The 72,089-nt window shown below is 42.3% G+C and overlaps 2 protein-coding genes and 1 pseudogene across 2 annotated transcripts; 1 reads left to right on the top strand and 2 right to left on the bottom strand.

The window, feature by feature from the left end:
• Window positions 1-782: 782 nt before the first annotated feature.
• LOC147880674 (3-hydroxy-3-methylglutaryl coenzyme A reductase 1-like) lies at window positions 783-4,490 on the bottom strand. The gene is made up of 6 exons (XM_087370691.1): window positions 3,642-4,490; window positions 2,397-3,408; window positions 2,115-2,296; window positions 1,666-2,012; window positions 1,290-1,576; window positions 783-1,186 (listed from the first exon to the last, which is right to left on the bottom strand). Exons 2-5 carry the CDS (start codon window positions 3,320-3,322, stop codon window positions 1,313-1,315), a joined length of 1,719 nt encoding a protein of 572 aa, XP_087226817.1. The 5' UTR covers window positions 3,323-3,408; window positions 3,642-4,490; the 3' UTR covers window positions 783-1,186; window positions 1,290-1,312.
• A 19,974-nt stretch (window positions 4,491-24,464) lies between these two features.
• On the top strand, window positions 24,465-51,924 carry KDTA (KDO transferase A). The gene is made up of 12 exons (XM_087370503.1): window positions 24,465-24,857; window positions 25,097-25,190; window positions 25,507-25,549; window positions 29,781-29,903; window positions 30,203-30,322; window positions 30,419-30,497; window positions 37,051-37,167; window positions 37,326-37,423; window positions 37,598-37,688; window positions 50,411-50,530; window positions 50,670-50,740; window positions 51,375-51,924. Exons 1-12 carry the CDS (start codon window positions 24,653-24,655, stop codon window positions 51,615-51,617), a joined length of 1,404 nt encoding a protein of 467 aa, XP_087226629.1. The 5' UTR covers window positions 24,465-24,652; the 3' UTR covers window positions 51,618-51,924.
• A 5,476-nt stretch (window positions 51,925-57,400) lies between these two features.
• On the bottom strand, window positions 57,401-59,860 carry LOC147880672 (AAA-ATPase At4g25835 pseudogene; annotated as a pseudogene).
• Window positions 59,861-72,089: the final 12,229 nt, after the last annotated feature.

Here is a 72,089-nt window from a genome sequence, read left to right as displayed (position 1 = left end):
ATTATAGGCTTTCTGTCAAGTCTTGACTCTTTTTCTATGTTTTTAGCTAGTTTTGCACAGTTTTGGCATACCAAATGTATGCATGCATAAAATTTATATTTTTTGGACCCAAAAAATACAATTTGGTTTTTTGAAACTTCACCTATTATTTTGAAACGTTTTGAAACGTTTCAAAACGTTTCACGTTTCGACATTCTGAAACGTTTCATTGAACTATGATAAAGACTAAACACTACATCTTACCAAAGTCATCCTCAATGCTAGCGTTCATCCCCATCATTAAAGGTTCTACTACCTGAGCTATGAGTCCCTCCACCTCTTTGGTTCTATGATGGTGCCCAATTCAATCTCGGGCAGCCCAGTTATATTAGTGATTAGTTACCAAAGCCATAAACAAGCTGTTCCCTACAACAGTAGTTTTTTGTTACAGATAGCAGTTACAACTGTCCCAAGTCCTTAGGAGCATTGTAGTAGCTGCACATTTCCTTCATTCAAATATAATTCACGTTAAAGCAGCTTGTGCTAGGATTAGAGACCGATGTTGCTGCTTTGACTTTGTCGGAAGAATCCACAAAAAGTCTGTTTTCCAAGAAATCACTTTGAAGAGGAGAAAGGGAGGGGGCAAGGGATTAGGACCTGATTTGTAATTTGTGTTTCGAACAAAAGAAGATAGCAATACAATTACCAATTATTGATCAAATAGAGATCTAATAGCATATATTTGACATAGGAAAACATTGCAAGACTGTCAGCAAAGAACGGAATTCCATAACAATGAGGGGTATCCAAAATCATGCTTAATCCTTGAAAGGTGGCCACAAAAGCCTCACTTCCAAGACAATTTATAGGACAACATTCTTGAACTGCAAACACACTGATACATGTCGTATGCCACAGACTATATGGCATTCATCGACATTTTTAATATTGAAAAGCCTTTCACAAAGCAAGGTGTCATACAAACATTGAGAATACAGTAGTGAGGACGCTGCTGACAGCAGCCAGTACAATGACACCCCTAGCAACTGATAGAATCAAATGTCACCGAACCAAATCAAGCAGCTATGTAGAAGTGTTGAGCCATAGTGCTTCGTCCACCTCATCACTACACCTCTTTTCTGATGAGGCAGACGGATTATTTCACTGCAGAAAGCTATCCAGACCCAGACTGCAAAATCCTGCTTCCCTGTACCAACAAAATTACCAAAGCGCTCAGGCCATAACTCAAAAGCGTAAATAAGTTACAGAAGAGAAACCTCCAAACGAGACCAGTTTGACAGTTGACTAACCTTCCGAAGTGCTTCTTTGTCGATTACGCATTTTTGCTTACATTAGGGACTAGATCAGCAGAAATGTTCTTGCTGGAACGATTGTACTTCATATGACTCCTTACAAGATGCCCTGCAGCTAAAGCTGACATCAGCGACAGTTCACCTGCCAAAACTGCTCCAGCAATCACCCTTGCAAGCTTTTGAGAATTTGCACCGGGTGAGCTTAAATTTGCTCCTTTCACTCCCAGGAGATTTAAGCAGGCAGACTGTGATGCCAGATGTGTTCCACCTCCAACTGTTCCTACCTGAAATTCAGTAAAGAACATACCATCAGAACATTCATACAGGAACTCAGCTGTATTACAATGACATCTACTTCGCTTTTAGTACTCACCTCCACAGATGGCATTGTCACAGAAACATGTAGGTCACGCCCACCATTCGTGGCGTCCATCAATGTCATACAATGAGAGCTCTCAACATTTTGAGCAGGATCTTGACCCGTTGCAAGGAATATTGCAGACACAATGTTAGAAGCATGGGCATTGAAACCTCCAAGGGCACCGGCAATAGCAGAGCCTGCCAGATTCTTCACCACATTTAGCTCTACTAAAGTAGACACTGACGTCTTCAACACTCTTGCAACCACATCTTCCTTGATAACAGCCTCACAAACAACAGACTTGCCACGTCCATTTATCCAATTCACAGCTGTGGCCTTCTTATCTGCACAGAAATTCCCTGTAACAACGACCAGTTCCAATGGCCTAATGAGTATCAAAAGCGAATGTGAGGCATATTTTCAAGCATAAATGTCAGGGTTTGATCAAAAGTCTCACGTACCTGAAACACTTAAAACATCCATATCAGGAAAAACATGCTGAAGATAGTCAAGGACATTTTGTACGCCTTTTGACACCATATTCATTCCCATGGCATCCCCCGTTGAGCAACTAAATCGTAAGTATAGATTGCGACCAGCCAAGGTACACTGGATACACTGTAACCGTGCAAACCTGCTAGTCCTGATCGAGAATCCAAAAGGAAGAATGAGAAAAGGAACAAGGCAAAGAAGTGCTGATTTGGTCATTGACCTATGGTCCAGCATACAGTTTTGCTTGTTACCTGTTAAAAATTGTACTGAGGGTATCAAAATTGCCGGCGTCTTCAATGTAGAATTTCAGTTCTGCAGAACGCTGTGCTGTGTCAAAGCGGACAACTGGAGCCCTTGTCATGCCATCTCTGAGAAGGATGCTTGTTGCCCCTCCAGACAAATGTATGGCCTTGCATCCCCGGTTAGTGCTTGCCACAAGGCAGCCCTCAGTCGTGGCCATGGGGACCATGAATTCACAGCCATCAAGGAGAAGGGGTCCTGCCACACCAACAGGAATTTGCACATGACCGATTACCATTTCACAGCATTGGCCTAGGACAGCGGAGTAGTCGAAACCTCCAATAGGAAGATTTTCAAGCGACCTCCCAGTCATGATCTCGATTGCTCTTTTTCTGATAGATGCTGCCCTCTCAGTGTCTCCCAGGTCGGTTTCCAAAGAGTGGGAGGCTACCGAACCACTACTAACTGCACATGCAATGTCTTCATCGCTATTTTCATGTAGAACTTGACCCTTCAGGTGCACTTGGGGCCTATTGACAGGAACTGGAACTGGCATCGGCTTCGACGCTTCGCAATTTCTGACAAAACCTGCAGTCTCATCGTCGAAATCCCACTGTCCGTCGCTAGTTTTGCCTATAAAATTTTGGACGTAATCTATCCCAAAGAATCCCAGAAGATAGATGAAAGATGCGATGAGCACAACGAACGCTATGATGTCTCCCAAACTCAAAATATGAAGGGGCGTGGGAGTTCTGATCTTCTTCTCCCCCCATCTTCTCAAGAGATAGTAAGATGCGACGAAGAAAAGAACGATAAAGACCCTGTTGGTTAGCCACACCGGAAGGGGCAGCGCATCCGAAGCAAGCAACTTCGCGTTCTTGTTGCGCTTTGTGCTTTTCTCGTCGAACGGCACTCGATCAAGAAATTCTGTTCCCATTCTGCCCCTCGCCTCGATGTGTGGCAAGCTGCAACAGCAGAATATCAAAGAACCGGCAGGTTCTTTGATCCCAACGAACAAGAACGCTGCGAGAGCCAGATTCAAACGATTAGGTTCAACCGGATTCAGGATCCAATACATGCAGAAACTAAATTCCTGCCGGCGAAGGATAACTGGATTTCCCAAACATTGCGCCAAAATCCACGACAATCAAAACAAGAAATGCAGGCCGAAAACATGGTCGAAGCCAACGGGAACGACATTCGGAACAAGTACAGATGAAAGTGAAGATGGAAGGGGGCAATGCAGCTATGCATACCTGCTATAAGCTATTCTCCTCTACAGGAAAGAGATGCATCGGAGTTGGAGGATTGACAGAAAATGGGGAAGAGAAAGATCGAGATCGACCTCTCCCTTCCAAACGCGCGCTTGAAATGTATGATTTGATCTCTTCCGGGTCGCCCCTGTAAGAGGGAAACCGGCAAAACTTCTCGAATTGCCTGTTCGATCTCTACGGGCATGCGAATTCGTCGTGCTCTTCGATGAGTCTCAACGAGAATGAAAATCTGTTGGATCTCTAAGGGCATGCGATTTCTTTGTGTTTCAACGCTATTGCCACTGCTCTCGCCCTCTCGCCCCCCCACTCGCTCTCTCTCTCTCTCTCTCTCTCTGACTCTCTACGGAGCTATGCTCATCAGACGTTGTCGGCCAACACGCGCCTCTCTCCTCCCCCTCTGGAAATGAAACTGCTCTCTCTCTGTCTCTGCTGAGCGTCTCTACGAAGATACGTTCATATAGGTCCTGCTGTTCTCCACATGTACATGGCTCTCCTGTTTTGCCTGCCCTCTCGTCCTCTCCCTCCCTCTCTTTTCTGTCTCTCTCTCTCTCTCCCTCTCCCTCTCTGGCAGCCTGTCACACACGCTACGACACCGCCTCCCGCACTTTGCAAATTGGCCCTACTGGTGTGGTTCAAAATACAGAGAGATTCTCCGAGTACACGTGCTTTCGTGCAGGGCCTGACAGTTGAGGAGCGGCTGGCGTCGGAGCAACTGTGTCGCGATACGACAATCGGGAAAGGAAAAGAAAGGCAGAGATGGAGATGGGCAATGGCGATCTAAAGGGCGATGGCGAAAGCCATGGCAAAAAGAGCGAAAGCTGTGCAACAAAGGAACTGACTACAAAATGTTTTCCTTCTATTAAGAACTGTATACATTAAGAACTGTATACATTATACAGTTTCTTCTTCTCTGTGGAGGGGAAAAAAAAAAAAAGAAGAAGAGAGAGACACTAGAGAAATTTAAATTAATATTAAAATAAAAAACTCTACAAAAAAGTTGTCTTCTCTCCTTGCAGCCTGCAGGCCTCTCTTCCTAGCTCACCTCGGGCCCGGACAGCGTTTCCTCGCTTATGCTTTCCTAGCCCCACCACTAGCACCTTGTCGTCGCCGCATCTTCATTGCATTCCCTTGCACTGTTGGACGACTGGAAGACCATTTCTCTACGCTTTGTTTCGGTTTCACATAGCACTTTGACGCATTTTGCAACCTGTGATACACACAGATGGAAGCCAGTACAATCGGTCTTGCCCCCGACTGCTAGCTCCAAGCATGACACATAGGGACATGCTAGTCCTTGGGTCAAGTTGCCAGCTTCAATAACCCGACAACTAGCCTTCCAAACACAACAACACTCACACATGGAAACCCTCTCATAACCCCTCACTTTCAACTCCCTTCCCTCGATTCCCTCCCCCCCAAGGACATCGCTCCTTTTATCACAAATTACATCCTGCATTCATATTGCCACCTTTAACCATCCCATCCCATGCAAGTGTTCGAGCATCTCGGCAGATTAGTTCCCCTAGTACACATGGTGCACAAAAGGCCCTAAATGCATCCTCATTACAAAGTCCCACACCTGTCAAACCATATGGAAAACAAGGAGGCTTGGATATGTAGTTAGCTCTCGGTAGGCATCACAAAAATGACACCAATCTAAGGTTTGAGATGCCTTTGGAAGAGGCACCAAGGCTCGCTCGCCAACTAGCTCCTAGGCTAGGTTATACCCTTCACTCCATTGCTAGATAGCTAATGCCAACCTACCATCTAAGGTCTATCAAGGCTACTTCCAACTTCCATTGATTTCACAACAGCTAAAAGGCCAAGCCTCTAAGAGATGGCCGCGACATTCGCTTCTAACATCAATAGACAACCTTCCATAAGGCACTACTTTGCATCATAGCTATGTGAAAGCAAAGGGAGTCAACCTTATTATACACAACCCAATGACTTTCACATTATTAGCACTTTGCATTGTTACAATCACCTTACCCCAACCCAAACTCACCCCAAGGCTACATGAGTACTAGTTTTCCTCATAAGGATAAGGGTGGTGGGTAATTGCTCAAGATCTAAATTTGGGTTAGATGGCCACCCTTTTGGTGGGAGTATTGTATGCATACTTAATCTTACCATTGATAGTAGTCACAAAGGCCAAGGCCAACCACTACACCTATTCTAAAACCTCAAGAGTACATAAGTGGTGGGTTATCTCATAAGGCTAAGGGAAGGTCATTACTAGTGGTCTACGATAAGATTAGATGGTCAACTTCTCTATGGGCTTGTTGTGGATTACCTACCTTATTCCTCAAGCAATGCACCTTGCCATGGTCTCCCAACAAAACTCCATCAACTTCACTATCCAAAGGCCCACCATCACACATGTAATGGCCTCATTATGAGCAACACATGTTCACATGAATTTCATTGTGGGATTTCATGTGCAATGAATTTGTCACCTCATAGCCCAATCACGTGGTGTCGGTTCCTAGTTTTTGCATGAAGGAAGCATGATAACCATTCTTCTCATGCTATTAGATGCCTTCCATGCAACGAGTTTCATGCATTAAGGTTGTTGACCCATGCCTTTCTTATACATCCCTTTGGGCCTTTTATGACTTGGCACTTGTTTCATGTTGGTGCTACAAATTTCTAACTATCAAATGAACACAATGACCATGACATGTGTAATGAGGTCTTCATCCACTAGCCTAACCACATCCTTTTACATATATATAGTAAAAGGTCTCTTAACTATTGTAACCCTTTTTGCTTTTTACGACGTAGAACATGGGTGGGCAAGCCCCACTTCCATGGGAGTGGGACTTGCAAATGATGTAAATGCAAAGAGAAGGAGGACCCTTTTGGTTTAACAGCTCACAAAGAAGAGTGAGAAGACTCAACACGAGCCATAATTCCAAAGTTTCTTTTGCATTTTGCCCTTGTGTAATGCTTAATGCCTCAAAAATCGGTGACTCGTTCGCTTTAAGCCCAACACTATATCTTGCACGCTTGCTAATGACATCAAGTGGGAGTGTTGCTAAAGAATAACTTTAATACACAAGAGACACCTATGCAGACTCAAACATTGAAGAAACCTTTTAGAGAAATGCTTAGCAAGAGTGCACCTTGGGCCCTACAAAAAATGGTAAATGTCCTCTTTGCTATCTTATAAAACTCATATTGTATATTAGTGTCGATAGTAACCACCTAAAAATTTAGGCCCTAATCTCTTCCTTTGATAGGTATTGGAATGAGGTTGGAATTAGCCTTATGGCATTCTCAAGTTAATTCAAGAGCAATAGCAATATTTTATTTCTTATTAAGCAAATGGTTAGAGTGATGTGTTATTCATATAGCATTGCATATCTATGTCAATTATCAATTCTGTTTGAGCTATGTTTGTGCACAAAGTGTTTGTCTAACATTGAATTTGAATGGTTTTTACATTGTGTGGACTTTCTTGTGGAGTGTTTGTGAACAAAGTGTTTGTCTAACATTGAATTTGAATAGTTTTTACATTGTGTGGTCTTTCTTATAGAGTAGAAACATTAATGAAAAATGTTTAGAATGTGGTTATTTGATTTGAAGAGAAAATGATAACTTGGTACTTTGACATGTACACCTCGGAAAGCACAAATTTGACATGGGTAGCATTATTCTTGAAAATGAAACGCTCATGTCATGAAAAATATGGATGTGTAAGTCTCTATCAATTTTCCTTCTCCATTTGTAAGCACCTACTTACTATGGTCACAATACTCAAAGAACATTAAGTAACTAAAAACTAAGATGCCTCTACCATACTATGCACTATATAATCAAGAATAACCCTGTACACATGCCCTTAAAAAAAAAGGAAACAACTCTACCAAAAATTGTTCCCTTGATAAGGGAAGCTCATGCATGGTGTGTTGCAAGCTTATGGAGATACATAATAGTAACTATTTCATCAATTTCTTCGAGATAGCTTGTGCAATAGCTCAAGATGAGATTTTAAGCCCTTAGGAACAACCTTTTGTTTGGAAGAAATAGGCTTTGAAGACCTACAAAACTAATGCTCAACAAAAGAAATTAGTAGAGAGGTGAAGCTTAATCAAATGCAACCATATGCCATTGCCTTTTTCAAACCACAAGTGGGAGTAATCCATTAGTAGTCAACCCCTTCACTTTGATATTCACATTCATATTAGTATAATGTCCAAAATACAAAAAGGGTCAAGTGTATTCTCCAACAATTAATTCATTCCTATTTTACAAGAGTTGGAGACAATCTGCCCAAAAGTTCTCCTCGAAGTTGCCAACACCATATCTTGAGTCCATCAAATCATGCCAAAGATTCCATAATGCAAATCTGATAGAGAGTACGCCGACTCACATGGTTGATGTCAAATCTTGGAAGCTTGAATCCCCTATGAGCTTTCACTTTGATGGTTCCAGGCCCAACTGCCCTCTAAGATCCTTGATCCAAGTCCAAATCGCCTCTACAATTCCTTGTAAATGCCTTTTCTCTTATGCCTATGTAACCGATGACTCTAAGCAAGAGTATGAGCTTGGAGGCTTTTTGAGACCATCGCCCTTTCACCTCGGCAACATCCAGGCTACCAAGCTTGTGACTAGAATACTCTACTAGTTGACCAAGTACTTCCTTGGGGACAATAAGGTAAGGGAGCGTTGGATACCTTTTTAATCTCCCAGCCTTTTGCAAGTTCTTTATTCAAGGAAGGGAAATTGCGAGGCAAAAAAACCTTCGAAAAGGAAGGATGTACTAAAAATAAAGAGAAACGAGCTGTTGTTGCAGGGCATCATTAGTGCCACCTACATACGAAGATCATGAGGGCAATGGCCCTTCATAAACTATATGGAGCATTCCATCCCATGAGAGCTTGTTGGGCTCTAAACAAGAGAGTGATTTCTGCTATCAAAAGTCATTTCTCGTGCTAGTTCATATGTTCAAGAAGTTCGAGCTGCCAAACCTAGTAGAAAAGCATCTAACGAGCAACAACTCTCTTGACTCTCCCCATTGGGCTATAGTGTCTTCTTCTCTCGTCAAGCCTCCCCTTGAAAGAGAGTAGGGTCTCTTCAAAAGTTGTAAAGTAAGGGCTCTCCTTGGCTGGGGAGCTATTATCCAAATAAGTGGCAGATCACTCACCAAAGGAACTCATGAACTCATACTCATTATTGGAGACAAGTTTTATATATGATCAAGGCTAATGTAAAGGAGAACTCATACCCCTTATTCAAACAAAAATAGTATGATTGATGCCTATAATTGCTACTAAAAATATGTCAAGGGTTCTCTTACTTGAAAACAAATTGAACGTTGCCAAGAGGAGTTGATTAAAAACTTGGTCTAGAATACTGGTTGAGGCTAAAGGATCTAATAGAAGCTAGACCCCCAATATTTGGAGTAATGATTTGCTATGCGATTGAAAGAGAAGACCCGAAAAGGAGGATCAAATGTGATGAATAAGCTTTTGCAACTTGAGGCCATGGTTCCTAGGGATGGAAAAGGCTAAGCATTCACTATTGTAGCATAGGTGTTCACAAATGTAGCATAGGTGTTCACAAATGTAGCATAGATCCTCGGGTCGTATTCTGGTGAGAGGTGTAAGATAAAGCATGGAAAGTAGATCTCATGCGATGTGTAGAGATCAAAGGTCCCCCCACTTTGTATAGAGACCCAAAAGGTCCGCCCAAAAGTGGAGGGACTCTTGTCCAAAAGGTCTCCTACAAAATAGGTCCCACCACGTAGGTAACTACAGATTGTGTAGAGACCAACATGTATAAATATCTCTCAATGGAATGAAGCTACCACTCTTTGGGGTTCAATGTTCAAGCTCACTATTGTGTTCATGTGTTTGATCTGCTTTGAGTCCATGCTCTCTTACACTATCAAGTTTTAGCATGCCCTTACCCTTGCACTCTCGATCCTTGTACTCCCTCCTCCTCCTCCTCCTCCTCCTCCCTCCCTCCTCCACCTTCCTCCTCCCTCCTTCCTCCTCCTCCTTCTCCTCCTCCCTTCTCCTCCTCCTCCTCCTTCTCCGCCCTCCTCCCTTGTCCCTCCTCCTCAACCCTTGCCCCTCGAAACCACGAAGGAGACTAGCTCTCCACTCCAAACCCTGCAACCCCGTCTGTACCTTGGAGCTCCTAGTTAGCTCTCTCAACCCTGTCCCCCTTTCAAACCCTGAAAGTTCCTTCAGGGGAGAATAGGGCCTGAAGCCCTCCTCCTCCTCTCCTCCCTCCCTCCTTCTTTCTCCTCCTCCTCCTCCCTCCTCCTCAACCCTTACCCCTCGAAACTGTGAAGGAGACTAGCTCTCCACTCCTCAAACTTGGACTCCTCCTAAACCTTGTAACCCCCTCTGAACCCTGAAACTCCTAGTTAGGTCTCTCAACCCTGTCCCCCTTTCGAACCCTGAAATCCCCTTCTAAACCCTTGAACTCCCATGGAGGCGAGACTGCTAAGGCTTCATTGTATTTGCACTTTCCTTGAGTGTTCTCTCTCCTCCTCCTCCTCCTCCTCCCCCTCCCTTCCTCCTTCCTCCCTCCTCCTCCCTCCTCCTCCTCCTCCCTCCCTCCTCCTTCCTCCTCCTTCTCCTCCCTCCTCCCTTGTCCCTCCTCCTCAACCCTTACCCCTCAAAACCGTGAAGGAGACTAGCTCTCCACTCCTCAACCTAAACCCTACAACCCTCTCTGAACCTTGGAACTCCTAGTTAGGTCTCTCAACCCTGACCCCATTTCACTGCTGTTGGGGAAAGTCTGGTGGATTTGGTTTCTCAGAGTGAGAATCCTGGATGTGTTCTTGGACTCTTAGAGAGCTGCAAACATATCCCATGCTTCTTTTGATGTCTTGACTGTGTTGAGTTGTCCTAGCATGACATCTTGCACATTCTACTTGATCAGGTGATAGGCATACTTGTCTTTCTTATCCCATTCTGCCTGAGCTCGGGCAATGGCAGGATCTGCTACTGGTGCGAAAACTGTTTGTGTAGATGTAGATCCTGTTGTAGATTCCATTGCTAGTGCTATGACAACAGATTGTCCAATGGTTTAGGTATAGACCCATCAACATACTCCCATTTGTCCTAAAGCACAAGAATGGTCTCCATTCGGTATTTCCATGTACCGTAATTGGAGTTGTCCAACTTAGCAGATGCCTCCAGATTGAGGTTGCTAGTCGACATGATGCAAGAAATGTACTCAAAAGTGTCATGAAGATCTCTGTATGAATGAACTGCAAATACAGTGAATATGCCAAGTGAAATCTCTGTACTGTCGGTGAAGATAGAACTGCAATATACAAAATCTGATCTGTATTACAAGGCTTGTGGCAATGATGCCGGGAATAGCCAAGAGGCTTTACAAGGCTGAAATGATGTTTACGATGCCGTGAGATAGCCGAATAGGCTTTACAATGGTGGCATGTGTGTGTGAAATCAAATGTTATCTACCCACTGAATCAATCTGCAATGCCTCTATACTCTCTGAAGTCTGCTCACTGAACTAATGAATGTAAGGTTTCAGGTAATGTAATGATGTGAAACCGTATGTGAAGGTAAGGACTGACTTCGAGTAGGTACTAGTCGGAATTTTGGGCATGGCTTAGATTGGCAACTTGGGGAAATTCAAAGCGTCCCCTCTATGGCGATCTGGTCTACTCTGATCTAGATCTAAACCAACCGTCTATCAAAGAAAGAACAACAAATAATTCCTTTTCTTTTGTTCTTTTTAAGTGCTGGGTCAGATGCGTTGATGTAGAGGCAAATGTGTGTGAAGGAAGTGGTTTTGTCGGCGAGGCTCAAATGTGAGTGTAACTTGCACCAAAATGTGCGCATGATGTGACGAGCGCGTAGAGCACGAAAAAACGAGCGACTTTCCTTTTCGGAGCGCCCTCAAATTCTTCTTGGATCAAGAGATACGACTTGATCTAGGTGCAGGGACAAATGCAAATGTGCTCAATGATGATGTGTCACTGTGAGTCACATGTAGTGATGATGTGGCACTATGCTTAGCAAGAGGTGTGCCAGTGAAGCTCTGTGCTGAGGTGGCAGGAGTGGTCACATGAAGTGACTGTGAAACACTATGTGTGCCTGCAGAGGTCAGTGCTGATTGGACTGCTGAGGTGGCACTACTGAGGTAGCATTGATGATGTGGCAGAGGTGATGTGGCAATGATAACATGGCTGATGATGTGTTACTGATGACATGTCATTGATGACATGGATTGATGATGTGGCAGTCGTGATGTGGACTGCTGATGTGGCACTGATGACATGGCAGTTGAGCTAGGTTACTGATGTGGCAGTTGGAGATAAGGTGATGAGGTGTCAATCGATGGTGATGTGGCAGTCGGTGATGATGTGTCTTGCTTATGTGGCTACCACCGTGGTAGATAAGGGTGACGTGTGACTTGACCAGCCGAATGATCATGTGGCAGATTGCTCGATGATGTGGCACCCGAGGGTGATGTGGTAGATAAGGTCTACCACGTGGTTGGTCTTAACCAAGCCCTGGGGTGTGGTGACCCTGAGTATAAGGTGAGTAGATCCACCACGTGTTGTGTGCTAGTGTGTCAGAATCTTTAGAGATTCGTCGAAATCTTTAAAGATTCCATCGATGGAGTTGCTAGTCGGTCGACGTTCGTAGAGCAGGAGTCACTCGTGGAGAGGCTGGCTTGTGCGATGGACTAAAGCAGCCAACAAGCTTGGAGTGCTACTTGCTACGTAGGGCCTTGGAGCTGGGTTGTGGAGTCGCGCTTCTGTTTGTTGGAGGCTCGATTGCTACACTTGGCTGGAGGCTCGTTGATCAATAGAGAGGAGCTGCGTATGCGTCGGTGGAAGCCATGAACCATTGCAGTTGAGGACATTGGAAGGCTCGGTGATGGAGGCTATGGCTTTGCTGAAGAAGGACGTCGCTGCAGCCACACGGGGCATAGAGCATCCACTGCTTGGGAGCTCAAGCCTATAGGTCTGAGGCTAAGAGTGATGATCGGCTTGGCAGGAGCCTTCTGAAGAGCCGCGAGCTGTTTGGTCGGCTGGAGACGCTGCGTGTCGATGAAGTAGCTGTAGATGCTATAGGGGTCGCCCGCTATCAATAAGGATCCACAGCGTCCGATGGCTGTGTGTAGAAGGCCACGGAGCAGTCAGTGGGAAGGCACGCTGAAGGTCACTTGTAGGAGGCTTGTGGAGCGACTGTGTAGAAGATATTGGGCCTTATGGAGGCTGGGAGCTCGCTTGTGCTGCTGTTATGGAGCACTGCCAGTTGAGGAAAGCTCATATGAGCTTGTTGATGGCGGCTGGCAATAGAGCTAAGAGCTCTTTGGAGCTCGATTTTCTACCTTCATACTGTGCTGTCAGCAGACTTGGAGTTGTAAGGCCCCCCATTTGATGGTTAGGAGATGGTAGAAGGAACAACGTACTCCTCGGGGGTTCGGGGGCAGCACCCTCTGGGGGTCTAGGGGCAATGCCCCCAATGGGGGTTTGGGGGCAGCGGCGTTTGGGGACAGCGCCTACGATGGGGGTGTGGGGGTTCAGGGACAGTGCCCCCAATTGGGGGGTGTTGCATGCATGCGAGCATTTGCGTGTGAATTTGCTTATGCACGCATGATAGATGGTCGGTGGTCAATGGTCTTTGGCCGATGGCAAAATTCAAGCAAATATGTGCCACCATCCTCACACTGTCACACAATGTGTTAAGTCAATATGCATGTCCCACCGCCAGCCCACCAATGTGATGGAATCAGTCTACTATGAAGGACTATATAAGGACGCCACTTCTCAAGCCTCAACATCGAATGCCAATACCCCTACCTCAAGTCCTTCTACATCCAGAGTCTGTCTAGATCGCCATTGAAGCTCTATTGGAGAGCGTACGAGTGGACAGTACCATCATTTGTATCTGATACATAATTTTAATTCTGCTCTATTGTGTCTATTCTTTGGTTATTGTACTATCGTTGTTGTATCTCTCTGCTACATGTTATTTCTATACACCTCCCCTTCCCCCCCTCCACCTCCACCAACCCCTCCACCCTCGCCACCTCTCCAACCCACCTCCCACCAGCCCCCCACCTCTCCAACCCACCTCCCACCCCCACCCCCCCTCAACCACCACCTCCCACCCCTCCCCCCTCCATCACCATCTACCCCCCCCCCCTTCCCCCGTCCACCTTCTCCCCCCCTCTGTCAAGAGGGCAAAGTTCTCCCTAAAATTTTCACTTTTTTTTTTGCTCCCCGGGGTGGTCCCCTACAGGGATCCAAAGCTGTGCTTGACTTCCCTCCACCCCCCCACCCCGCCCCATCCCCCCCCACCCCTCGCTTCGCCGCGCCACCCTCGCTTCGTGCGCCTCGGGCCACAGGCACTGTGCCGTCGACTATCACCGATGCTTTGAGCATCGTGCACCCTTCGGGCAATGCGCCATGATTGTGCGCCCACATGGGCGCAATGCATCGACCAAGGGCGCCTTGGGTGCTGCAAGCCATTAGGGCACCTCAGGCACCGCGAGTCACTAGGGCACTACGCGCTCGGGCACCGTGCACCATTGGGGCACCGGCCTTCAGCGTCGTGCCACCACCACCACACGAGCCAAGCCTTGAGTGCCGCATCGCTGCCATCGCCGCCATCGCCTTCGCTTCGCACTGCCACCCCCTAGTTCCACCCAAAAAAAAAACACTAACCTGACCCTTACCCTAACCTTACCCTAGTTAGGTTAGGTTACATAGTTCAACTAACTACAATTAGCTAGGCCCACGCTTAGGTTAGAGTAACCGAATTTCAATTGAGTTAACTAAACTAACTATTTAGGTTCGTGTTTAACTTACAGTTACACTAAGTGGACGAGTTTAGTGTAGTCAACTGGGTTAGCTCAGTTAGTCCCCCTTCGACTTTAAGTCCATTCACACCCAATTAGGATTCAAGACCCCCAAAAAGGCCTAAAATTGACTCAAATTTAAAGGTTCATAACTTGCTCATTTCGGACCCAAATTGGACTCGAATTGAACCACGACTTCACACACGGAAACACTACACTATAGGAAAATTTCTAGCCCATTCCACACCATTTGGGAATCCAAAACACTCGTCAATTTATGACCCTGTGTGAGCCCCTTTTCGCACTATTTTGCTCATAAGTTTCCACCGTGACCTCTGATTGACGATCTGTCTTCACTAGCACATTCCCCCACTCATGTGAGACAATCCTAGGCACATTATTAATACGATGGTCCCTAATGCAATGACACATCTCTAACCCCCCTAACATTTTTACCTCTTCTTCGGGGGCTTGTATCTTGGCCGTTTGAAGACCAAATCGCACCTAGTCTAATGCCATGATTCACGCATGCAAAGTCCAATATCAAATTATAATTTTCAAGTCTTTTTACCATCGTTTTCAGTCTCGGTAGTCACTACTACGTAGGCAGTGATTTTGATCCGTCAATTGCATATTTTTTGCTATTATCGAGCTACGAAGGTCAAAATCAATTGCAAATTTCAAAGTCAAATGCACTCACTTGAAAGATACAATTAAGCATTGTGTACACACCTCAGACTAGCACTTGCATACTTTTGCGAGATTTCTTCGGTCCTCGATGCTCTCCAAGAATTCAACCTCTCACCATCGATAAGCAGCATCGAGGACCTAAGGGTTGAAGAAATAGATAACGATGATTTGCATCTTGTAGATTACTTTGGTCAACAATGCAACCGCAACATCAACAACAACAATGGCAGAAGACACTTTGGAAACTTAGAAATGCCAAAGTACAATGGACGAGGGGATCCCGCCAAGCCCGTCAACTCTTTGACACAGCATGTTGTGCTGGAGGCGATCAGTCAAATGAAACCAAAGCTCCCTGGTTTTCGATGGCTCCCTGGTTTTCGATGGCCCTAACTGATGAGGCTTTAGAATGGTACCTCGGCCTTCTCATAGGTGGAAAGAGCCATATGGGCACTGCTATCTGAGCAGTTCAGAAGAAGGTTCCAAACAGAAAGGCTGCAAGATGACCCCACATTACAACTAGGCAAAATATAGCAATGCTAAGAAAGAAAAGGTCAAAGCATACTTAGGAAGGATGAAAAGATTAATAGCAACATGTGTTCCCATCCAGACGGCAAGTACCTCATAGCATGGTTTATCTCTAGATTGAAACATCCTTTTGCAAGGACATGAAAAAAGTCAGCAGAGCTATTCACATTTCAATGACGCTTATGAAGCTACAATTGACATTGAGGATGGCATGACCGATTCTGAGAGTGATAGTGACTGTGATGGCTATAAATCAAGTCATGACCGATTCTGACAGTGATAGTGATGGCTATAAATCAAATCATCGTGAGAAGAAATCTTCAAAGAAGGGAAGCACTTCCAACAAGGGTTGCGCCACCGAGTACAGAGTGGAAGCCATGGTCCTAAGAGTAAAAGATGAAATGATGTAGGCCATCGAGCAAAAGTTGTGCATCTCTCAGCCACCATAGTACCTGCGGTGAGAAAATGTTTGGTACCCACACTTTATGGCCAACCATACAGCCAATGAATGCCCAATCTTGAGGAGACTGAACCCACCAGAAGTGGCTCAGCCCCATGGTTATGGTGTCCCATTTGCAATGTTGCAGGGCATGATGTAAATACCTATTTTTATAATATGAGGGTAGCACAAACCTGGCCCCAACAATACCAATAGCCACCAATCCTAGTATATAGGCAACTGGCACTGGCATTGGCACCTAATGCACAAGTGCCACGTCTTGACCCACCTTCAGTGAGAACACAAGTGCCTCAATTAATGAGGAATCCCAATCCTCCGCAATATCCTTGGGCTCCCAATCTTGATCCAGTAGTTCTTGTGCAACAACTCCAACTTGAAGAGCTGGAACCTCACTATGAGTATGAAACAGAATACCCTATGTACTACATGGATGGTGCTAAAGGACTCATCTTGGTGTATGCTAATCAAGTAAGGCCCACCACATATCGAACACCCATCAAGTGTTTCGGTTGTGGAGAAAACCACCGCATAGCAGAATGCCCACACAAGGGTAACCCCATTACATTCCAACCTGTGTTCAGGGAATGCGGAGTTGGGCATGCCTGCATGGACTGCCCTGCTAAGAACAAAGCCTCAATCCCATCTCCTTATTGGTTTCACCATGCCCTACAGTAATGATAGGAGAACTGAGCTTGATGGATCTCCATGGCCTAGAGGTTTAGCTAAGCACTCTCATACTGATTTGGTAGTGACTATGAAGTTGGGTCCTACCCCCTAAGATGCTCTATGAAAGCCAAATTCTATCCTCATTCTATCTCAATGCCTCCCCCCCGCCCCGCCTCTCTCTCTCTCTCTCTCTCTCTCACACACACACACACACACACACACACACACACACACACACACGCACACACACACACACACAGAGAGTAGTGTCAACGTAGAGCTTGGGATTAAAGCTCCTCACTCCTCCTCTGAATTGGATCAACTACCCAAGTAGACCCACCAACCTAGGGGGGCTTCCTAGATACTACAAAATCTCTTCCATAGCCTATTACACCTCCTCATTTAGTAACAAAGCATTGAGAATGTGGACTCCATTTTATGGGAGTTTTTGCAACATGGCTTCTCTAAGTGCAACACGATCTAGGAGTGATCTTACATCCTTGTCCCATCCAATCTACCCATGGCTCCCCCCCCAATGCATTGCCCAATCCCCATATAAAATCTATCAAGTCTCTAGCAAACCGTCATGTCGCCACTGTTTAAAGGTGCAAAGACTATTAGGGTACCTAGAGAACTCCAACCCCGTCCAGAGGTCTCAACCATTGATTGTGAATATGAAATACTCCCAAGTACTCTACTTGGCAGAGTGCATCATTGAGAAGCTCTTGAGAAGTAGGTTACACCCTACTTATCCTCCTCAAACCCTAGATTGTTAAAGCCTCCTCCAAATATCCAAGAGTCTACATTTAAAGAGGCTTTCTATAAGTTGCCTCCAAAAAGAGGGGCATGGCTATCAATAAGCAAGGGCGTAAATGTCTAGGATCCCCACCTTGGAGAGGTTGATGACCTCCAATAGTCTTTCCCCAATCAACCACATGCATGGCCAATGAATGAGTTATTAAAACGTAAATCGCTACACTCCTGCCCACTGCAAGGGACCACACCTCAAGGCCTCTCTTTGGGAGGAGTTGGTGCTCTCATTTGATGTCCTCTATTGAAAACATGTGCTCTTAAAGCAAGAGGATATCGATTGATGCCACAACTCTTTGAAACTCGTGGAGAAGTATCAACTATGTGGCTATTTCTGTGCATGATCATATAGCCTTTGCACATTCCAACTTACCATGGTCTAGCTCATGGGGAGATGGTGGGAAAAGAGGGCCCTCCTATGCTTGAAAGAAAAAGTAACAACTATGGAGTTTTGAGTTTTTGGAGGAGTGTTGGAAGGTGAGTAGCGTGTTTCTGTGTGGTGGCATGCCAAAGGCATAACTTGCTCAATGCCTATCTTTAGTGCCCCACTACATAAAAAACAAGGTCTGCATGCCTAGCCAACTAGAAAAAGTTTTGCAAATATGTTTCATTTTGCCCCCAAAAAAGCATGATATTTTAGCCCAAGATTCCTTGGGGGTGCCAAAAATTCTCTCTCTCTCTCTCTCTCTCTCTCTCTCTCTCTCTCTCTCTCTCTTTGTCCTTATCTTCTAATGATAAAGAAAAGTAGCTAAGCCCCTAATCCAAAGTAAATATCCTTAAATAATTAGTTTTTGAATGGAGAATTAAAAAATGTTAATCTACAATAAAATATAAATTAAAGGGTTTTAGTAAAGAGGAGAGGAATAAATAAAGAGAAAGAAGGGGGAAGGAGAGCAAGTTTGGAAGATTGGAAGGGGTACATTAAATAAAAAGAGAGGAAGGGCAATGTGTTAGGGGTGGGTTTGCATTGTGGATGCCTTTTTTCAATGCTTATTTTGACAATGGTAGGGATATTCTTTTATTCTAATATTGATAATTACACAGAGGTGGAGGATAAAAGAGGGTTTCATTTCACCAATGGAGCCAAACTCAGTGAAAATTTAGGAGATGGTGTGACCCACCATCTTGTCCATTACACAATATAGGACATGAGATCTTGCAAGAATACTTATGAGATAATATATGATACTACAATACTTATGGTCTAATATATGATACTAGAATACTTATGAGCTAATATATGATACTAGAATCCCAATTAAATTTGGAACAAGTGAGTCTTATTCACAGTAACCATTCACACCCAGTTTCTAGCCTTGTGTGGGGAAATATAAACCCTTGATTGGCTACCCTTACATGTATTTTCTAAACACAAAGCTAGGCTACTTTTGTTGAACTAAGTTGGAGGGAACTCTATATTATATGGGAATAGAGGGGGCCCTCTCCAATGTACAAATGAATATCTGTATTGGGACTCATTTTTAGATTAGAATATGTCTTTTCACTATTGGATTGGGTTGTCGACTATAAAAATTGCCTTTCCAACGTTCCCTATGTAAATTGTTAATGAATCCTTCCAATTTCACCTCTCCTTTTCATTAGTTGAACCATGGCAATTGAATTTTGATTTTTAATTGACCAAGTAATTAATTTACACACTAATATTTGGTACACATATTACCCCTACAAAACCCAAAATCATATTCTTTAAGTGGTTAAACTATTAATTTGTTTGTTAGGGGTTGAAAAGGGGGAACTTTTGAACAAGTAAGGGGCAGATTACGGAGGGAGGAGGACATAATAATGAGATCAAAGCTTTTGATTGCTTTATAATGCCCCCTAGCTGTTCATGCTTTGGTGTGATTGGAGGGGGATGTCTCATCAATGTACCCAAACCCTATTTCAAGCTCATAGATTGAGATGCCCCCCTTTAGGATACATTTCCCCCCTCTTTTTGTTGGTTCCCCTCCAAGTACTCCCTTGGAGGCTTTTGAGGTCATTGAGATCCCTCTACTCCCAACCTTTTAAGTTGAACGTTGAGACACCCCCTATCATTCAACCTATTCCAATTTGCTTGGTGATTAGAGGTCTCTCAATGTGTGTGAAGAGAAACCATTCAATTACTACTTGGAAAGAAGGGTAAGATCCATCCTCCAATGGCAATGTTACAAGATGCATATCAACATCTATATTACCACACTATGCTATTGGAGGTATATTTAGGGGGTCAACCCTTTATTGGGGGATCCCCACTCTCCATGGAATTGTATAGAAAAAAGAGGAGCTAAGGTGAAGCAAGGCATGTAGGTATTTTTTTATCAAGGCCATAGAAGATTGTGAAATTTTCCACAAATAACAAGTTGTTCAATGTAGGGAAAACACCATACTTGGTGTGTAAGTGCACATTACGATTTATCTCCTTAAAACTAACAATATGCACAACCATGTGAATGTGAGGCTCATTTAGATATTTGGTGTCGTACTCCATCATTCCTTCATATGCTTGCATCTTGTTTTGTTTTAGGTTCTTACAGACAACCAAGGTACCCAAGGGACACTTTAATACCATCCAAGATAAGCTTTATTAATATAATTCACAACAAAAATATTAGTAGAGGTAGGGTAGATGCACAACATATCGCCATGTAAAAAATTCAAGTAAAATTTTATTCGTCCTTATTCAAGTCTAAAGAAGCACTTCTTAATGAGAAACAAGCATATTTTAGAAAGCAACTCTACCTTTGCATCTCATGGTCATGCTCAACTCAACCATCACCTTCATCATGCTCAAGTGATAGTGTCTCATTGTTGCAACTAAAATCAATAAAAGATTTTGCAAGAGAACAAAGTTGGTAATCAACATATGTGCAAATCCTCTTACTTATGAACATACGCCCAAAATCTCAATCATTATTATGCCTCTACATGTGGAAAGAGAATGAATTTGATGATGAACATTATGTGTGAATCCTCTTATTATCTGTTTGCACTCAAACTCTCAATCATTATGATGCCTCAACACTTGAAGTGTCTCATGCATGCTTAGAACCACCTAGCTCTACAAAAAAAGACTAGAGTCATATTTACTAACGTGTATGCATGCGTGAAAGGTGACCCATGTCTCATTCTCCATGCTATATGCTCTTATTTTGTGGCTCCACAATGCACGGTGGTCTGAAACATCTACTGGGCACACCCACCCTACGATTTTTGGGATGAAGAGTGAGTGAGCATTCTTGCAAGGATAGCCATAAAAGGAGGAGTTGGGAATGGACAAAGAGGAGCATCAAGGGGAAGCTTAGTGCATGCTCTAGGGTGTTACGGAGGGAGTTTTTCTAAACCTAGCTTCAACTCTTAGAGTGAGGGGTCAAGATGTCACTGTGTCAAGAAGGTATTAGATCAAGTTATGAGGTGAGAGGTTCAGTGAGCCTGATGCCTATACATACTAAGGGGGACGTTCGGGGTGATTCAATGTGGGATTGGGTCTTCTAGTAAGGAGAAGATAGTAAAGGAGCAGTTACCATCATATGCAAAAGGTTGATTAGTTCTTTTGTGAAGGGTTTTCAGAAATTTATGATGAGGAGGCTCATACACTATTGCATGTCAATATTTCATGTTGATTGTAGGAGGCTAAGCATGAGGAAGCACTTGTTTTGATCTGAGATGCTGTTCGAAAAGGTTAAGTATAAATTGGAAAAGTTTGCGAGAGGAGGGGTCTATATGTTCTTCATAGGGAGCATTCCTTTGTTTGATGAGCTTGGAAGTCTACTTGAATTTGAGTTATGTGTTGAGATTCTTGGGGCAAGGGTTCTTTCTCCTGTGGTTTGTGTTAAAGGCAGCTTGCAATGTTTTGGTGAGTTGTTCTTTCATGTCTAATAGAGTAACTGAATCCTTGGATGTCAAGCTTTCAAATGGTTTGGTGCATACTCAACACATGTGCTTCGGTTCTTTCTTGGATACTTGCTTTATTTGCAAGGAGAAGGGTCACTTTGCTCATAATAGTCCTAGCAAAGCCCCATAAGCATATGGTGGATGAGAGTGATGCTTTGAATGTTTTTGGGGAGGGGTTGCAAGGGACTAAGGTGGTGCCATAATAAGAGATACCCTCGCTAGAAGTGGGTGCAGGGATTGATAAGGCTATGGATCAATTTGTTGTTAGAGCTGGATTTTGGGTGAAGAAAGATGGAAGATGGTGCAAAAGAAGGAAAAAATTATGTTAATGGAATCTGACAAGCAAAAGGTTGAGTCTTCTCTTGAGGTTTTAGGGGCGTTGGGTTTCGTGGTTGGTATGGTTTGTGTTTGGGATGCAATGCCAATGTCTTGGTAATACAACATCGTTTCATGGTTGGCATGGTTTGTGTTTGGGATGGAATGCCTATGTCCTAGTCATTTAGCATGTCCTAACTATACGACAATTGCTTATTTGGCTTCTATGTGGAATTTTAGAACGTGTTAGTAGTTGGAGACTAAAAGGACAATGAGGAAGTTTCTTTCTATTGAGGATGTTGAGAGGTGGGAATATCTATTATATTCCAAGTTAGAGAGGGCTAGCGTTTGTTTGGGTGAGAAATTTATCCTTGGGAGTAAGTGGCTGCCAAAGTTGCTTGCATTCCATACTTTACAACTAAGATGCCATGAAATTTGTAGGCTTTAAAACCTTGTAATATGATATTTGAAAGTCAAGACTGGAAAATTGAGTGGCAAATTTAAATAAGGAAAATGGTGAATAGCATTCATCAGGCATGCCCTTTGAAATCGATCTCTAAACAAAAGAATCAACACTAAGTTGGAAAGAAGAGGAAAGGCAAGAGTGTTGGATCAATATTTGACATGATGCATGAAATGATCTCTTGCGAGAGCACAGAGCTAGGGAATCCCTATAGTAAACCCAATCTCCATGTAATAAACCCTAAATTGTAAACTAGTAACGATGGGAGAATTGGCCCAATGATGCAAATATTCCAAGACACTCACGACCTTAGAAATGTATGCGCGAAATCCATGGAAGAGTTGGGTTGGCGTGATGATGAAGGTGGCGATCAAGGCTTCTATTGTGCATGTATTCGAACATTGGAGTGTGCTCCCTATGACAAGAAGAAGAAGAAGGTGCAAATGCAAGACCACTGCTATTTGGAAGGTCGACTTTACTTCATACAATGATAGAGAAACAGATGGCCATTCTTACTAGAAGGTTTGGTAAACGTTAACGCACTAGCTTTGCCAAGGGGGAGGAGCGGTGGGATCGACGGCACTAGACAGAATCCTCGCTTGCCTACAACAACACATTGAAAGGGTCACGAATAGTAGGAAGACATACTAGCCACATATCAAGTGTGAAACAAAGATGGAGGTAGATCAAAATCACTTGCTCAACTCAAACGAATATAGATCTTGCTTTGTTGCAATGAGTCACAAAAGCTTTAGAGGTTGCCTTCTCACCCCTTGTTCATTCATCTTGCAATAAATGATAGTGATACACGCAAGAGTTTTGGAAGTCATCACGCACGCGATGAAGTAATCACTACCACTTGAATCACGTTTGCTGTGCGCAATGTTGGAAATGATTAAGATGCTTGTTAGAAACATCATCTTCAATTGCTACCTAATGCCAGTTCAGACTCCATTAAGAACAAGTGGGCGCCATTCAAAGCTCGAGGTATGGACCTTATGGTTTCTACAAAGACATTAGGGTTGATGGTGAAATCACTAAATGCATTGGCTCCTCCTCCAAACAATGTGGCACACATTAATTGATTCAACCTAAGAATAACCTAAAAGTGACGTCAAAGTCTCTAAGCCATGGCAGAGACTCCATGTAAATGCGACCTTCTTTTGCCAATAAGAATTCACAGATTTTCAAAATAAAAATTACGAGAAATTTCCCTTTCCAAGTACTCTAAGGTTGTTTACACACTTAGAGGTGCGCATTGTTGGGTAGCCGTTTGAACCAATAGGAGATGAGTTTTTAACAATGGGCGGGCATCTCGTTACACACACATCGCCAACGACCAAACCTTCTAGTCCTACGTGGACTTCACGTGTTGCCTTCTCCAAGCCCTTTGGTGGGCAACCAAGCTTGGCTGCACAATGATGGGCACCCTTCAAATATGCCAATCGCTTGTGTTTTTAGGGTCCCACAGATCATTGGCAGTTTACAAAACCATTGTTGGGCGGCTGTTGGGCAGTGTGTAAAGGGGGGGGTGCCCATGGGTAGGCACTCGATTTTATAAATGCCATGATGGGCAGCTGGTGTGTAATGGGGTGCGCCCATTCTAGATTGGCGAGGACTCTTTTTGGGCGCCCACACATTGGGTTGTAATTGGGCACTATGTAAACGGCCTAATCTTTGCTTAGGCCTTCCCCCTTGGGCAGGTTTAAAAAACGTTAGAACTTTGAATGAAGCGTTTTAGCAAATTAAGTACTTAATGAGTCGTACAACATCTTGGATGGCGAGCAAGAGCATACTGAGCTTTCTCAGCAAAGAGGTTGGGCACATGTGTGGTTCCAATTGTGGCTAGTGAAGACGGAACATGTTCAGATTAAGATTCGAGAAGAAGTGTCTGTCATTTCTATTGGATACTCTCCTCGTGCCGACCCTTGTCCCTAATTTCTATTAGATTGCCGATCCTTGCCCGCCTGGGTAGTCCGTGTGCATCCGTCAGGCATCTGATTGACTTCAGTCGACTTGAGTCAAACATTGGATTGCCTTCCTTAATTGGACCCTGCCAAAAGTGCTGCATGTGTCCAGAGTGACATAGGTTCGATTTATGGGCACATGCTCAGGGAGAGTTCTGTGAGGATGATGGCAGCTTTTCATTGGTTGCCGGATCCTTGCGGCGGCTAAGCAAGTGTTGGTGGAGTCCGATTGCAAGGGTCAGGCAAGGTTTGGCTCTTGGGATTGCTTTCAGTTTGCCACCTCAGCTGGAAGGTCTCTCAATGGCTTGTAAAACCTCTCAAGTGCCCAGGGTGAGAGCAGAACTCAAATTGGGCAGATCCAGTGTGCACAGAAGGCATATGAATCCTTGCTGCTCAGATGCCTTCATGTGGAAGATCAGGGAGCCGGATCATAGCTCTCTACCGAGCTCTCACTTCTGCTGCATCGCCCTTGTTGCTGTTGCACCTTCATTGGAGACGGCGACGTGGGCTTGAGCATTCATTGCAATGGGAGGAGCGCCTTGGCCATGCAACTTTATCCCGCCCCCCCGGTCCCCTTCTCTGGTTCCACGCCGTCTCTGTAGGTGCGTGTCTTATATACTCGGACCTTCAGTTTCACATAAAAATTGAAGATCTGTCCTACATCAATTGAATGCATATTCAGCCAGTCTTCCATGTTAACGTTTTCTTTTTAATTCTCTTAAAAAAAACCTGTTAATAGGGATCTAATTGCTAGAAGCTAATATTATGGATACAGGATTTTTTCCCCTTATCTCTCATACTTTTTAAATGCGCGCTGAAATAAGGCTGCTATTGGTCTCAGGGGAAGGAATGGCAGCAATCCCAGTGATCAAGCATTGCATTTTAGTGAGGCCTTCTTTGAATATTCTTCTAACAACTTCTACAGTGACATCCTAGTAAGTGAGATTTCATTCTGTCTATAACAATACTTGAAAGACATAGCCATTTAACTGGACGATACGTATTCCGTGGGACTTTGTATAATGGAGCTCACCACTTTATTTGTCTTTGTAAAGCAAAGCGAGTGGTATACTATTGCTGACCAGTCTTGTCGTCTTACCTTCTTTCTCTAGAAGAAGTTCATAATGTTATTCATAATAAGTCAAACCAAAGGCCATTGTTTTACTTTTGTTGCTTTCACCTTAGATGTTGTTTGTTTTTGTGCAAATAACTGCCTGATCTCACAATGGAATGACTTCCTTACAATTGCAGTTTTGTTTTGCGACAAATTCTTCCTGATGGTGTGCTCATCCAGGTGAGGTGATTGATGCCCAATACCATATTTCTTCTTGGACGTTGAGATATGTAAGAAGTAATAATAGTATTGTTCTTAAAAAATCTGTAGTTGCGTGATTACGGGATCCTAGGAATAAGTCACTTACATAAATCTGAACACTCAAACCAAATAATCATGTAGGTGCATCCCTGTGCTCTGAGGAGACAGTGAATATATGTTTGGGAAGTCACGAGAGCCACACCCTTAATGGAAAATTTATATCCTTTGATGAAGAGGCACACTCTTACCAGCTGCATACACCATAAACAAGTACAAATATACGTGCAAAGTGATTCAGTGGACAAAGCAGGGAGACACATATATATAAAGCATGCAGCATGAAAACGACCAAAGGGCATGAGTTTATGTTTGGTGTAGCAGTAGACAAAGGTCAGAAAAGTGAGGAGCCTATGCATCGATCCTCAGCAGACCAGAGGGGGATTACCTTTCAACTAAGAGGTGATCTCCGGAATGCTGAGAGAAACTTAATACGAAGACATTTGTATAAATGGATGCTAGTTTGTCCGTGGGTGTGTGGTGATGGAGTTTATGGTTTTTGTTAGACTCTCACAATTGGTTACGTACATTGCTTATAATCCAGACAGATACTACTATGTGAGGCTGAAACAGGTCCCAGTGATGGCAGTCATCCATGTCCCTCTATTAGAGACATCTGGATGCACTACTGTGCAGTAATTGAGTGTTAGTCCCTTTGGGAGGTATAGTACTCGTGATACTACTAAGGTAATACTAATTTTACTAACTCCTAACAAGGCATAACTAGCCTTTGGGCCACTTATGCCTCGTACTACTAGAGACCATTGTCTACCCTCTCATTTCCTAAACTGAGACCACCTCTAAGGAAGATCTACTCCCCATTACAAGCATCATAACAGGTTTACTCACATCTTGCTCCTTGGACCTCTGTATTCAGATCTGCACCATTCTGCTCCTTGTTTGAGAGTTCACTGCAGCTCTGCACCCCCTTGCTCAAATGATTAGCCCTTCCCTTGCTGAAATTTGGCATTCTGCTCCTGGCTGTTTCTGTGCACATCCAGTTTGTTGTGCTGTAAATGGGCTGCAGGGAAAAGGGCAGAAGGAAAGAGATGGAAAGCTGCTTTTAGACATCCCAACGCCACTCCCCTTTCCCTTTTATGGGGGAGCTCCCTGTACCAGCTCCCCCGTAACCACCCAACTTCAACTATTGGGTGGGTGCGGCTCACTAGAAGCCTCTTGAGCATTGTAGGCCACATGGAGGAGGCCTTTTCTCTCCCATGTTTAGTATGTGAAGACTGCCAATTGGCCTTCTTCTTGTTCCTCGTTCTAGGTGCGGCGATGATGCTCCTTAGTAAGTGTGCTATGCCAAGGAGTGGGACCTAAGACAATGGACAATTGTAGGAATAAGGCTAGCCCTAGAGCATTTTCTATGGGGGAATTAGGCCTAGTAATCCAATGGGAGGGGTACTTTAAGGGGAGGACTCCTAGAGTGGATGATACCCTTAATGTGTGTAAGGACCCAAACCAATGTTGGTTAACTCTATTGCTGGGTAGGTGGGTTGTGAGGTGTCTACCATTCATTGTTTCAGGGTCTTTGCCAACATGGGACAAGAAGTAACAATTCATGCAGTGCACGAACACACATTTGTGTGCATGTACATGACACGGAGATTGGCATTGTCCAAAAGCAGAGTGTTGACGATAGTGTCTTCAGTTTTAGGAGGCCACTAGTTGGGTATGACAGGAGCCACTTGCAATCCTTCTCGTAGATTTTGAGAAAGGGTGGATTGGTCTTCTCAAAGGCATTGTGCAGAGATTGGGCTTCTGGGCAAGATGGGCCAACGTTTTATGTAGGCAATTTTAGTGAGCTCCCCACATGTAGGAGGCTTTTTCTCTCCCACATTTAGTGTGTCAAGACTGCCGACTGGCCTTCTTGCTCCTCATTCTAGGTGAGGCGTGATGCTCCTTAGTAAGTGTGCTATGCCAAAGAGTGCGACCTAAGACAATGGGAAATTGTAGGAATAAGGCTAACCCTAGAGCATTTTCGAAGGTAGAATTAGGCCCAGAAATGGGAGGGGTACCTTTCAAGTGAGGACTCCTAGAGTGGATGATATCCTTGATATGGGTAAGGACCCAAACCAATGGTTGGTTAATTCTATTGCTGGGTAGGTGGGTTGTGAGGTGTCTACCATCCATTGTTTCAGGGTCTTTGCCAACATGGGAGAAGAGCAATAATTCATTTAGTGCACGGATGCATTTGTGCATGTGCATGTGCGCATGCAGACACGCACGCATGCTACTTTGGTGGTCAAGCACAATAGTGATTTTGAGGTGCCTGAATTTGGAGCAATGCACTTGAGATACAAATATAAGGTGGCAAAGGTCAGGTCTCCAAGGACATGTACATGGTTCTTGCAGGTCAAGGTAGCATTTGATTTTATGTAGAATTGTTTTAGTCCTTACAACCAGTTCAGGTCGAATTCTTTTTGATTAGCCTTCTCCTTTAGTGCTAGCCTTTGTCTCTATTGGTTTGCCCTTCACCTCCGGAGTGTCGACAAAGAAGACCTTTGGATAAGTGGATGCTCAAGTATGTGGGGATGTGGATATGTATGTTTGAGAGTCCCTGCCATGCGTAATGGGTTTATGGTTTGCAACCTCGTGAGTGACTGTCGTGAGATTGATATTGCACTATGTTTTTTAATTAAAAGAGGATGAGTTTGGGCTCATTTAGGCGAGTCTAAAGTGAAATTATCTATCTTAGAGGATGAGTTTTTGCTTAGAAATGCTCATTTAGGCGAGTCTAAAGTGAAATCATTATACTCTTCACAAGGAGCTGTAGCTTGAATGAAGAGAATGTGTAGGCGAGACTAAAATGAAATTATTATAGTCTTCACAAGCAGCTGTAGCTTGAATGAAGTGTCATGAGATTGATGCTGCACTCTGGAGTTTTCCACGAGATGTTCTAGTCCTTGATCTAAGAATGGTGAGGGCTTCCTTGTAACTGCCTATTTGTGGGATGAGGCTATAACTGGATTGGGGGTTCTAGCTTAAAAACGTGTACCACCCCAGTTTACTGCAGATTGTACATGGTCTCAAATTGCAATACCAAGTCCCTTAGTACCTCTGTGAATGAATGTAGGATAGATTTTTGAATGTTTTCACTTGATGTCAACTTTGGTAATGGGATGCCTGCTATTAGAGAACTGTGAGGTTTTGATGGGTTATCTTGTAATATTTAGCTTAGCAAATGTGGCACAAGTTCTCCTTATAAAAAGCACGTGGGATCAAGAGAGTCCAGGGTTGACCAAGGGAAAAAACACTTTATAGATGCTTAACGGGGAAAGTATTGGCTGAGGGGTCAAGCTATATAAGGGGCCTTTTTTTAGAGAAGCTGATGTTTCATTCTGTCTGCACTGTTTACGGCTGAGTTCAGCAGACGAACTGCTCATAGGAAGATCCATTGGAGTATTACCATTAACGAATCATGTTTTCAGGTGTAGTTGTCCATGCTACAACAGGAGTATAGCCAATTTTTGCAGCAGAGAACTAGGGATTGATATGACAGGTCAAATGCAGGCTTGCAACTTATTAACCATAAAGCTGTAACACATTACTTTGATTTATACATATTGAGTAAGGTAATAAATAAAAGTTTGTCAAATGGCGGAGGTTGAGGTAAAACCCTTGGAGTTTTTTTTGAATTCTGATTAATTGAGGCAAACCCTTCAAGTTTATTTTGCAGTCTTATTAAGATGGAATCGAAAACCATAAGTGTCCAACTAAATGTTGTCTTGTAGGAAGTTAGGGAATCCCTTTGGGTCCTTGTACACCATTATAGTACAAGCCAAAATTTTCTTGGTATCAAGCACTTTGAGTTCCAAGTTGGACCATATAGGTAGCAATAAGCTATAACCCTACTCTTGATACCCTTTTGATTTACCTTAGTTTTATTTCTGAAAAATAATCTTATATGTGAAAGTGCAACATGATTGGTGATGTCTAAGCTTACTTGGCTACTCCAATTCCTGTGCCATGTCAGTGTGCTGTTTTAGTCTCTTTAGAATAAAGGACCTATTTATGTGAATGTACACACCCATGGAACATTTTGTTAATTCGGCTATCTGGAGTTTTGACTTTATACATTTGCACTTTTAGTCTGAAAAGCTTGTATACAAATGATTTTTTGTCTGCCACTAAAAGATCCATTATGCAGTTTGCGCCTATTGATACTTCAGATGCTGTGGAGAGATTTCTTGCGCATTGGCATCCAGAAGCTGGCATCTTTATGGAGAGTGAACTATGGCCGAATTTGGTATTGATGGCATCTCGGAATGAGGTATGCACTTGTACGGAAGTTCCACTGTGGCTTTTGTGCTTCTTAAGGGCCATATTATGTATAAAGTTTACAAATGCAAAGCACCTAAAGGCCATTAGCATGCACAATTTTAAATCCTCTTCAGAAGCCAATTGCTCTCCATATGTCTGGACTCTGGCTAAATGGGGGTTTCAGGAGAAGGTGCCAAAAGGTTTATGCCCACTGAACACTTTTTGAATGGTGGATTGGTCAGTCGTAAGGATTGATACACTAGAAAAACTATTGTATAATTTTTGATCACACATGCTGTCTGGATGCAGATGGTCCTGGCATTGTTGAATGCGAGGATGTCTACGAGGTCCTTTGAACGATGGTCATTTCCTGCTGCGAGACCCCTTGTAACACAAATGCTCTCGAAGTTTTCTCTGATTGTTCCTCTGGTATGTGTATATTCTGTAAATTGTGTAATGGTAAAGCTACTTGCTGTCAGAATTTAAAACTCTGACCTCATTGATATGTTTTGGATGGAAAGGTAGAGCACGAAAGAAGCTGTGCACTACCAAATCCTTGGGGCACCCCCAGCCATTGTTCATTTTGCTGGCAATCTGAAATATGGTAACCAGTTCTATGTTAACTTAATCCGATATTCTGTTTTTTCTTAGATTCTTTTTTAGGAAACATAGGTACTAAATAGTTTTTCTCAGGTTTGTGCTTGTCCACCCAGATAAAAATCTGCGAGTATTTCATCTCATGGTGAGTTTTTATGTATCCCCATAGGGATATTGTAAGAGTATAGGAATATGTTAAAGGCTCTATCCAATGGAGTTTCGACGCCTATATTTCTTTCAAGCCTAGTTTTTTCTCAATGTGCAAACAAAGTAGGCTATCTGAGTTAGTAGATCTAAAACTATTGATTGTACAAATACGGTTACACCTAAGGTAGTTCCATGCCATCATGCTCCCATCATTTAGGAGTCTATAGTGCCTGTTGGTCAAGAAGCCAGCAAGAATGCTCAACTTGAGCTCAGACTGTAGACTCTTTCTCTTTTTAACTACAAATAAAGCATTCTACATTTGCACCAAGTTTGGGCTTGCGAGAATTAATACTAAAACACTGATGAGTGTTTCAAAAATTTACATATCTTCTTGGTAAGAAGCTGTGACGAATATCGTAATAGTAGGTTGGAGAGAGTGGCCTCTGTGATTCTTGGCTTTGAACAATATCTTGCTTATCGTTCATGACAAGAAGAGGAATTCTATTAATCTTTGCAATATCCATCCAACAGTATATCGTTTAGATTTGCACTCTATGCAGCAGATGCGGGGCACCGTGGAGAAGGTGAAGGCTTCCAGCTCCTTGGCAGATAGATGTTATACGAATACAGCAAGGAGTCGGTGTTCATAAACAGATTCGAGGAGGAGATCGACGATGGCGAGGCATAGGTCAAAGATTCATGTAGGACGGACTGTCAATGCTCATGATGTTGAGGTTGAAGGACAAATTGATGTAATGGATCATACCAAGGTCTATGGTTGTGAGTTATCATGTGATTGAGTGTGTGAACATGTGTGTGTATGTAGGTGTGCCTGAGTTAGGTGTGACTGATTATGTGTCAGTCAGTAGGTGTGATTGAGTGAATATAGGAGTGTGGTGTGTGATTGAGAGATTGGTGGTCCTCCTGATTGAGATAATTGTGGATCTAGATTCCACCTACTCATGGGCAGTTGCCTATATGTACTCCATTCTATGAATGAATCAATTGCTCGTTGCCTTCATACTTGTGCCATTGTCTCTACCTCTTGTCTACCTCCATCATGCTTCCATGCTTGCTCCAACGTGTGGTATCCGAGCCACCACGTCCTTGTTGAGCCTTACATTCTAGCCACATCATCATGTTCTTCCTCACACTCTCTTCTTCTCCATTTTTTCCTCTTTTGAGCAGAATTTCCAAGCGCTTGTTCTCCCTCTGTAGGCGACCATTTCTAGAATGCTTTAAGCTGGAGTTACCTTGTGATAGGGCAAATCTACAGCTTTAAGCGATAGGATAGTTGCGCTTGTTGCCCGTGCTGACACAAAATCCAGTTCGCGCTATTACTTGCAATGCGACCTGCTGGAGCCGAATTTCTCTAATTCCTCTCAGGGGAGGATGGGCAACACCAAGTGCTATCTACAGTTCAAATCTGAAGGCAAATGCTCCAGTATTTGAGGCGCAATGAAGAAAAAACCAGTTTACTTTTGAGCTTCTGGCTATGGCGACCTGGTGCAACATTTTGCCTTTGCTCTCTAAGCGGAAGTTCTCTGGTAATAGAGCTTCCTTTCCATGCTAAAAGCCCTCCGAAAGCCAACTCCAGCAGTGCGAATTTGATCCTCCAGAAACAAAACTAAAGTGATAAGTAAGGCACACAATGAGAGGCAAGCACAAGATCTATTGATAATGATAGATGCACGCATAGGTCTCATTTATAGGCTGAGAGGCCTTCTCTTCGACATCATAGGTGAGGTCAGATGGACCTTCCACCTCAGACTCCTCCACTGAGACTCTACTGAGGGACTCACTCTATGATTTCCCACACTAAGGCTTCGATATCCAACAAGCTGTCTGTGTGGCAGTTATACGCATGGACAGCAGGGATTGGCCACTGTCAGGGCCTATTCATAGCCCTTGCAGTAGGTGTGCAAGTCTGCAGCAACCAGTCAGATCTCACAGATTGGAATTGGGCAGATCTGGTTGGTGGAACAGACTGTTCCAGTTGGTTCTCTCAGCAGGGCCAGCCACCGCCGAACACAGCCTATATAAACCCCCTCTCTTCTCCACCTCAAGTATCACATTCACTGAAGCCCTTCGGCAAGTGTGAACTAGAAGAGAGGTGTAGAGGAGATCTCAGAATTGTAATCATCTAATTAGGCAAAGGACAAAGTCAATCCCGGAAAAGGGAAGGCTAAAGAAGACTGCAACAAGTCCGGGGATGCAAAAAAGTAGAAAGGGGCCTGGGACAAGAAGTGTTTCCACTGCGAGAAACTTGGCCACTTCGTAAAGGACTGCCAAGAAAAGAAGACAGATTAAAAGGAGGAGTCTAAGTCCAAGGAGGAGACCAAATCGAAATCAGCCAACGTGACTACAGGAGAGCTTTTCTTGTTCATTGAACACTGCTCTGACTGAAGGCAAGATGGACCCTGCACACCCAGACTTGACAGTGACAGCGGGGGATAGAAAGACATGCCTTGTGAAAGGTATTAGCAACATTCCATTCATAACAAACTCAGGAGACGAAGTGGTAATCTCTGGTGTACTCTATGATCCTGCTCTTTGTGAGAACTTGCTATCTGTGAGTCAAATGTCCAAGAACAAGATTAAGGTAGAGTTTGATGACAAGGAAGTTGTGGTATGATCCAAGGTGACAGGAGAGAAGAGAATTAGCTTTACCGGATCAATGCACTTGGGGTCCATGGTGACAAAAGAGGCTCCAAGCTGTGGCATGAGAGATTTGGTCACATCAATGATCAACTACAGGAAATTGTCAAAGATGTAGAAGTCAAAGATGGTGGATGGATTTCCACCCATTGCAGGCAAAGATGAGGTCTGCAACTTGCGGAGGGTAAGCAATATAGGGATTCATTCCTCAAGGAGGGCACATTGAATGATTGAGGGCCCAAGCACCGCTGAATTTGCACTCGAATTTATGCAGGCCCATGTTAACAAACTCATTTGCAGGTTCTCGCTATTTTCTGACTTTCATTAATGATTATAGCCACATGATCTGGGTATTGTTCATGCAGTGATTGATTAGTTGATGAGTGATTTAAAAGTCTCACAGTCTTCAATACAGCACACACCCTTGAGAAAAACCTTTAATTCAGGTGAGGGAGCCCGCTACAATAGTGCATGTGACAAAGGGATTACAAAGGGGAGGGGGAAATCATATCCCCCAAAGTAAAGCCCTGTACTACTCTCGCATGCAGCATGTTTGTATGGGTGTGCATGCATGCATGTGTGTGCACATGTGAGGGGAGGGGAGTATATCCAAGTAAACAAAATTTACTAGATGGTCTACATTGAGCTCACGAATGGTGAACCCCCTCCCAAATCTATCCTGTTTTGGTCCCCACACTCAATTGCACATGTTAGGATTGTGGCGTCTAGCTCAACCCGCTAATGAGGTAGTGGTGCATAGAGTTAGCATATGAGCCATGTCTCTGGTTGATTTAATATGCTAGTACGTAGTAGGGGCCCTGACTGAGGAGTTTTTACTGAGCTATATTGACCCAGTGTCGCCACAGCTCCTCCAGAGTCATAACAGCATTCATGCGGCCAGCTGTCTGTTTCATCCTCGATATGTTTGTATTGCAAACCCTCAGTTCATGAAAGCTATTGTTTATCATTTCGTGTATGTGCATTAAAAGGCCAGTGGCCTGCATGTCAGGGTGGACATAACTTGTCTTCTATCACCCTATCAGTCTTTTCAGTCTAAGCAAGAGAGGTCTGCCCTGGCAGTCCCTTCTTTATTTAGGGGTTTCACGAAAAGAGTTCCAGCATTATTTACCTTGCCCTCTGCCACCTTCATGGGTTGTGGGAGATTTTGCCACCCTTGGGTCGTCTTCTTCTGAGATTCTCCACTCCTGTGAAAGCTTCCCAAATCCGCAGTGGACTACCCAAGGCAGAGTACCATTATTTACAAGTTCACAAAACATTCATTTTATGCTAATGCAAGGGCAAATGACCCATTATGGATAGAACAAAGTAAAACTAAAAAGCCCAAAAATCAGGACTATCTATCCCAATGGAAAGATCTGCCATGAAAGTGAGAGCACTGTTTGGTGGGTTGTCAACTTCTTGGTTGGAGTCTACCTCCACAAAATTCGCTTCTTCTTCTTCAAGCTTTTCAAGTCGTCCAAAGCATCGATTAGTCGTATGGCCAGGTTTCTTATAGTAGGTACACTTGGCCATTTTGCTGGAAAAGTGTTTACTAATGCTGGTGTACATTGCTTCTAGTTCTGGAGTGATGGGTGTAGTGCGACGACGATCATTGTCCATAAATACAGCAACCATTTCTTCATATTTCATATCGCACAAGCAACTTGAAGGACACCAAGAATATCTGCATAGCTGGGATTGTATTTGAGACTATTAAGAAGCACAGCCTTCTCATCATCATCATCATCAGGAGGAGCTTTCAAGGCAGTGAGTTGCTGTAGAAGGATACCTAAGGCACTGAGGCGGTCCTTCAAAGAGGATCCTTGATATAAAATTGATGCTTGAAAAAGTTTTTGGAATCATTAAGATCTTCTCCAAAAAGATCATTCAGATTATCCCAACTTCTTTCGCTGTACTGTCAAGATCGAGATGATGAATATAATTGCCTGCAAGAACCCAAACCAATAATGGCAAAGCTCGATCATTTTTGTCATTCCATGCAATAAGTGCAGCTTAATTTCCTTCAGGCTTGGGATCGTGTTCCCTTGACGACTTTCGACACATGGTACTAGTGTGTTTGTCTGTCAATGCGTAAAGTTTGTACCTGAGAATTTCTCGATCTCAGAAGCAAGACATGGAGGTTCCATTGGTGGAGATTGATAATAAGATCGTGAACTTAAAGTCTTGGCATCCGATGAAGCTCCTTCAATAGATGAAATCTCGCACATGGAAGATTAGCATATCGTGCTCATTCACGTCGATGGCAGGAGGTCACGCCGTATTTATTCAAGAAATGCAGCATCTGGCTCAAATGGCAGACAAAACACCTCTCAAATTGGCTAAATAAGTCCTTTGAGATGAGAAAAGAAAGGACCATAAAGGGGGCAGTCAACTCAATGGTTGATTTCCCTAAGAACCTTAGCCAAAAAGAGGCCCATTACATCAGCCAATTGTCAGCCATTTACAGACTTTGGAAAATAAACTTTCCTTCCGAATCAGAATTCGTCATTGAGTCGCCCCCAAAAATGATTGTATGTGTGCCTTGTCCTCCAAAGGCTTCCTGGGTTTGACCACAAGGGGGTGTTATGGTATTCTTCACCGGCACTTGTCTTTCAGATGGACCAGAGTATAGGTGTGAAGGATAAGCCTCTTACCATGTTTGACATGAGAGTTAAGGTGTCGGCTCATGGAGGAGCAGTAGTAGGCTGATATCTTCAACCTGATTGAGGTCTCTCTCTGTGATATCTTCTCACGATTGCTTCGAAGGTGGGTTTTGGATATCGGAACCTCAGTGTGAGAAATCCTAGAGTGAGTGTCCCCCCTCACTCCGGTCTCAGTGGGAATGAGTCACAGGTTTAGAGCCACATGTCATGTGTGGCAGTGGTTGTGATTGAATAGGAGTCTGAGGTGGAAAGTCCATATGACCTCACCTATGATGTCAAAGAGAAGGCCTGTCAACCTATAAATGAGACCTGTACATGCATGTATCATTATGAATAGATCTTGTGCTGGCCTCTCATTGTGTGCCTTCGTTATCACTCTAGTTCTGTTTCTCCTCCTTCAGCATGAGTTTCATCACAGCTCCTATCCATCGTGCGGCCGTTTCTGTGTGTTCCCTCCATGCAGCCACTGCTCCAAAACTGATCAGGCTGCTGTGCAAACCTATGCTCCAGGTAACCCCTAACCCCTACAGTCAACTGACCCCTTGTCCTCATTTGGGGGCTCACAGGTAGGTCAGTGACTTCTAACAAGTTGCACCGGTCATCTCTGCTTTTTCTGGTACTCCACTGAGCTCTATTTTTTAAGCCACATTAGTAAGCATTGGCTCTCTGCAAGGGATTGACACCAATCAGCAGCCTATGCTTGTGTGCCGCGTTGCTTTGCTTATTGAGGTTTCTTATTTTGTTTTGAATTCCTTAGGTCTTTTAGGGTGTCCCAGCGTTTGTCTTTTAATTTCTCTTTGATTGACCTGGTGTTTTTTACTATCAGATAGGTTCTTTTTGCTTAGGAAACTTTGCCTTTTGCACCCACGTTTTGCCCTAGATTCTCCACCCTAGATCATTTCCACATTCCCATGAGAAAGCATCTGTCATGAAATCTCTTGGTTAGTCTGTTGTGAGTTTTTTAGGGTCAAGGTGTTATGTGATATGTATCAAATGCCAGATTAGATCTCTGTATAAGTTTCAACTTACTCAGCAACAAGAGGTTGCAGGTCTTTCTGTATCTTCTTTTAAGAGAATTACTGGCTTTTGCAGCTGTTGGAGCTGCGGACAATTTTGATCATGTAGATGGCCAAATATCTAGTTTGAAGTCGGAATTATCCAATCGCTGTGTTTGGATTGCTGCTTCAACGCATGCAGGCGAAGAGGATGGTACCTTCCATTCTTTTCCACACAATCTGACATCACTATCTTTTAAAATCTTGTCTATGTTTTGGGTTATTTCTTCACTTGCTCAGAATTTTTGTGTCTGCGTGTAATGTTCTTTGAACTGAAAGCACTAATACTCAATGCTGACAAGCTAACTGCAGTGATAGCAAGCATTCACAGGGATCTGAAACAAAGCTTTCCAACGTTGATCACTATTATTGCCCCTCGGCATCCAGAGCGAGGATCTGAGATCATCATGGTGAGATTATGCTGTGTTGCTCTAATTCAAGATCTAATTCTTCATGAGCTAATTGCTTTGGCTTCGTTTTCTGCTAAGGGTGAAGGAATGAAAATATGTCAATGTAATGAGGGATATTCTGGATCTGAAGTTAGGTCAATGCATATTGATCTGAGATTTGTGTTGATAGGGCAGAAATTGCAGCAGCAAGGTCTAGAGGTTGCGCAGAGGTCGTGTGGTGATGGAGTTACCTCAACAACAGACATATATGTTGCTGACACCATCGGTTTGCTTTCTTAGGCACTCAAAATTGAAACGAACATTTTCTAATTCTCTACCCTGATTTCGTCAATCACGGGCAATGGCATCACGTATGCCCACCCAGCCAACTTCGTGAATCGCATGTTTTTTTATGATACGTAATTTTATCTCTCATGCCTATCCACAAACCCACATCTCCCTAGATGGTTCCCTCTGCCACATGTCCTCATTTTAGACCTTTTTACTTGGTACACCAATTACCCCTCTCTTGGGGCACAATTTAGAACATTTGCCCCTTGGCATTATTACACATTTAGGTGCACCTAGGCCTTAGCACTTAGAACCACCTAGTCAATGCCATTACACCCTCACCTAGGACCTTGGCAATTACTTCTCTTGACCATTTTATTTACGCATATTAAATATTACAGAAGTCGGTTATCTAAGAGAAAATGCCTACCGATCTTTCTGAGGTCATGCTATCTCGGCTAGAGCATAACATTCCTTCCCTCTTCAAGCATCAGCGTCCTCGATGATGAAATCTGAGAACACTCTCCGTAACTGGTATACGGATTCCCAGGTAGCTTCCGATAGAGGTAGACCATGCCATGCAACCAACACCGTGGCGATCTTCCGATTGCGCACTTGCATTGTTCCTCGGTCCAGGATTCTTGTTGGTTTGCGTCTTGCATTATCCTCTATCTCCTGAAACAAAACAACACCTTCGATTAGTGAGTCACCAGTATGCAAAAATTTCTTTATACGAGAAACATGAAACACTGGGTGCACCTTACAACCCTGTGGCAATTCTAATTTATAGGCTACCTTGCCTATTCTTTTTAGAATTAACCACGGCCCACAGTATCGAGGTGATAACTTAGCACACTCTCCTGAAGTCAACGACTTTGAGTGCGAAGGAACTCTGAGAAAAACCTTTTCTCCTTCCTTAAATACTCTTATAGACCGGTTTTCATCCGCATACACCTTGGCTCTATCCATAGCCTGGCGGATATTAGCTCTCGCAAGTGCTAGCATCTCCCGCATCTGAACCACAAAGTTCGCGGCACTAGGCACTCTCTGAGGTACTCCAACTATAGTTGGATTCGTTGGTCTATAACCATAGTTCAGCTCAAACGGACTGAACCTTGTAGAGGAATGTTTTCTATCATTGTAGGCAAACTCTAACAATGGCAACCACTTGTCTCATATATGTTGCCGCAATGACACATATGACCTCAACATATCCGCTAAAGTCTGGTTGACTCTCTCCGTCTGACCATCCGTCTCAGGATGATCCCCACTACTCATTCCCAACTCAGTCCTCAGTTTCTCAAATACTGCTGTCCAAAAATGACCGGTAAATCTGACATCTCTGTCTGACACTATGGATTTAGGCAATCCATGCAGACGAAATATATGTCTAATAAACAAATCCACTACTTGCGGAGCACTAACAGACTCTTTAGTCGGAATGAAGTAAGCCATCTTGGTTAGACGATCAACCACCACAAGGATAGAATCATACCCTCCTTGTGTTGTATGCAACCCTACAATAAAGTCCATGGAAATGCTCTCCCACTTACTTAGTGGTATTTCCAAGGGTTGTAAAAGTCAGGGTGGCTTCACTCGCTCGGCCTTAGTTACCTGACACGAGAAACACCGTGTCACATATTCATGAATATGCTTTTTCATCTTTGGCCAAAAGAAATCTCGCTTCACGAGATCATAAGTCTTCTTGACTCCTAGATGTCCCGCACATGGGCTATCATGGCACTGTCGAATGACTCTCTGCGTGAGATCATTCTGACCAGGTACTACAACCTTGCCATTTATTTTCAGCATACCATCCCTTATGGTATATCTTGCATAAGTTTGGCCTTTTCTGGATGCCAGGTTATCCTTTTCGTTTTCCTCGGGTTTAAACACATGAGCTTTAGGCCATAAGCTCTGGACAAAACTCGTCCACCTTTTGAGTTTCTCTAATTTCGGTCATTAGAGCACTCTCTAATACCGTGAAACTCATATTGTGCATAATGCGAGACAACACATCAGCAACCTTATTATCTTTTCCTCTTCGGTACCGAATCGTTAAATTAAACTCCTGCATGAGCTCTGCCCACCTAGCTTGGCGGCCCCTCAAGTCAGGCTGTTTACAAAAATGTTTCAGAGTATCATGATCCACATCCACATAAAACTCTGAACCATATAAATAATGCCTCCATGTTTTCAAAGCATGGAAAACAGCATACAACTCCAATTCATGAGTTGGCCAATTCCTTTGAGAGGGAGAAAGCTTCTTGCTTTCAAAGGCTACTGGCCTTCCCTCTTGAAGGAGAATTGCTCCTACCGCAATGCCACTTGCATCGGTTTCCAGGAACAACGGTTTCTGGGGATCAACTATTTTTAACACTGGTCCTGTGACCACAGCTTGTTTTATGGTGTTAAAACTTTCTTGTTGATTCTATCCCCATATAAAAGGTACTTTATCTGAGGTCAGATCAGTCAATGGCGATACTATTTCGGAATATCCTTTGATATGCCTTCTATAAAATTGGACAAACCCCAAGAATGATCGCAACGCGGTCAGACTTTGAGGGATTGGCCAAGTTAGTATCGCAGCTACTTTCTTCGGATCCATTTCTACCCCCTGTGGAGTAATTATGAACCCTAAATATTCAAGCCTAACCATACAGAGTATAGTTTTCTTTTTATTTACATAAAGATTGGCTTTCCTCAAAGTACTGAACACTATTCTCAAGTGTTCACGATGCTCAGTAATACTTTTATTGAATACTAGAATATCGTTAATAAAATATACTACAAACTTTCCGATATACGGACATAGTAAATCGTTCATAAGCATGGCGAATGTCGCTGGAGCATTGGTAAGTCCGAAGGGCATTACCAAAAACTCATAATGACCAAACCTGCTTCTGAAATCGGTTTTATGCACATCCTCGGCTCTAATCCAGATCTGATGGTAGCCACACTTAAGATCTATCTTGCTGAAAATCACGGCTCCATGTAATGCATCTAGCAAATCATCAATCCGAGCCATCGGATACCTGTGCTTAACAATGATATTATTTAATGCTCTGTAATCTATACAGAGACAAAATGTACCATCCTTTTTCTTCTTTAATAGCACTGGTGAAGCAAAAGGTGAGAAACTTGGTTGACTCTGTCCCAACTTGAGGTATTCTTCCAGTTGTCTACGCACCTCCGCCTCTTCAGTAAAGCTCATTCTATAGGGAGGTCTATTTACAGATTCTGCCCCCGGGATCAGTTCAATCTTATGCTGAACTTTCCGCTCTGGAGGTAACCTATAAGGTAGTTCATCCCTAAAACATTCAGAGAACTTCTCTGATATCTCTTTAGCCAACTCGGCAATTTTTTCATCTTGGGTAGCCTCAGTATTAGTGGATGCATCATCAATCGACTCTACCGATGCTATACACAGACACAGAAACTCTTTTGGAGTATTCCGAATTTCCATGGCTGAAATCAATGGTCCTCGAGATAAATCCTTTTCACCTTGCAAAACATATTCTACTCCGTTCATCTTGAACTGGTAAATATGCTTTTTTCAATCAATGGCTGGATTTTTCCAAAAATGTCAAGCCATGCCTAGGGCTATATTTACGTGAGCAAGTCTGGTCAGTTCAAAGTCCAGCTTCTCAACATAGTCTTGAATTCGAAGTTCCAACTGGGTAACCCTTTGGTCCCATACTTCAGATGAACTTCCGTCCGCCATCCTGACTGTATAAGCATAGTCAGATGGACTAGTTTTCAACTTGAGCCTCTTGATAAGCTTTGAGTTGATTACATTGTGTGTTGACGCTGAGTCAAACAACACAATCACATCATGACTGGCTACTTGCCCTTTCATTTTAATCAACTCGGGCTCATCGAAAACCGTATACCCTGTTGCTGCGGGCTTTGAAAGGATGTTATCAGGTGCACCACTTACTAACTTAGTAACAGACACACTTAACGACACAGGTACTAACCTCTGAGAAGGTCCCGCCAATTGCATCTGCATATGTTCCGCATTGGGACTCTCCTGCATTTCCGCGTCGCATTCAGATATTATCATATTGGCCGTGCGACGGTCTTTATTCAATGGACAATCTTTCCACTGATGTCGTTGAAGGCAGCCGAAGCACAATCCTTCTTTTCTAGCTTTTTCTTTTTGTTCAGGGGTCAACGAGGACTTTGACCAAGCCCGGGCTGCCATTGGAGTTATTTTCCTTTTCACCCCAACGGTGGTACTTGTTTTTGCTGGTCCCTCAACCGACTTCACCTGCTTGGTTTGGCCACTTGGCTGCGAGACACTTGTCTTTGAAGTCCATTTCCTCTGAAATCCCCCTTTTCTCGGGTACTCATATTGAGTCCCTGCCTGCACAAATCCACTAGATCTGCCTTTGGCATCCTCATAGTTCAGGGCTACTGCAATAGATTCATCTAATGTAGTCACATATTTTGCCCGAACTTCCATTTTAATCTTGTCGTTCAGTCCATAGATATAGTCTTTCAACTGAACCGACATAGGGAGAGGGTCTGTTATCTTCATAACACATTCCCTGAACTTGTCAGTGTACTCTGCCACCGATAAATTCCTCTGACGAAGGTTTCTATAAGCATCCCAAGCTCGGGACTCTTCGTGAGGTGGAAGAAAGTGTTTCTTAAATTCAGCTTTAAACCCTTCCCAGGTGGTAGGGGCAACTTGATCTTTCTGTTGCTTTATCCACTATCTATCCGCTGCCTCAATAAACAGGTGAGTGGTCTCACGGATTTTCTTTAGATCAGATCTGATTTCACAAATGGCGAAGGCTTCTTCCCACTTGTGTAACCAAACCTCGATCACATCAGAACTGCGCTCGGTCATCCGACCAGCGTACTTCTCCAGTCTATAGTTCCTGCGACTCGTTTACTTGGAGAATACCATCAGCCTGCCCCGCTACTTTCCCCCTCGTCAAAGCTGCACTCCAAGCCTGTCGTTCACTATCCAGTGAACACTCATCGAAGACCTCCCGCACAACGAACTCAGCCACCACGCTGTCCTCAGGCCTTGCTGTTCGTCGTCACAGGCAACAACCCTCCAAATTCGTCGCAAGTCACGAGCAGCCGAATTATCACACACTCTTCTCATCCCGTTCGTCGAGCCTGAAGTTCTGATCTTCTGTCCATCCCTTGACCTCTACCATGCGCTCTGATACCAATTGAAACGAACATTTTCTAATTCTCTACCCTGATTTCGTCAATCACGGGCGATGGCATCATGTATGTCCACCCAGCCAACTTCGTGAATTGCATGTTTTTTTATGATACGTAATTTTATCTCTCATGCCTATCCACAAACCCACATCTCCCTAGATGGTTCCCTTTGCCACATGTCCTCATTTTAGACCTTTTTACTTGGTATACCAATTACCCCTCTCTTGGGGGACAATTTAGAACATTTGCCCCTTGGCATTATTACACATTTAGGTGCACCTAGGCCTTAGCACTTAGAACCACCTAGTCAATGCCATTACACCCTCACCTAGGACCTTGGCAATTACTTCTCTTGACCATTTTATTTACGCACATTAAATATTATAGAAGTCGGTCATCTAAGAGAAAATGCCCACCGATCTTTCCGAGGTCATGCTATCTTGGCTAGAGCATAACAAAAATCATGCTCACTATTCTCGTGTTATTGCTGTACTATTTTGAGAAGTTGCACGTTGCTCTGAAATGAGCTGAAAGGGAGGGGTATATAGAATTGTGTGGTCCCCCAAATACATTAAAAAAATAATCAAGTTTGAAGAGCTAATTACAATCTCATTACTGCTCAAAATTAAAATGTGCTGGGGTAGAGGTTACACCTTGAGAAGTAGTAGACTCTCCGACATAGAAATTGGAGCAGGCACCTTACTCATCCAAACATCAGCAAGAACTGGGACAAACAACAGCCAGACTCTCTAAGGTTTCCCCAGAGTGCATATCACACAGAACAGGCATGCTGGCCTTCCATGGAGGAGATTATAATCTAAGTTGATGGAGAACCCAATTTTTCGTCAAGACTAGTTTGAGAGCTCTGAGAAAAAAAAGGATGTGGAAATATACCACTGCAGTTGGCTGTCATTTCATCCGTTACCATATGGATGCAATGGCATAACTAGACCACCATCATGTAGCATAGGATGCACCTCTATCTGTGAGCCTCTATTCATGAGGATCTTGGATATATTTGGTAGGGCATGCATGGACGCAGCCGAGCAGTCTTTGGGCTGCAAATGCAATCAAAACAGTAGCATTAAGGTCCTGCAGGCTTGCAGCAGCAGCAGATGACAAAACAGGTAAAAAAGGCAGAGTTGATATAATGAGCAAAGGCGTGCTAAGTTTTTGGTGGACTTGGTCAACATTGATCAGCCACTGACTGCCTCAGCAACCCTCATTTGTGATTCTCCACTTGAGCCTTTAGTCAATTTCAAGGAGTGTGAGGGACCAGCCCTATCAGCAGGCATAGCGCCTGGAAAGCCCTTTTAGTCCTGAAGGAGGTCGCAAACGGTGATTATTGGGGGACACACCGGAGAGGCCTTTCCTCTCTCCCATTTAGTGAGACAGGGCTATCCTTTGGCCCCCTATTTATTTCTTTTGGTAAGTGGAGGCCCTCGGTTACTTTTTGCGCTCTCAGGCACTTGGCCTCACTGGGATGAGGCTTTCGATCCGATAGGAGGAGGAGCTTCTAAACTCCGAGTTTGTAGATAATATAGCTCTCTTTCTGGAGGGCTTAGCATCCAGTCTAGAGAGGGTCAGAGGTGCCATGTCCATTTTCTGCGAGGCCTCTGGTGCCCGCATAAATTGGACCAAATCTGTTGGTTTCTTCACAGGCTCGGAGTAGATCTAGGAGGTTTGAGATTGGGGAGCTGATTTGGCTTTCGGTGGATCTCGAGAGGGGAGAGGGCGAGGTACCTAGGCTGCCTGGTTGGCATTGACATCTCGGCAAAGCAGCAGTTCAGTCTAGTCCTAGAGAGTGTTTGGTGCAAGCTATTGTATTGGAGCTCTGCCAAACTCACTTGCGGGGCAGGCGTTGGTGGTTATTCAGGTCCTTCTTGCCACGGCCTGGTATATTGCCTCTTGCTGGTGTTTCCATTAGGGCTGCATGGGAGAGCTACGGCGCTTGGTGCAGAACTTTCTTTGGTCCGGATCGGATAGAACGCACAATACCAGAACTAGCGTGGCTTGGTAGATTGTGATTTTTCCTCAAGCGTAGGGTGGACTGGGCATTATTGATCTAGAGATGTAGAGCACAGCCCTCTTGGGCAAGCCGGTGGTGAGAGGCTTCATCCCAGGAATTGGACGCTGGAAGCAGTTGGCTATGGCAAGCAATGGAAGCTCAAAAATGGAGGTGAGAAGGAGAAAAATGAGATGCTGCAAAACTGAAAGTGGAGGCTCAAGAGGGAGCCAACGTAACAAAACCCTAGGGCTAACTGCCCTAACTGGACTAAGCGTCCTAACTGACCTAGGTGGTACATGTACTAACTGTACCAATAGTTCTGACTGACTATAACTAGGCCTACAAGGCACATACCAAGGAATAAGTGGCACCTATGGATAGCCCATAGAATGGCCTACAAACCCCCCTCCATGGTATGGACTGAAGTATCCTGGACATGGCTCAGGATACCTTAATATCTAATGTCATGGTTGCACATGTTCATCCTATAGGGATATAGCAACCTATGACTGTACAAAGTACAATAGATCAAGTTACAAAAGATATTTTGTTTAAAGCTTGCCGAAAAGCCTCAAACTTAGGTCAAGGTAGAGCCTTCATAGAAAGATTTGCCAACTTTTTTTCAGTGGGAACATAAGACAACTGAATATCACCTGCTGATAATCACTCTCTGACATAGTGATAGTAAACCTCAATATGCTTTGTGCGAGCGTGGAAAACAATATTCCATGCAAGAGCCAAAGCACTTTGACTATCAATGAAGATGACGCTAGGAGCCATCTGACATGCGTAAAGATCTGCAAGTAGCTTCCGAAGCCAAACACACTCCACTGTAGCTGTAAAGGCTGCTCTGTACTCAGCTTCACAGCTAGAAGTAGCAACTGTACTTTCTTATGCAACAGTTAGTGGGATCCAGGAGAGTGGTTCTAGCCAGCCCGAATAGGGCAATCGGACAGGGTGGAGGAGGTCTCCTTTTCCTACATGACTCGTATTGGGCGACGCCTACAGCGTGAGGCAGCAGCATGGTCCCCCTCGGGAAACGTCATTGGCTAGAGCAAGACGTCTCGAGAGAGGTTATTTCTTGTTTTTGGCCTCGCCTTTGGACGAGTTTGCACCCGCGCAAGATTTCATATTTCTTTTGGTTGTTGGCTTACGAAGGTCTTCCCATTAGCCCTTGGCTGGAGCAGATGTGGGTAGATAGCAGATGCATTGGCTGCACGAAAGGGGTTTTGGAGACAATCGCCCATTGCCTGTGGGGATGTCAGGTTGCACATCGGATATGGTTGGCGTACCTCAGGATCATGGCTAGCACATTGGGGATGAGTAGAGACTTCACTTGGGGATGACGACCTAACCAAGGGCAGACATGCCTTCTCAATTGATCTCGTCTCACCGGCATACATGATACACTGACATTGGGTCTCTCGGATAGAGATCCATGATGCATCTCACCCTTCCTGGAGGACATTGTGTGGGAGACAGTATCTAGCATTACTGCCTGGAACATCTGGGTCGCACGGTGCAGTCGGGTGATGGGAGGAGGCCAGACGGTTTCTCCGACAACTACCTTAGTAGCCATCTGGCAGGATAACATCTTCACTTTGCATGCCATTTGGAGCGTGTACTCCAGGTTCGAGAGCGACTGCCGAAAGGCGGAAGCGGGTTTGCTAGATATGGCCGGCATGAACATTCTACATCCTTTCCTCGAGGGGTATTCGTTGGATGTATAGACCACCATCTTGGTTGCTAGCTCCTGTTTCTGAATCTCTCTAGGTGGTGAGCTGTGAGATCCGAAAATATGTGGCTATCATATAGCTGGCAACCTGTCTTTCTTTGTATTTTCATCGACAACTCCTTTTGGAAATTGTTTTTATGGTTTTTTCCAAAGCATTAATAGAATTTTCATTTTTTTGAAATATATGTTCATGATTGAGCGGCCATCAAAACTGCATGTAGAGGACAACTCTAGGTTGTCCAAGGTTTCCCCAAGCAAGCATCCAACAAGGTGTAAAAGTGGCGCATAGCCAGTTGAGATAGCAATGTGGCATGCTGGCCACGTGGACAGCACCCCAAGGTGCTGACGTGGCTTACATGACATGTGGCATAGTCTAGAATCAATACGGTGCATTACGGACATGCTCATGTGGCATATGAGTCACATGGACTGTACAGAATCAACATGGATGCTAACATGGAAGCAACCATATGTCAGGTGTTGTGGATGATATGGACAAGTCAGTTGATCATGTAGACAATCAGCTGATGATGTGGCACAATTGCCATATGGCAAGTTAGCGCCCAGGTTAGCCACAAGTAGTTGCTGATCATTTTTTCCCTAGGATCGATCCCTTGCAGGCCTCAAATCGTTGTTCCTTAGAAGGAAAACAAGACCGTGCTCTGATACCAATGGAATCGCCAGATGAAATATGCAATTGTCGGATGGAATTGTGCGTTGCAATCGTCAGATGCTTTGCAATTCTCTTGACGCTCACACATGCATTAGAGCCCAGAAGCAACAGGCTAGACCCTTGCTGAAAGGTCTTTTAATTCAAATATGAAATTTACTGCCTAGCAAGAAGGGACCGGAGTTACAGGTTGATGACCTGGATAAGGATTTTGTCAAGGCCAATATTTAGGAGTATGAATTCCTGAAAAAGAACCCATGATTCCAGTATATATTTGAAGCAGGTCCCATGGAGAAATCCATCAAGTAGGTGTCCGTGAATTCTTCCAAGCAATCCAAAAAGAAGTGTTCTTAAGCCCTCATCGACTTCGACTTCATATTCATGCAGGAGACGCCATAAATCGTGGTGTAGGGGGAGGAGCACAACTTTAAGAGCCACATCTGCAAGTCCAAAATGTGGTCACGCAGACCAAAGTAGATTCCCTCCTATTAAGCAACGTGAGCCCTTAAAAATATAAATTAACTCTTTCACCATAGCAAAATAATTGAAAAACTCTATAACTATGTCAAATAAAAGGTCAACTTTGTATTTTACTCGAAGTAATTACAACTTGGTGACATCCCCTTGGCCTCTAATGAGTTGATCTCAACTAAAAAGCCTTCTTGTAAATATCCAAAACTTGTGGATAATCAAACAACATGTTTTCATCCATTCAACGCGAGTAATTTTTGAACTTTACATGTACCTGTAAAATACCTTGCCTTGGGGTCCCTTTCGTGCTCTGGTTGAAGGATCTCCTCCAATTCATCCACTTTTGGTGAATCTTCCATTATAGGTTCTGTAGGCCCCGACCCTTGATATTTCTTTAGAAGACCCACATGAAATGCATTGTGAATCTTTCAATGCTCTGGCAACTCCAATCTATAAGCTATCTCATTGATTGCATCTGTGACACAGAAGGGACCATAGTATTGTTTGGCATAAACTCTCTTTTTGCCTTTAAGTTTACGGAGTCTGGCTTTCTCAAACTTTAAAAGAACCCAATCTCCACGCTTGAGGTCTAGCTATCTTCTGTGCTTATTTGCAGCTTTCTTTTGTTTCTCCTGAGACCTCTCTATTGCTGTCCGAAAATAGAAATCTCTAGACTAGTCCTAGTCTCTGTGGGCGTCCCCACCAAGCAAACTGGTGCACACAAAATAAAACTATTCTAGTTGATCGAGGTCAATCCTCTTTGACTGTGTGCACTGTGGTTAAGAACCTTGACCAAGTTCAAAATACTTAAACCCTAGTCGAATCTCTTTGACCATAGTCAGCACAAATGCTTTGGTTGACCGAAGTCAACCCTCGTTGGTCGAAACGAAGAATCCTTGACCAAAGTCAAGCCTCATTGATTGGAGTCAATGTTGTAACCAAATAAAATAACTCTTGTACCATAGGAAAATAATTAAAGAACTCTTTAACTATGGGCAAATAAAAGGTCAACTTTGTATTTTACTCAGAGTATTTACAACTTGGTGACACCAACCCATTCCATGGGCTGTATATAGTGGGGGTCGATCTCCACTCTCCCATCACGCTCACGGATCTTTTGACCTCCCTTCTCTCAAGATTTCTGCAAGAGTGTACAGGCAAGAATTGATGCATGCTGCCCATGTGGTAGCCGGCTTGCTGTCCAGGCCCCACATGACAGCTCCATTCCATCCACTTTGTTCAACTTTGTCATCCTCCCCCATGTCCTCATATGGGGCTCACAGGTGGGGAGGTGACGCTTTGATTCCAACATCCCCTCTCACCAGACCGTTGTGTGCCAACACCCACTTGTCAATGCAGATGCTTCATCGGTTTCCTCATAGAGGTAACTAGAACCATTTGAAGACGTCCTTGATCTAGTCCCCTGCAAAATCCCTATCACGAACATGCCAACTTCATCGTGTTCATCCAAGATGGTGAACCATCACATTGACTCTGCAATGTCAAGATCATCATCTAGTTAACAGATGACCATCCAGCTGCCCCCCCTCAAATAACCGGCTCCAAAAAATGTGGCACATGGTATAGATAGATAGACTATACATACATATATACATATATCAAGCGCCTTGCATTCCTGATCCCAACCATGACCCTTTGGTTGGCTTTCCCACTTGTTGAATTGTGTGGGTGAAAAGTGCGTGGTGTGAATGGAGTATGTGAGGAGTTGAGTTTGGCATCAAGAGTGAGCTGTGTATGTATGTGCTCAAGGAGCATGGATAGGTAGCTGCCATAGATGTGGTCTAAGGGGTGATCAAGCCATAGTGACAATGTGACTTTTTCTAAAGAGTTTGCTAACTCGAAAGAATTTTTCAAGGCAGCTAGCCCCCAAGAACTTTTTGGATAAGAACTTTACATACCTTTAGAAGGGAAGTCAGCTCATCACAAGAGTAAAAAGGCTAGTCAAAAGAATCCTATCCTCTGGATAACTCATCCAAAGACTAAGAACATTTCTCCTTATTGTCCTAACCCAACTCAAGTGTGGAAGCCTAAAGTGACTCCTGTTATTTCTCCCCATTCCCATAATGATGATATTAGAAATGTCGCACTTTCTTCTAGATGTTTCTTGTGATTCCCCTATTAGAAACATTGCATCTACGTCTAGACCGATGCATTATGTTTCTTGGGATTGTCCTAACTCCTCAAACCGAAGAATTTCTTCTACAAAGACTATAAGATAAGTTTTATAGTTCTTGGATTGACTTATGGTTTTGGGTAAATTGTCCATTAAGGATATAATATGAAGATTCCTTTTAAACTACCATATACTTGAGAAACCTTCTCGTGTTTCTTATGTAGACAAATGGTCATATAAGTTTTTCTTCACCTGAAAAAAGTTTTGTTTGCAATCTCTACTAGGAGAGGTTAGCACTGCAGCAAGACGTATGCTAGTTATTCTCTTAAAAACTTTTGCAAGTCTTTTGGGCTCATTTACAACACTAAAACTTTTGCAAGTCTTGAGGAAGGGGGGTAATGGTTGTTGTCATGTTACTTTTGTTACCCTTTGTCTTGCTACCCTTCTGGGACTATCTTTTGCAGCTACATGCTATCCTATGGGGGTTAATGTGGTCATAGCTGTTTTGACAGGGGAATTAAAGCTCCTTTACCATGTCTCATGGGTTGCATTCATTGGGGGTTCTCTTTTGAAAGGATTATCTGGGCATAACCTTGCTGAAGCTGCAGCTGCAAGCTGCGCAGTTCTCACAGGTTAGGATGCAAACAGAGTGGCTCCCTTAGAGTATGCATTTGCAGCTTTCATTGCACAAAAGAATCTCTGAGTCTTATAAGTTGACACCATTCTCACCGTGGAGCAGTGAAGCTCATGCATTTTTTGTGTTCTCAACAGGACGTCACATTGGGCATTTTTCTCAAATGGTCTCAGATTTTCAACACGTGTCGCCTTTATCTGTTCAGCAGGTATTCCTTTGTTTATGGGAGCTGTAAAGAAAAGCTATAAAATAGATCTATCTTCTAATAAAAGTGATCTATGTTTCCTTATCACAATGCTCTTCTAGGTCGTGATAATGTTCAGAACTTTATTATTATTTGAAAATTCAGATGTAGCGTTTGTAAAAAATGCTTTCTTTTAAGAATACAGTGAGTACGTAGAAGATCCAAATAAGTGCAGTTATGGTCATGCATGCATGATCAATAGTCTATCCATTGGTTGTGAAAGCAAGCACCCTTGCAACTTCTTTGGATCTCAGAAGTCCCAACTTCCTTAAGCTTTGGATCTCACAAGTCCCTTGAAGAAGATTTTATTAGACTAGTTCCTAGTCTATAATTCATGATTGTCACTCAGTAAGCTCAATCATTCTGGGCTATTGGAAATCTCAAGGATCTTCTACTACATTACCAAGAGTTTTTTTCTCTACCTCCTTGTTGGCATTGGCTTGGGGTTTTTATAGCTCATGCTTCTTCAAGCATTACTTGTGCAGTGGCTCAAAATGCCACTGGTGGAAAATGGGTTGAGTTTCTGCACGTTGTTGTTGGATTTGCAGGTCGCTCAATTCAACTAATCTGCATGTGACTGGTTTTTTGCATCTTTAAGGTATCAGGAAAAGATGAGTTATTGAGAGCAGTGCAGGAACTCCTGGGTGATCCGAGTAGCCTTCATGCTCATAGGGAAGCTGCACAACAGGCATATACCACGTGTGCGAAGGGTGTCATTACTAAGGTGTGGAATTTGCTGGAATTGTTTGTGTTAAGTCCGGCTTTTGGTAAACAGCCATTGTCAAACCTAGGTCCGACGAACTTGAGAAAAAATTTGGAGAGTACAGATAGTAAGGTTTAGCCTTCCATCTCTGATAACATGATTTTGTTTTGTGTTTAATGTAATTTGGAGTGGCAAGGGAGATATTTTTTGAGTGGGCACCTGAATAGTTGAAAAATCCCATACCCAAATTTCACATATTACAGATGGTGTCTGCACAAAATGTAGAAATGGGACAAAACTCCCCAAAATGCAGATTGGCATGCACCACTAGGAAACTCATTGTTGAGGACTTCAGCACAAAGTGATATTATTTCTATATACTTGGCCAAATATTTCATGTTCGCCTCACCTTTTGAGCAAAACTTAGTCGGCATGTACTCTGAAGTATTGAGAATTATAAGGGTTTGCATTCATTGTGCTGTGTTCTTATGTAAAATTGCATGTATGTAGTATATACATAGTCAAGAACAGTCTTTAGTCAAGGGAGGGTTGAGCCTTGATGGCCAAGGCAGGCATTTTATCTTGCATTTTTTGTCACAAAATTATCCAGTTAGCATAAGTACTTTGTGACACAAAAAAAAAAGTGTAGTCACACTGATTTGTAGCAATCTCTACATTTATAGACATAAGTCAGTGTTTTCTCCTTTTGCATACTTCAATACAATTTTGGAATCTTCAGTTCTCGTTGTCAACATGATTTCTCATGGAGAGTTTTGGTGCTTATGAGCGTAGAGTATAAATTGAATTGTACTCTGACTATCTTTTTGGTCATTCATGCTCACGAAACATTCTAATTGAAAAAACAAAATGTTTTGGCTGATGGAGTGTCAAAGATTGACCAGGACATGTAGCAGTAGTTCACAACAACAAGAACATGAAAAGAATCTTAACCACGAAATGGCAGAAGTAGACAAACAGTGGAGGATTGCAGCAAAAACGTTTCACAAAGTTTACGTCACCCACAAGCACAGCAAACGCTCTCTCAAATGCGTCATCTTGGAGTGGTTCATAGCAAGAGCAAATGAACATCAAACACTTTCCAATTTCATACGAAGAGTGAAACGGAGATAACTGAAATCTATCATACATAGTAGCAAACCATTGTAAAGGACTTTAGTCATAGAGAACCACTAGGTGACCTTACCTTTGCATACCTCTATTACACAAGTTTCTTGACGTAGACAAGATGACAAAGTGTTTGATTAAAGATCCTAAGAAAGTATAAACTTCTATTGTAGCATTTTAAGTGCAAGGGACCATCACCACCTTGGTAGTCACTCTATAAAAAATTAGAGGATGCAGCTAGCCAGCTAGCCAAAGAAAAGCCCATCCATCAGAATAAATACACAATCTTACACAATTTTTTAGAAACCATATTTCTGGTATTAGATTGATGTAAAGGCTTTCAGCTTTGTGGAACACAGCTTTTTTTGGTACTTTAACATTATCTATTCAATTTTAAAATTAATTTTAAAGGTATGATATATTTTTTCATGCATCCCTTTATTTTTGGGTAGTGTTTATGTTACTTTCGCATTGTTTTAATAAAATAGATAATTTAACCATGTAGCATATTCTTCGGCACTTTCGATTTATGCATGTCTTTGATAATTCATGATCTGTCCAACCATAGGCATTGGGCTTATTTACGATCATTGTGTGTGAGAGAGGTTTTTTGTCTATATGCAACATTATTTTTGCAAGTTTCAAGTGAGACAATCTTCTCTTTTTTGAAGCAACTCTTCTCCATCATAAAGCTTTCAATGCGTATGTAGGCAAGCTTTGTAGCCTCAAAGCAAGCTCTAGTTCTTCTTTCTAAGGCACCGCTTCTCATGATGGACCTTTTAGTGCTTATATAGCCAAGTTTTGTGGCTTTGAGTAAGCTTTTCTTCAAGATTTACAATGAAGTCTTCAAGGCTTACAATGAAGTTTTAGAACACTAGATTTGATCCGATGTTCAGCTTTTGGTACTCAAGTTCTGAGAAGCATAGTCATTTGGGCACATTTTTCCATCGTTAGCTCATTTTCTTAGTGTTTCCTTTTTTTGTAGCTATCAAGGGTTCACTAATAGCCATAACTTGCACTTGGAATCCTTATGTGCCATGATTGTCTTGCAAATCTAGATTATGCTGACAAAATTGATTGTCATAGGCCATACTCGTGAATGTGTCTATATCATTGATATGATTGTGATCTTCGGTATAAGCAAGTAGTATTGTTGAATGGTTGAAAGTGTCTTCACATTTGGAAAGAATTTGACATTGATTGTTATTTGTATATACTCACATCAAATCACTGGATTGATTTGTTGGAAAATGTTGTGGCATTTGTATAATCTTATGACTTCTGCATGTTCTCCTTTGAGGTAGAGGCATACGTGTCAAGCGTGCTCTATAGAATAGGAATCTCTTCATACCTAGATTTATTTTTGACACATTCTTGATGAGTCAAAGGTTTCTCTTGTTGGTCTATCATCTTCACATGCTCACCATTCCATATGAAATTATAGATTATGCTAGCTTGATAGAATTGATATCTTATCAAACATCTATTAACATCATGGAACACATAATTGAGATTGGATGTTAAGCATAAGAAAAAAATTCAAAAAAGTCTTCTGGTCCACATTAGGATTTACAAACACCATGCAATGTTGGAGGAAGGTGTAGTGAAGCCAAGGAATCATGCTCATTGTATTCCACCTTTTGTAACGCCAAGTATACTAGTTCAGAGTGGGACTAAATGGAATAATGCATCAGTGATTGGTCAACATGTTTGACTTGAGTGTACATTGGATTTGAGAATTTTGATGCCCATGCAAATGGTTTTAAGAGCTAGTCTAGTTCAGCTTAATTTGGTCCTACGTCATCTCTCTTTTTGCCATAAGGACTTAAGCCTACACTTGAGAGTCCCTTAGCTTTGCTTACCCTTCTCAATCTATTATTTTGAGGTTCAAGGCGTCCATCGTCTTTCCCTTGATCTTTGTTACTTTTTTTCCTCGCCCGTTCTAGTACTTCTTGTGTACCCCTAATGAGCCTAACTGCAGTCTCCCAAGAAATGCCACAAGTCTGGTAAAGCTCAAATTTATCTCCACATATGGGTGACTTGAGCTTGTATCGATTTCATCCCAAAGAACTTTGGGCCTAAACCAAAAGGATGTGGCATTTTCTTAGCCAAAATCAGGCCTAAATAAAGTTGGTTTGTGATAAGAGAAAGTTTAAAGAAAGAAAGAAAGAGAGTGAAATGGAAGAAAAGTTGAGAGTAATAGTCCTAATGAAACCTATCAAGTCTAGCTTTCCTTCTATTTTGTTCTTGAAACCTAGTTGTTGCACCAAGTGAAAATTCTAGGGGTGCCAACTAAATCAAACGATGTGTTTTTTGGAGGGAGATCCAGATTCCACACTTGAAGCTGACTGACTTTGCTAACTAAACCTCTAGCATTCCATCCATCCTAGGCTTACTCCACCATGTTGAAGTCTCTTGTTAAAAGGATGTCCCCAGCTAACTTGTGAGTGAGTCCCAGACTTCCTCCTTATAGCACAGCCCATGGGGGCATATATGGAGCCTAGTAAGCTAGATTCCTTTAGTCTTCTTCCCAACAAGCCTTGCACATAAAGACGCATCTTCCAAATCAGTATTGGGTTGAAGCAAACGAGCCTATCAATTGCTTAATCAACTTTTGACCAAACCCATTCAAGGTATGACACATTCAATGGATACAAGACTTGGATTGGGCATCTTTGCATTTTCAGATGCATTGCATATGCTCATATACATTATGGTCACCACAAAAAGTTAGGTTTAAAGTCACACAAATGCATCATGGCTGGCTACAGTGAAGAGATCAAAGTGTACAAACTGTATGATCCCATCAATTAAAAATCATTACCTCTAGAGATCTAGTGTTTGATGAAGAGTCAGAATGAAAGTCATCAAATAAGCAAGCGATAATCACACCACCAACTCAGTCACATCCACAGAAGGTTGATGAAGAATAGCCGGCATTACCAATAGATCTCCCATAAGAGCAATACCTTAAACAATCTACAAGAGGATAAAGATCACAATTTAGGTTGACATAGGCTTAAAAGGCAAGTTTATCCAAGTTGAAAGCACCAGTTATGCCCTCATGGCTACCATTATGGGATATAGAAGAGCTTGTACTTTGAGGATGTCGTTGACAAGCTAGACTAATAGATTGCTATGAATGAAGAATGGATGCCTTGCATAAGAACAACACTTGGAATTGACGTGAACTAGTATATGTAATACATTCCATGAACCTCACAAAAGATGGCTACATTTGATCATGCTTTGGTCTTGCTCCATCAGTTGGTAACGTAACAAACTTGGACCGACTCAATAAATCCCATTGTTGAAGCACATCCACGAACAAGCGAGATAAAATGAAGAGAGTACAATTATACATTTTTGACCTTTTCACTTCTAGGAATCTTTGAATGTATTAATAAGATTTCAAAGAATTGATTTGCTGTAGAAGATCTAGCATAAATACATTATTTCTTCCCTCGGGCTTGTGATATGCCACAACTTGCAAGGTATGCTTATACATTAGCATCTAAAGCTCTGTCCTCCATGTTGCTATGATGGAAAAATTGAACACTTATTTAGGCATACAATAGTCATGATTTGAGAAATGTATATTATTTAAGGCATGCAATGGTCATGATTGCGTTATATATTGTCTAAGCAATGAAATGCACAATCAAACTTCCAATGTGAATACAAGAGACCCAAGTCATCAAGTACTAAAAATCATGCAAAAAATCAATGAAGCAAACAAGTCACACTATTGGATGTCAAATCAAAATTAGGAGGATTAAAGCATCATTTATATTATACTATACTTCTATTGTAATATCTATATACACTTCTTGACCCCAACCTTAACTAAAATAAAGGCAATAAACATAAAACAACAATACAAGACAGACTAGATCATCAAGAATAGGCATTTGTTGGGAGGGTTGTTGTTGGGGTGATCCAGGCCATCATATAGATGAAATCGATCAACAGATAATCCTACTCTAATTTCAAAAATTGTATTAACTCATTGCACCTTTTAAAAGACAAGAGGTTAATAAGTAGGCTTCTATGCTACTTAATATGAATTCAACCCATGCCTCTAAAAAATAAGAATAGGTTCGTAATTATTTTTGTCTAATGTGTAATTATTTAACATAATGAGAGAGTTGAAATTCACGTAAACATACATATTCTCGAAAAGTGAACATTTAGACTTCAATAAGAGGATATGTTCACATTGCTATATACAATATTCTACTATCTTACTTACTTGGTACAATGGACTTCTAAAAATTTCATGTATTAACCCTGATTAACATGACTTCATGAGAGTTGTTAATATTTCAAGTCCTCGTGACTACCTAAATATAAATAAGTACGATTTCCCAAACCTTGGCATGCGCATCTTCAAATAATTAAGAAGTCTAGAATATTTAGCGTAACATTACACAAAAACCCATTTCTACAATTCATAGATAAACATGTATTATACTATTAAGCATGCAACTATTGATAATTGAATAATTCAAATCTAAAGACAAATTAGTATGCAAATATTTTACATTTTTTAAGCTATATTTTGTATCATAATTGCTTCGATTTCATATTTAGATGCGTGTATTTTGGGGGGGGGGGGGCACGGGGGGACAATGTGGGGATCGTCTTCCATGTCAACACTAAATTGACATTCAGTGCCAACAAAAGATGTTGAGAACCTTGGACATAGCTTATATAACCACCACATATATAATATTTGTACTACTAAATAAAGAAGAGTACAATACAAGGCATTGTTTGGAGTACTCTCACTCCTCTCTTATATGCTACTATCTTCTCCTCGTTGAACTTTGTTTCCCCTTCTTGAAATTTTATTTTTCAACGGATAACTTCCCTCTCCAACTATTCGTACTTATGTCCCTCTTCATACTAAAACTTCCACACTAAGCTACCCTGTTACAATTATGGGTTTACATATTTGTGAATTAACACTACTATTTTTCTGTCATAATCTCCAGCATAAACCACTCACCTCAAGGCATTGTCACCAATCCCAAAAGTGCAAAACAAGCATGTAACTGCCCTTTAGATTGTAGCTATAAGAGATTCACTAGGAATCATGTGACTAGTATGCCGATAACATGGTTTAGAAATAGGAAGGATCGCCTTTACAAGTTGAGCCAAGGGGTGGTGAAGGATAACGGTGGATAGGAGACGTATGAATAACTGAGAGTGAGCAACAGATGCTAATGTGTAGTTGTGGCAAGCCCCATGTGCAATTACAGTGGTACATGGATGTTGGAATGCTCCCTAAGTCTCGGGCCCATAGATATCCCAGAGAAGAGAGAACTCTGTGCAACCGGCATGAAGTAAAAAAGGTGGCAAAACCACTATGGATAAAAGGATAGCATAGTTGAGGTAGTATATTACGAAAGAGTAGTTGAGGTACTAAACGTGTAATGCCCATTAGCAACTAATGTAACTTGACAAACACTTAAGACATTGGTAACACACCCATTAACAACTTATCTAGCTTAACAAACATTGAAGACATTGGTAGCAGGTCAAACTTGATCAATGGCACATGGAGACTGATAAGGACCATTTGGGACCCAAAATACCAACCATCACCCTTGAGGGACCCCAAGATACCAACCATCACCCCAGAGATCCTATAGAGGGCCAACAAGAGTTCTTCAGAGGAGGGCCAACAAGAATCCCTCATCCCTCATCCCTCAAGAGGGGGAACCCAAATACCAACCATCACCCTAGAGAGTCCCCAAGAGGACAAGAAATCATAGGGGGGTCTCTATGGGGAAGTCTCTCCATGATCCTAATCTGAGGAGAAGGCGAAGGCTTTTGGAGGTGAGCTTCTTGGAAGTGGGTTTTGGTTGGGGAGCTTGCAAGGCGAGATGATCAGCTTTGTTGTTAGCTTCAACGACAGCAGCCATGACCCTCTTCAAAGCTGCATCTGGGCTCCGCTTGTTGCTGATCAGCATCTCCACCACCTCTGCCGGCGTCACCTTGCTGTTCGTCATCGCTTCCTCCAACTTTGGATACATCCCGTGCTCCTCTATCCTCAAATAATTCGCCGCCAGCTGCTTCAATGCTCCAAACGTGCAGTACGACAATAGTATGTGGAAATCCATCCTCCCCGACCTCAATAATGCTGGATCTAGCCTCTCCTTGTGATTCGTCGTGAACACAAATATCCTCTCCTCCCCGCAGCACGACCATAGCCCGTCTGTGAAATTCAGCAGCCCTGATAACGTCACTTGACTCTGTAGCTTCTGGTCTGCTCCAACAGATTGGGTCCTCGCTGATCGCTTCTCTGCCTCTTTCGTAGCTCGGTCTGATAGATCCAGAGAGCAGTCGATGTCCTCTATCACAATGATTGACTTCCTTGAGGTTCGGATGAGGAGTGACTTGAGTTCCGAGTTGTCTGAGACACTCGTGAGCTCCAAGTCGTAGACATCGTACTGTAAGAAGTTCGCCATGGCTGCTATCATGCTGGACTTGCCTGTGCCGGGAGGTCCATAGAGGAGATAGCCACGCTTCCAAGCACGCCCAACACTGTGATAGAAATCCTCACCTTCGGCGAAAGCGTTCAGGTCGCATTTGACCCGCTCCTTGAGGTCAGGCATTAAGGCGAGCGTGTCGAAGGTTGAGGGGTGTTTGAAGTCCACCTCTTCCCATTCTTGGCCGTCATTCGTGTACAATTTCCTCTGCGTGTTGAGACGCTCTATCTCCTTCGCAGTTTTGGTGATCTTATCAAAATATTCAGACAGAATGCGTGCCCGGTCAGACTTGAACAACTTCAGAGAGAAGCTTCTGCTTTCCTTGCTGGACTCTCTTCTTCCACCGAAATTCCAGAACATTTGTTGCTGGGACTCGGGCTTCTGGACCGAGTAATGCGTCCACCACAACTGGGCGCCCTTGAAAGTATCCTCAATGGTCTCGTTGGGAGGAAGAGTGAATGTGAGGGGGCTAGAGTCCTCAGATCGATGGACACGGAGGTTATCAGTCTGGTGAATTCGGTGGAGGGAGCTAAGGTAGAGCTCGACCTCACGGTAGAAGAGGTTGCTTTTGAAGCTACTGTGGATATCTTCGTGGATTTCGACGAAGGTATGGCGATTGAAGCTACGAGAGAGCCAGTTCCAGAAGTACTGGATGTGTTTATCAAGGAGCTTGCGAAGGGGGGGAGGGATGAGTGTTTGGAGGAGGGCGAAGGCGCCCATAAGAGACCACAAGTCGTTGAGGGGAAGCATGGTGTGAGAGAGACACACAAGCCTAGCAAGAAGGACCCAACAATATCACAACAATGAAGAAGACACAGGAAGGTAAGGGGAAGGAGAATGGAAAGCTCCAATATCAGTGCAGGAAGGAGAATGGAAAGCTCACCAAGCAATATCAGTGCAAACAAGAATCACTCTTCACGAAGAAGGATCCAAGCAAGTACACCAAAGCTCATGCAAAGGCTGCCAAGAAGTACCCAAATGATTCAAGCTTGGAGAACAAGGAACCATTGTGTCACGTTTTAAAGCAAATCCCTCTTGTTCTTTAGTCCAGAAAGACGTTCCCAAAGTATTATAATGACTCACTAAAGTTAACGATAGTCAAGAAAGAGATGCCCGTCTCACACGCTATTTTGAAACTAGGACAAAAGGCTCGTTAAAGTCCCAAGTGCCCCAACAAATCAAACAAACACGTTACACAACTCATGAACTTTCTAGTTATTTACAAAAAGAAAGAAATTAAATCCCTACCCATGCACACTAAGCCAAGAGTAAGCCAATAGTTTCCAATTTGCAAAACTCCAGAACCTTTGTCCCCTTTCCTCTACTTTTGAAGGGAGGTTCCTCTTAAGTACCTCACTTTCCGAGTTTACCTAGTAAAGTAAAAGGCTCATGTGATAGAAGGGCCATTCAAAGTATACTAAATATACAAGGACCATAAGTACCCTAAATACACAATGACCATAAAAGACTTCAAAACATACTAAGTGATCAAGAGATAGTGACGGTGCAACACTAAGCGCAAATGAAAAACAAGGATAAAGGTAAATCATCAAATAGACATGATGGACCCAAACCTTCATTTTCCTTCCCGTCTCCACTCCTTACTCAATGCTAGTTATCCAAAGTGCCCAAGTACAACCTGTTACAGTGCAAGGAGAAAAATCCCTAAAGCTAGCATTCAAAGTACCTTTGAACACCCTACCATCCAAGTGGACTTACCTAAAGGCCTAGGCTAGTGAAGCCCTATGGTAAAGTATGCAACACTTTGTGGATCCGAAATTTGGAAAGTCCCTTTGAGAGTCACATCATGGATTGGAACTCAAACTTCAAGAGACCCTTTTAAATTATACAAAATCTGCATAGCTATATAGACTTACATAGTAGTGCCTCAAGCACCCTAAAAGCAAACATGCCCAAAAGTTGGCACCACTTCAAGAGTGGATGTTATATGATACAACTTTGTTTCACATGAGGTATCTTTCATCTTTATGGAAAAAGATATTTTAAATTTCCGAAAAGCCTTGAACTCTCTTATTGTTCGTTGTTTTTTCCTTCTAGTGCCCAGATTTTGAGAGCCACACAAACATCAAATAAGCCAAACTGTACTCAAGCCTTTTTCAAAGATGCCTTATAATATGAACTTTGCTTTTAAAAAGAAGAATGAAAGAAAGATAAAAGAAGATAGTTTCATAGCTCACCACCAACTATAAAGTTATTTTGAGTGAGGACACTCAAGGCTACATCCAAGGAGCAATAAAGAAGAGCATCCTATCTAGGACGAAGACCATGCTTACATGTAAAGCTAGTTTCCATTTTGCATGACACTAAACCACAAAGTATATAATTGATGTGGATTATTTTACATGAATGAAAAAATGAACCTAAAAGATATCCTCTAATTTACATATGCTCGATTTGATGAGAGCTTAACCCAAAGACCATTTATATACCTTCATTCTCTTTTGGAAGCATTTTTAAAAGATGCTCCTCACTATCAAATTTGTATCATATTTAAGTACTTTTTTCATTTTAAAGTAAATCAAAGCATTAAGGTAGTATCCAAGTCACTTCTTAATGAATCAATGGTGAACATGCATTCGATAAACGTGAGTACTAAGATTTGGTTAATGATATTTCTTCCATTTAGCTAATTGTCGCGAAAAAACTTGGCATGTATCTACAATGTATACTTCTGTTCAACATCATTTTTATTCACTCATTTAGTTAATGTCTCTCACAAATGGAAAATCTTGGATGTATGTGAACTTTTTCCTTATAGGCTCTTATGTATAATCCATGCTCAACCCATGTTAAAATTGGTATATGTATATGTGGATCGCATGTTTTGCTAGAGAATTCTTGTCCTTTTATTGACTATGTAATTTACGTTTCTCATAGAGTCAACTCCTTTAGTTTTATTTCTTTTATCACAATAGAATGAGAATAAAGAGTTAATTTAAAAATCATGCGCATATGTCTATGTGTGTTTTTTGCATTGAGCACCTTATTTTACAACTCTATATAAGGAAAATTCTTATGAGTTAAAAAGGTACCATGTGTCAAGTTTGATAGCATTGCAATATAGAAGGTGGTGGTGGATGGTAAAAAATGGCTCGTAGCCATGTCATTGATTTGAACATAAAGCAATTTGTATTGTACAACATGTGATGAAGCTTTAAGTGTCTATATATTTACATTTTTGACTAAAGTCGTACATAAAATTTCCTTCACAAACTAGATTGTTATAACAATGGTACTTTATAATTTCACTTCAATTCAAGATTTATTTAATATTTTTTCAATCAAACATTAAAGAAAGTGCCACACTATATATTTTACATTTTTGACTAAAGTAGTAAATAAATTTCCTTCACAAACTAGATTATTATAACAATGGTACTTTATAATTTCACTTTAATTCAAGATTTATTTAATATATTTTCAATCAAACATTAAAGAAAGTGCCACACTAATGTAAAGCATGGACCAAACTCAACTTGACATAAGCCCTTATTTTTATAAGACTTTTCTTTTTCATATTATTTCTTCAATAAGCCTCTTCATTTATCCCACGTTTTTTGTCCACTCCTTCACATCATCTTGGGTTCGTTTGTCTATTGTGCTTGGATTGCCTAATTGATTTAGTTTGCCATCCCTCCTTGAGAAAGGGTAAACCTCTTTTGCAACCATATCACCTCTTCTTTTATAGTTTCATATTGAATATCATTTCACAAACAATGAGAATAGTTTGAATATACTAATTCAAAAAACATGGAGTGCATAACAATTCTTTCAATGTTGAATAGCCTTTGATTATGCTTTCCTTTAATATAGCTTTTTTGTCACACCTTATAGTCACTTGACTATCAGTCAAATGAATATCCAAGAATCTATTTCAATTGATAAGTATCAAACTTCCAAATAAAGTTGTGCATATGATAAGTGTCTTCTAATTTTGGCTCTTTTACAAAGATCCAAAATCCCTATATTAAATCTAGTTCGACATATTGTCAATAATTTTTCTACAGAGATGTGCTTGGAATTTTTATTCACTTTTAATTCCATATCTAATTTAGAAACATACTCTTAGTATAGTTAAATTAATTTGAAAATTTAGTACTTGAAGTCAATTTTGTGTTTTTAGAACTCAACTTCCCTTGTGTTGTGAAAAAAGATGTCTTCAATGGTTGCATGTAGAGCTAGATAAATTCTTACAAATGTTTCTTTTACCCATAAGGATGCCTCAGGTTTCAAATCAAAGGAGAATATGCATGGGGAATCAATTATACTATAGGGACCCCTTACAAGTGCATGGACCAATAATTCTCCTAGTATATGGCGTGATCTTTCAAAATCATCACTATTTTAATATATTATAGGCACATATCCACACGTGAAAGTGAAAGAATCCCCCTGTATATAGTAAAAAATCCCCTTTCCTTACATACATCTAGTTCATAAAAATGAAGAGTGGATGCTTGGGGAGTGTATGGTAGTTTTGACAGTCCTAATCATGTAACTAATGGTCCAATGTGAGTATGCCTTGCCACCATGGGGTTTGTGAGGCCTGTCAAAACTGTGTGTGCAATGTGATCCTATGGAGCACAGGAATTTCTTCCTTGTACAACTCGTTTGCCTTTCTCTTGCCTTTTTCCTACTTGTGGCCAGTCTTTTCGATGACTTAATCCCTATTGATCACGAAATCACTAAAACATTATTGCAATACTGATGCTACTGTTTATGTTTACTCTTGTGTGTTTTTCTGCAGGCATGCTCTTCATTGTGCAAGAAGTGACAACCTCGAGTGTGTGCCATTGATACTCTAAAGGAGCCCCTTGTGGGCCACGATACTACAAGGGAACTTGAATGCAAAGGGGGAATGAATGCCTTTTCCCACACGGATGCTAACAAGAAAGACACACAACAATTCCCAACAAGAAGTTCATTTTATAACACATCTCTTCACAGAATCCTCTCATGACATGATCATTCACTTTCTAATAGATAGGTTTCATTTCAACAACATTATGAGATTATGAGTTGATCGATTCCTGGATCTTCAAAGAAGCACGCTCTTTTCGAAACTTATTATTCTGCTACTGATTTTTCAAATAAAAAATTATCCAAGCATTCAATTGGTTTGATTTGAATTCAAGTACTACACTCAGGTAGTATCGGGAACAAAATTCAACACAAATGAACCAGAGGGATCTACCAACAAGCAGACAAGTTTAATGCCAATGGGAGATTTCGAGTTTCACAAATATTTCAACCCATTTTCTTGAGTTTTTGAATTGACTATTGAGGAAAAGGGAAGCCTATTGTCACCATCACTAGGCTTGATCCCATCAAAGGAGTGTTCAATCACAATTAAGTGCCAACATTGCACTTGATCCCAACCATCAAGGAAGTGTTCAATTATAATCAGGTGCCTACTCGGACCTCACTCTTTTTGCATTACCCTGTTCATGTACCAGAACCATGCAAAATCTTGTACCTGTTATACTTTTCTAAAATTGTATGTATTTTATTTCCTTTATTTGTTGATGTAAATTTAAGCTCTTGGTATTATAATCCATGGCTGTTGTGAATCATGCATTTGAGAGTGCTCTCAACGGAAGCAAGAAGGGAAGAGGGAGAGAGAGAAACAGAGAGCCACACAAGTTGTGGTGGGTGCAGAACACCCTAATCTTCTTTTTCATTCATTTATATATGTGTTTGAGTATTGTACATAACTGGGTAAAGGCATAGTGACCTTTAACCCCCACAACCTCCCACTTAAAGGACAATGTGCCTTTAAGGGAGAACAAGAGGGAGCATACTATCCAATGCCCATCAATACACGATAATACTCAAACCGCTGACTAGGTAGACTCTTCGTCAGCATATCTGTAGGGTTATCATCTGTATGAACCTTGACAAGCTCTATGCACTTGTCCTCAAGTACCTCCCTGATGAAATGGTACCTGATGAAATCCAGTGCATACATAAGACTCCCAACTGCTGATGCATAAGGAACCTTGGCCATCATGGCCCTTTGCTCATATGATTTGGGACTATCTGTATGGCTCAGTTTCACATATGGAGGCAATGGAGTACTCACTGCCTTCCCCCCCTCCATATTGAAACGCTGCAATACTTTTGTAACATACTCCTTCTGTGAAAGCCAAAGGAGTTTCCTACTCCGATCATGCGTGATGCGCATACCAAGAATATGACCTGTAAGTCCCAAATCCTTCATATCAAAGGCCTCATGCAACTTGGCCTTTAACGCATCTAGCTCATAAGTATTCTTGCTAGCCAATAGCATATCATCCACATATAGTGCCAGGATTATCAAGCTATTATCCTTAGCCCTTTTAGTGTAGAGGCAGTGATCAATTTCACTCCTTCTAAAACCCTAGGACTGAATGAAAGCATCAAACTTCTGATACCATTCTCTAGGCGCTTGCTTAAGACCATAGAGACTCTTCTTCAACTTGCAAACTAAATGCTCTTTGCCCTTTTCTTCAAAGCCTTCCAGCTGCACCATGTAAATTTCCTCATGCAAATCCCCATGCAAGAAAGCTGTCTTGACATCCATCTACATAAGCTCCATATCCTCTACTGCCACTAGTCCAAGCATGCATCTAAGTGTGGTCATCTTCACAACCAGAGAGAATATCTCATCAAAGTCCACACCCTTCTCTTGCTTGAATCCTTTAGCGACCAAACGGGCCTTGTACCTAGGCACATCATCACCTGTGACCTTCATCTTGTAGACCCATTTACATGGCAATGCTTTCTTTCCATGAGGCAAAGAAACCAGGTCCCAAGTCTTATTCTTCATAAGTGAACTCATCTCTGATTGCATAGCATACTCCCACTTGCGTTGATCCTCGTGCATCATAGCCTCTATGTAGCAAGAAGGCTCCCCGCAATCAGTAAGCATCACATAGTCTACCCCTAGAACAAATCTATCAAGCGGTCTAGACACTCCAGACGATCTTCTCGAGGGCATTTTAGCTTGCTGTCCCACCTGCATATCAGCCACATTTGGCTCATCATTTCCACAATAGATGATCCATCATCTACCCCTGATTGTATACCTGTGGGAGTATTTGGTGGTACCATTTCTTGCACATTTGGTGCGTGGATAGCTTGCTGTCTATCAACATATGCCAGTGGATTCACATCCTGGAAAGTGATTCTCCTCATTTCCACATCCCTCATGGGTACCTTATGCATCTTCTTCTCATTGAAGACTACATCATGGCTATGTATGATCGTCTTTGCTTCTGGATCCCAGAGACGATAGCCCATCTCTCCGCTTTCACCATAACCCAGAAAGATGCATTTCCTAGACTTAGGATCTAGTTCTTTCGAAGCTCTTTTGGCACATGTGCATATGCCTCACACCCAAATATACGTAAATGAGAGTAAGAGGGCTTCTTGCCACTCCATGCCTCTTCAGGAATACCACCATCCAAACTCTTACTAAGTGATCTATTGATCACATGCACTGCAGTCTTCATTGCCTCAGCCTAAAAACCACTAGAAAGACTTGCATTGGAAAGCATGCATTGCAACCTTTCTTGAATGGTATGGTTCATCTTTTCTGCAACTGGATTTTGCTCTGGAGTACAAGGGGATGTGAGCTCCCTCTTAATCCCATGTGTATCACAGAAATGCTGAAAGTCATGAGAGAGATACTCTCCACCATTGTCAGTCCGTAGGCATTTAAGCATTCTACCTGAGTGATTCTCAACCAAGGCTAGCCATTTCTGAAATACCTGGAACACATCACTCTTTCGAGCTATAGCATAAGCCCACAATTTCCTAGTTGCATCATCAATGAATGTCACATAGTATTCAGCCCCGCCTAATGACCGTGTAGGCATGGGACCACATACGTCTGAATGCACCAAATCAAGCCTTTCAAACTCTTTCTTTCCCCTTCTTTTATGGGCTGATTTAGTATGCTTCTCATAGAGACAGTGCTCACAAAATTCAAAATCAGAGAAACTCAAATGCAGTACATAACCCAAACGGCATAAGAGTTTCATTCCATTCTGGCTCATGTGCCCCAACTTGCAATGCCACAAAGAAGTGCTTGGCTGCTTGGTTATTGCAACAACATGATCAAATACCCCTAATACATGTAAGGGATACAAAGTCCCACACTTGGCACCCCTGGCCAAAAGCATAGAGCCCTTCTGAATTTTCCAACTCTGAAAGCCAAAAGTGGTGTGAAAACCAGCATCATCTAGCTGACCCATTGAAATAAGACTCTTGGTCAACTTCGGCACATGTCTCACATGTTTCAAAACAAATGCAAACCCATTTGCAAAAGAAAACTTTATGTCACCTACTCCCACTATGTCACATGCATAGTCATTTCCAAGATGCACACAACCTGTCTTTCCACTGTCATAAGTGGAGAACCATTCCCTATGGGGAGTAACATGGAATGAAGCACCAGAATCCAAAATCCAATCCTGGGAATATGCATCATCTGAAGTGGTAAGCAACTCTGCAGATAAAGTAGACATGAAGAGAACATCATTGTCACTATCATGTGTGACTGCATTGATCTCCTCAATCTTCACTTTTCCTTTGTCCTCCCTTGGACTCTCTTCCTTTTGATTTGCACCCCAATTTGCATTCTTTTTCTTATCCTTTTGCTCTCTTTTCAGCTTGTAGCAATCCTTTTTCATATGGCCCTTCTTGCCACAGTGGTAACACTCAATGTTCTGTGCCCTGGATTTGCTATGAGACTTCCCTCTTTCTTGGGACTTCCCCTTGAACTGTGATCTGCCCCTTTGTACATTTAAGGCTGCATCCTACTTGTTTCCATCGATAGACTTCCGTCTAATCTCCTCAGCCAACAAGCTACACACAACATCATCAAATTTCAGTACTCCACTAGGTGCAGAGTTACTGACAGCTGTACAGAAGGTATCCCACGAGGATGGCAATGAACATGAGAGAAATATTGCCTTAGTCTCTGCATCAAAATTCATCTTCTGAGCCTGAAGCTAGCTGAAAATAATATTGAATTCATTCAAGTGAGAAGCAATAGAGACCCCTTCCTTCATCTGCAGCTCAAACAACCTCTTCATGAGGTAAACTTTATTAGAGGCAGTTTCCTTCTCATAAGTGGCATAGAGTTTCTTCCACAAATCTTTCGTAGTCTGCTCATTTACTACTGTGAAATAAAATGACTCTACAAGATGAAGTCTAATAGTAGACTTTGCTAATGCATCCAACTCATTCCAATCATCCTCAGACATATTTGAAGGCTTAGCTTCAATCCCTGCCAAGGGTTTAATCTGCTTCTTTTGAATAAGCACATCCCTTATCTGTTCTTTCCACAAAGAAAAGTTTGTCCCATCAAACTTTTTAATGTTGAAAAGCTCCTTTTCAGACATGGAAGAGGATGCCATGATGCAAATAAAGCAAAATACCAAATGCTAGTGCCTGTAAGAGAGAATCACACCAAATACCAGGTGTACCCCAATGTGTATGCCACAATAGACTGAAATATCAGCAAAACTCAAAGCTCAAAGCATCAAAAGATGCAGCTGACTCATGTGCATGTACTATGCATCCATATGAGCAAATCTGGCCCAAAAGAAAATGCTTATTGCAATGGCAATCCAAAATGCCAATAGATGCCAAATGGCTCAAGCATAAACACCGTCCATGGGCATATGCATCAATAATATCTCATCCAAGAGAGCATAACACTATCAGTGCATCACCTACAATGTGTCAAAGCTGTCCCTCAACATAATATAGCATCCATGTGCAAAGCGTCCATAAAAATAGCATCCCACAAGGCAATTTGGGCCTATCAGTGCATCCAATAAGGATCACAATGCATCCAAATGGCCTATAAATCATCCACTGCAACCCAATGCACACCACGAATGAGCGGACATGGCTCAAACTGCAACCAAAGTGATCTGCATAAGGTATGCTCAAGAAATCATGGTCCCACGGAAAAGATCGCTACTGAAAATAGAACTTGAGATGCCTTAAAACATGGGTGCCATTGCATAATTGGACTCAGCAAGAAAATCTACAAATATCTCTTTTCTGCCGAAACTCCAAAATCCCAACCGATGAGTGAGAAATAGGAGTCAACACTTATCCATTGCCATGTGGCATAAATCTAAGGTTTCAAAACCTTAGAATGAAAAATGCATAACAGAGAGACGAAATCAAATACACAGAGATCTATAACTCTGAAAATACTCCACCGAATCACACAAGAACTGATAGGTGGGGGTTTTTGGGCATCGAAACGCAATGGGATAGACGGTTTTAGAAACCGTGGTCTCAATCACTGGGTCCAACACACAGACTGAAAAACGTTTTTGGAAACAGAACTCTTTGTAAACTCCACCGGAGTACGAATGATGAGCAACATAGAAGTTTTAGGACCTCCTGAGTCCACCGGAACTGACAGATCTGCAAATGGTTGCTCCAAACTTGAGTTCCAACACTCGGGTAGAAAAACGTAGGAACTAACACAGTGAGTCAGAAATCCAATGAAATGATCCCAGATTCAAGAATGAAGGTGTTTCGAAGCTTCTGAAGTGAAGTGGACACCAAAATCAAGCAATAGTTGCCTCTACAAGTCAATACAGAGTCTCTGTTGTCGAATGGAACAGGGAAAAGCTTAAAAAACGACTTTTTCTTTGAAAACACTTAACAGGCTCTCAAAACCACTTTGCAAAGCCAAAGTGACTTTTCCAAAGGTTCCTCCAAGGTCTCTACACACTCGGATGCAAGTAAAGTCACCCACAAAGCTTCCCACAGAGCTTCTCCTTCCTGCCACAGAGCTATTGAGCTTCCAGGCATTCATGCATGCTCAGCTAGATCACCCAGGCTCTGATACCGATTGAGAGTGCTCTCAACGAAAGCAAGAATGGAAGAAGGAGAGAGAGAAATAGAGAGCCACACAAGTTTTGGTGGGTGCAGAACACCCTAATCTTCTTTTTCATTCATTTATATATGTGTTTGAGTATTGTACATAACCGAGGTAAAGGCACAATGACCTTTAACCCCCACAGCATTCTCATATTGTATGCACCTCTATTGGTATTTCATATTTCATGCAAGATAAGAAAGCATTCACGCAATCATAACCATCATTGTAGCCAAGTCATATGGGAGAGGCTATAATGCCTGCCAATTCTAAGGTGCTCCATGATCCCATTTGAATTGATTGTGGTGGAGCAACTATCCCTCCCCTTTCTTTAGCAAAACAACAAGCTCAAGACTTACTTTGTATTTGGAATGTCAACTCCATTTTGAGAGAAGGAGAAGCCTTGAGGGGTGAGAATGTGTCCCAAATCATATTGAATTTCAACAAGTATTGGTATCACCATACCAAAAGTTAGCACTGGCTCGCGTGGACCTAGCTGCCATGCAATTGAGGCCAAAAAGTAAAAATTGAAGAAGGGACTCATGTGGAGGCCAAAATCCAACAGATATCTCCTTCTTTTATGCACATCAGGGTAGTTCTCAAACCAATTGCTTTGCATTGAGAAACATATGTTTATTGTTGCGCTACTTGGATGCATGCTCATTATGCCTAGATTGAAGGCAGATTACATTTGTGAGCAAGTGCAGAACATATCACAAATTAAAGATGTTTGGGTGGAAAGCACACTTTGATCACATTTGACAACTTCAATGATCATCGCCACCACTAACGTCTTCATGTTGATCGCTTCTTGTATTATACATGGTTGCTACTTGGATGCAAAGCAAGAGGAAAACTAGGGATACCGTGTGGGGAAAAAGATGATGTTACTCGCAAGATGAAGTCATTGGCATAGGAGATATGTTTTATGCAAACATGGAAGAAAAATGAGTAAATCAAGTAGGTGAGACTCTTGCTGGCACATGAAAGACTATTCTCCAGCCACATGATTACATCATTGTTACAAAATGCAGTGATTTATTCAGATGTATCTAGTCAGAATTATTTCAAGAGATATGGGTTTTTGCCATTAAGGTAATTATAAATAGCATTACAATTTGTAGTACAATAAATTGATTGCTACATTATGCTAACATGCACACATGGCGCACACGTCTGTGCATCCACATCATTTCATGACAGTCTTGGTCTAGAACTAATGTTCCTTATAGAATGATTTGGTCAATGAATGATGCCCTTTATATTAGCCAGTTCCAGAAATAATTTCTTACATGACATTCAATTAGTCATTAAAAAAAATGGGGACAAAATCATTGAAGTAACTTCATAAAGTTCATGGCATATAGTACATGACCATAAAAGGTTTCTATTTGGTCAATAATATATAATTGACCTTTGCTTATTAATAAGGGAATAAAAATGTGCACAAAAATGATGGGATATTTGAAATTAACAATTGACCATTAATTTTTGGGCATAAGAATTTGTAATGGCATAAGGTAAGTAAAAAGGTGAATGGCCCTTTATTTTGTGGAAAGAGGATTTTGTGCTAAAGTCACTAGGCCACAAGGTATAGCTAATTTTCAATAATATACCCTTGCATATAGATCAAAAAATAAAAATATGCACATGGGTTGTGGGTTATAAGAAAGTAGCAAGAGACCCTTGATTTTTATGGCAAAGGAATGGGTAATGAAAAGACAAAGTGACCCTTTATGTCCAAGGTGACCCTTCATCTATGGGGAGGACACCTCTATAAAGACCACCTATTCTTCCATCGAAAACACCATAAATAGTTGGGTGGAGGAAAATAAGTCTTGGCTTTCATTGTGGCATGGTTGCATAAAATAAGTCTTGGATATCACTATAGATTGGTGACGTCATGATAAGGTAAAAACTTACCTTCATGGCTCGTTTATCCAAGTATTAATTGCAAGTTGATTTGGACAAGGTGCAACAGCTTTGATGGAGCTACCACTGTGCAGATGCGCCACATCATCTGAGCCTTACTACCAAAGTCCCAATGCAATTAATTAGAGAGGCAGTTCACGG

The sequence above is a fragment of the Dipteris shenzhenensis genome, chromosome 32 (assembly GCF_047967505.1).
Source record: "Dipteris shenzhenensis isolate YYH24624 ecotype China chromosome 32, Dip_SZ_1.0, whole genome shotgun sequence".
Taxonomy (NCBI): Eukaryota; Viridiplantae; Streptophyta; class Polypodiopsida; order Gleicheniales; family Dipteridaceae; genus Dipteris; species Dipteris shenzhenensis.
Note: the sequence above shows the minus strand (reverse complement) of the source record. Positions and strands in the feature narration are given on the sequence as shown.

Coding starts and splice junctions, on each gene's coding strand:
- KDTA (XM_087370503.1), top strand. CDS start 24,653: ATGCCTTCATGTGGAAGATCAGGGAGCCGGATCATAGCTCTCTACCGA. Junction 37,168..37,325: donor GCATGCAGGCGAAGAGGATG/GTACCTTCCATT, acceptor AGCTAACTGCAG/TGATAGCAAGCATTCACAGG. Junction 50,741..51,374: donor CGCCTTTATCTGTTCAGCAG/GTATTCCTTTGT, acceptor TGCATCTTTAAG/GTATCAGGAAAAGATGAGTT.
- LOC147880674 (XM_087370691.1), bottom strand. CDS start 3,322: ATGGGAACAGAATTTCTTGATCGAGTGCCGTTCGACGAGAAAAGCACA. Junction 2,297..2,396: donor CTCAGTACAATTTTTAACAG/GTAACAAGCAAA, acceptor ATTCTCGATCAG/GACTAGCAGGTTTGCACGGT. Junction 2,013..2,114: donor GGATGTTTTAAGTGTTTCAG/GTACGTGAGACT, acceptor TCGTTGTTACAG/GGAATTTCTGTGCAGATAAG.